At 37.0% G+C, this 72,089-nt stretch overlaps 2 pseudogenes; both read right to left on the reverse strand.

The window, feature by feature from the left end:
- Positions 1–28,462: 28,462 nt before the first annotated feature.
- LOC134760950 (heat shock transcription factor, Y-linked-like) lies at positions 28,463–29,635 on the reverse strand (annotated as a pseudogene).
- Positions 29,636–32,327: 2,692 nt separating this feature from the next.
- On the reverse strand, positions 32,328–33,930 carry LOC129053469 (glutamate dehydrogenase 1, mitochondrial-like; annotated as a pseudogene).
- Positions 33,931–72,089: the final 38,159 nt, after the last annotated feature.

A 72,089-nucleotide genomic window follows, 5' to 3' on the forward strand; every position in this document is an offset into this window, starting at 1 on the left:
CAAAGGAGTGTTTCAAGCCTGTGGAATCAAAATAAAAATTTAACTCTGTGAGCTGAATCCAAAATCACAAAGCAGTTTCACAGATACATTCTTTCTCGATTTTATTGTGAGATATTAGGTTTTTCGCTATAGGCCAAGTTGTCTCTGAAATATCCCTTTGCAGATTTTAGAAAAAGAGTGTTCCCAAACTGCTGAATCAAAAGAAAAGTTTAATTTTGTGAGTTGAATGCAGATATCACAAAGCAGTTTCACAGATAACATCTTTTTACTTTCTGTCATGGGATATTCTGCTTTCACAGTATGGCTTACTGTACACTGAAATATCTTTTAGCAGATTTCACAAAAGGGGTGTTCCAATACCAGAATCAAAAGAAAGATTTAACTCTCTGAGCTGAATTGAGACATTCCAAAAGAAGTTTCACAGATAGTTTCTTTAAGATTTTATGGTGAGATCCTCTGTTTTACACTATCGGCGTAGTTGTCTCTGAATTGTCCCTTTGCAGATTTTCCAAAAAGGGTGTTCCCAAACTGCTGAATCAACAGAAAATTTTAACTCTCTCAGCTGAATGACATCACAAAGCAGTTGTGCAGATAGCTTCTTTTTGTTTTTATTGCATGATCTTCTGTTTACTATTGGCCTTCCTGTGCTCTGAAGTGTTCCCTCACATATTCTAGAAAAAGAGTGTTTCCACTGAACCAAATAAAATGAAAGTCTTAACGTTGTAAGCTGAATACACACATCTCAAAGCATTTTCACAGAAAGCTTTTTACTAGTTTTTATTGTAGGCTTCAATGTCCACCGAATTGTCCCTTTGCAGGTTCAAAAAAAAGAGAGTTTCCAAACTGCTGAATGAAAAGAAAGGTTTACTTCTGTGAGCTGAATCCAGACATCTTGAAGCAGTTTCAAAGGTAACTTCTTTTACTTTTTATCATGGGATATTCAATTTTTTACTACATACCTCAATACCTTCCAAATTATACAAAATCAAAAGCAAAAGAAAGATTTCCCTGTGTGAGCTGAAAGCACACACCAGAAAGCAATTTCACAGATAACTTTTTCTAGTTTTTGTTTAGAGATACTTGGTTTTTCATTGTAGGACTTATTGTGCTCCAAAATGTCCCTTCTCTGGTTCTACAAAAACAGTGTTTAAAACTGCTAAATCAAAGGAACAGTTTAACTTTGTGAGTTGAATCCACATTTCACAAAGCAGGTTAACCAATAGATTATCTCTGGGTTTTATCATGGAATATTCTGTAGTTCACTATAGGCCTACTGGATTCCAAAGTGTCACTTTGCAGATTCTACAAAAAGAGTGTTTCCAAACACTGAATCAGAAGAAAATTTTAACACTGTTAGCTGAATAGAGACTTCACAAAGCAGTTTCACAGATAGCTTCTTTCTAGATTTTACTTGAGATATTCAGTTTTTTTCTTACTGCACTGTGAAATGTCCCTTAGCAGATGCTACAAAAAGAGTGTTTCCAAACCACTGAATCAAAGGTAAGTTTAACTTTGTGAACTGAATGCACACATCACAAAGCAGTTTTGCAGATGGCTTCTTTTCAGTTTCTGTCGTGGGACTTTTTGTTTTTTACTGTAGGTTTCACTTTTCTCTGAAAAGTCTCTTCATATATTCTACAAGAAGAGTGTTACCAACTTACTGAATCAAAAGAAAGGCTAAACTCTATGAGCTGAATCCACACATCACAAAGCAGTTTCACAGATAGCTTCTTACTAATTTTTATCACAGGCTATTCATTTTTTGACTATAGGCCTCAATGTCCTCAGATATGTCCATTAAAGATCCTGCAAAAAGAGTTTTTCCAAACTGCTGAATGAAAAGCAAGGTTTAATTTTGTGAACTGAGTGCATACATCACAAAGTGGACTCACAACTACCTTCCTTCTAATTTTTCTTGTGGGATAATTGGTTTTTCACTATAGAACTTACTGCACTCAGAAATGTCTCCACATATCCTACAAAAATAGTGTTTCCAAACTGCTGAATCAAAAGACCAGTTTAATTCTGTGAACTGAATGCACACTTCACAAAGCAGTTTCAAAGATGGCCCCTTTCTAGTTTTTTATCATGGGATATTCACTTTATCATTATGGGGCTCACTGTGCTCCAAAATGTCTCTGCATATTCTACAAAAAGAGGGTTTTCTAACTGGTGAATCAAAATAAGGTTTAAATCTGTGAGCAGAATGCAGAGGAAGCAGTTTCACAGAAAATCTCTTTCTAGTTTTTATCTAGGAATATTTTATTTCTCAATGTAGGTCTGATGGTGGCCTGAAATGTCCCTTCACAGATTCCACAAAAAAAGTGTTTCCAAACGGCAGAACCAAAAAAATGGTTTAACTTTTTAAACTGAATCCTCAAATAGCAAAATAGTTTCTCACATAGCTTCTTTCTAGATTTCATCATGAGATGTTCACTTTTTCACTGTAGGTCTAGTGGTCTAGAAGTGTGCCTGCACAGATTCTACACAAAGAGTATTTGCAAACTGCTAAATCAAAAGAATGGTTTAACCTTGTGAGCTGAATGGAGACTTGACAAACTTTTTCACAGACAGCTTCTTTCTATTTTTTATCATGGGATATTCAATTTTTCACTATAGACCTTACTGTGCTCTGAAAGGTTCCTTCACAGATTCTGCAAAAAGACTATTTCCAAACCACTGAATTAAAAATGGTTTAACTTTGTGAGCTGAATGCACCCCATCACAAAGTAGTTTTACAGATAGCTTCCTTTTAATTTTTGTTGTGGGATATTCAGTTTTTCACTATGGGCCTTACTGTGCTCTGAAGTATCCCTTTGCAGATTGTACCAAAACACTCTTTCCAAACTGCTGAATCAAAACAAGTTTTAACTCTGTGAGCTGTATACACACATCACAAGGCAGTTTCACAGATACCTTCTTTCTAGATTTTATTGTGGGATATTCTGTTTCTCTATAAACAAAATGGGATTCAAAATGTTCTTTGGCAGATGCTACAACAAGAGTTTCTCCAAACTGCTGAATGAAAAGAAAGGCTTAAATGTATGAGCTGAGTCCACACATAACAAAACAGCTTTACAGATACATTCTTTCTAGTTTTTTAGTGGGATATTCCATTTTCAATGTAAGATTCACTGCACTCTGAAATGTCCATTTGCAGATTTTACATAGAGTGTTTCCAACCTGCTGAAAAAAGGAAAGTTTTAACTCTAGGAGCCTAATCCACACAGCATAAAGCCATTTCACAGATAGCTTTCTTCTGTTTTTTTATCACAGGGCATTCAGTTTTCCACTAAAGCCCTCAATATCCCCTCATGGATTGCACAAAGAGAGTTTCCAAGCAGTTTCCAAGCTGTTGATTCAAAAGTATGTTTTAACACTTTGAGCTGAATTCATACATCATAGAGCAGTTTTATAGATAACCTCTTTCCAGTTTCTATTGTGGGATATTCAGTTTTTTAATATTGGCCTTACTCCAATCCAAAATGTGCCTTCACAGAATCTATAAAAAGAGTGTTTCTAAACTGCTGAATCAAAAGAAAGACTTAACTCTGTGTGCTGAATCCACACAAAACAAAGCAGTTTCACAGATAGCCTCTTTCTAGTTTTTAATGTGAGATGTTTTGTTCTTCACTATAGGTCTTAGTGCATTCCAAATTGTTCATTAGCACATTCTACAAAAAGAGTGTTTCCAAACTGCTGAATCCAAAGAAAGCTTTAACTCTGTGAGCTGAATCTGTATATCACAGAGCAGTTTCACAGGTAGCTTCTTTTTAGATTTCACATGGGCTCTTCTGTTTTTGCTGTATGCCTGGTAGGCTTTGAATTGTCCCTTCACAGATTCGACAAAACAGAGTTTCCAAACTACTGAATGAAAAAGAAAGTTTAAATCTGTGAGCTAAATGTAGAACTAAGAAAAAAGTTTCAGATATAGTTTCTTTTTAGTTATTCTCATGGAATATAGATTTTTCACTATAGGACTTACAGTGCTCCAAAATCTTCCTTAGCAGATTGTACAAAAAGAGTGTCTCCAACATGCCGGAAGTAAAGGGAGGTTTAATTCTATGAGTTGAATACATATCATCAATCAGTTTCACAAATAACTTCTTTCTAATATTCACATAAAGATATCTGATTTTCTACTATAGACCTTGCTGCCCTGTGAACTGTCCCCTCACAGATTCTTCAAAAGAGTGTTTCCAAACTGCTGAATGAAAGGAGTGGTTTAACGTTGTGAGCTGAATCCACACATCACAAAGAAGTGACTAATATAGCTTCTTTCAATATTTTATTGTGGCATATTCGATTTTTCTCTGTAGGTCTTACTGTGCTCCAAAATGTTCTTTAGCAGATTGTACAAAAATAGTGTTTCCAATATGCTGAATCAAAAATAAGGTTTAACTCTGTGAGCTGAATCAACAAATTGCAAAGCAGTTTCAGTTTCTGTTTAGTTTTTCTCATGGAATATTCGGTTTTTTACTGTATGCATTACTGTGATCTTAAATGTCCGTTCACATATTCTACATAAAGAGTTTCACACCTCCTGTATCAAACTAAAAATTTAACTCTGTGAGCTGAAACCATTCATTGCAAAGCAATTTCACAGATAGTTTCTTTTGAAATTTTATCATGAGATATTCTGTTTTTCTCTATAGGTGTAATGGGCTTCAAAATGTCCCTTTGCAGATTCTACAAGAAGAGTGTCTCCAACTTGCTGAATCAAAACAACAGTTTAACTCTGAGTTGTATCCACATATCACAAAGGAGTTTCACAGATAGCTTCTTTATACTTCTTATCAAAGGATATTCACTTTTTCACTATAAGCCTCAAGGTCCTTCAAAGTGTCCCTTTACAGATTCTACAATAAGAGTGTTTCCAAACTGCTGAAACAAAAGAAAAGTTTAACTCTGCAAGCTGAAAGGAGACAAAGCAGTTTCACAGAAAATGTGTTTCTTTGTTTCTAGGTATATTTGGTTTTTCACTATAGGCCTTACTGCTCTCCAAAATGACCCTTCGTATATTCTAAATGACCTTTTGTAGATTCTAAAATAGGAGTTTCTGATATGTGGAATCAAAATAAAGGTTTAGTCTGTGCTGAAGTCATATGTCACAAAGCAGTATCACAGATAGCTTCTTACAAGTTTTTATTGTGGGATATTTGGTTTTTCACCATAGGCCTTAAATGCGCTCCAAAATTTCCCTTCACAGATTCCACAAAAGGAGTGTTTCCAAACTGCTGAATTAAAAGAATGGTACAATCCTGTGAGCTGAACCCACACATCACAAAGCAGTTTCATGGATACCTCTATGCAGATTCTCCAAAAAGAGTGTTTTTAACCTGCTGAATCCAAAGAAAGGTTTAACTCGGTGACATGAATCCACACATGACAAAAGCAGTTTCACAGATAACTTCTTTCTAGTTTTTACCCGAGGATATTAGTTTTTACCCAATAGGACTTAGTGGGCTCTCAAAAATCCCTTCATAGATTCTCCAAAAAGAGTGTTTTTAATCTGCTGAATCCAAAGAAAGATTTAACTCTGTGAGATGAATCCACACATCACAAAGCTGTTACATAGATTCTTTCTAGTTTTTACCTGTGGAAATTCAGTTTCTCCTCATAGGCCTCAATGCGCTCACAAAAATCCCTTCACAGATTCTCCAAAAAGACTGTTTCCAAACTGCTCAATCAAAAGAAAAGTTTAACTCAGAAAGATGAATCCATACATCATAAAGCAGTTTCATAGAAAGCTTTTTTCTAGTTTTTGCCTGGGGATATTGGATTTATCCCCATATGCCTCAACGGGCTACCAAATGTGCCTTTGCAAATTTTCCAAAAAGATTGTTTCCAACATGTTGAATCAAAGAAAACGTCTAACCCTAAGAAGAATCAACAAATCACAAAGCAGTTTTACAGATAGCTTCTTTCTAGTTTTTACCTGGAAATATTTGGTTTTTCACATTGTCCTCAATGGGCTTCCAAACATCCCTTTGCAGATCCTCCATAAAGAGGGATTCAACCTGCTGAGTCAAAAAAGTGGTTTATATCTATGGGATGAATTCACACATCACAAAGCAATTTCATAGGTACCTTCTTTCTAGTTTTTACCTGGGAATATTTTGATATTCCCCTTAGGCTTCAATGGGCTCACAAATATTCCTTAGCAGAATCCCTAAAAAAGAGTGTTTCCATCCTGCTGAATCAAAGGAAACATTTAACTCTGTGAGATGAATCTACACCTCACAAAGGAGTCTCACAGACAGCTTTTTTCTTGTTTTTGACTGGGGATATTCAGTTTTTCCCCATATGATTCAATGGGCTCCCGAATATTCCATTGTAGATTCTCTAGAAAGATTGTCTTTTACCTGCTGAATCAAAAGAAAGGCTTACCTCTGTGAGATGAATCCAGGCATCACAAGGCAGTTTCCTTGATAGCTTTTTTTCTATTTTTTACCAGGGAATATTGTGTTTTTCCCCATAAGCTTCAATTGGTTCCCAATTGTCTCTTCTAAGATTCTCAAAAAGAGTGTGTCCAACTTGCTGATTCAAAAGAAACGTTTAACACTGAGAAATTAAGCACACATTACAAAGCAGTTATACTGATAGCTTCTTTCTGGTTTTTACCTGGGTATATTTGTTTTTCCTATGGGCCTCACTGGGCTTCCAAATTTTCTTTTACACATTCTCCAAAAAAAGTGTTTCCAACCTGCTGAATCAAAAGAAATGTCTAACTCTGTGAGATGACTCCACACATCACAAAGCAGTTTCACAGATATATTATTTCTAGGTTTGGGGAAAAATTGGGATTTTCCTTGCTCCCAAATGTCTTTTTGCAGATTCTCCAGAAAGAGGGTTTCCAACCTGCTGAATCCAAAGAAATGTTTAACTCTGTGAAATGAATCCACACAAAACAAAGCAGTTTCACAGAAACTTTCTTTCTAGTTTTTACCTAAGGATATGTGGGTTTTTTCTGCATGGGCCTCAAAGTTCTCTTAAGTGTCCCTTATCAGAATCTCCAAAAAGAGTGCTTCCAACCTGCTGCATCAAAAGAAAGTTTTAAACTGTGTGAGATGTATCCACACATCACAAAGCAGTTTTACAGATAGCTTCTTTCTAGTTTCTACCTGAGGATATTCAATTTTTTCCCTTAGGCCTCAAAAGTGTCCCAAATGCCCCTTTGCAGATTCTCCAAAAAGAGTGTTTTCAAACTGCTCTATCAAAAGAAATGTCTCACTCTGAGAGATGAATCCACTCCTCATCTGTGGAACAAGGCAGTTCCACAGAGAGCTTCTTTCTAGTTTTTACCCGGGGATATTCTGTTTTTCCCCATAGGTCTCAATGGCCTGTGAAATATCCCTTTGCATATCCTTCACAAAGAGTGTGTCCAATCTGCTGAATCAAAGAAATGTTTCACTCTCTGAGATGAATCCACACATCATAAATCTGTTTCACAGATAACTTCTTCTAGTTTTTACCTGCAGATATTCAGGTCTTCTCCATTGACCTCAATGGGCTTCCAAATGTCCCTTTGGAAATTTTCCAAAAAGAGTGTGTCCAACCTGCTGAATCAAAAGAAATGTTTAACTCTGTGAGATGAATCCAGACATCACAAAGCAGTTTCACAGATAACTTCTTTCTTGTTCTTTTCCTGGGGATATTCTGTTTTTCCCCATTGGCCTCAAAAGGCTCCAAAATGTTCCTTTGCAGATTCTCCAAAAAGAATATCTCCCACCTACTGAATCAAAGCAAAATTTAACACTGTGAGATGAATGCACACATTATAAAGCAATTTCATATGTAGACACTTTTTAGCTTATATCTGCAGATATTTGATTATTTCCCTTAAGCCTCAAAGGGTTCCCAAATGTCCACTCACAGACCTCCTGAAAGAGTGTTTTCAACCTGTGAAATTAAATAAATGTTTACCTCTGTGAGATGAATTCACACATCACAATGCAGTTTCATATATAGCTTCTTTCCAATTTTGATATGGGGATTTTTTTTTTTTTTTTACTCTAGGCCTCAATGGGCTCCCAAATGTCCCATCAGAGATTCTCCAAATACAGTGTTTTTTAACTGCTGAATCAAAAGAAAGGTTTAACTCTGTGAGATCAATCCACACACCACAAAGCAGTTTCACACACATTTTTTTTCCAATTTTTATCTGGGGATACTGTGTTTTTCACCTAGGCCTCAATGGGCTACCAAATGTCCCTTCACAGATTCTCCAAAAAGTTTGTTTCCAATCTTATGAATCAAAAGGAAGATTTTACTCTTTAGATGAATCCATGTATCATAAAGCAGTTTCACAGATAGCTTCTTTTCAGTTTTTTCTCTGAAGATGTTTGGTTTTTCCCCATAGGCCTCAAAAGGCTCCAAATTTTCCATTTACTGATTCTCCAAAAAGAATGTTTGCAACCTGCTGTATCAAAGTAAGATTTAATGCTGTGAGATGAATCTACACATCACAAAACAGTTTCACAGACAGCTTCTTTCTAATTTTTTTATTGGGGAATATTCATTTGGTCCCCACATGCCCAGATGAGCTTCCAAATGTTCCATTGCACATTCCCCAAAAAGAGTGTTTCCAACCTGCTCAATCAAAAGAAACATTTAATTCTGTGAGATGAAACCACACATTACAAAGCAGTTATACAGATAGCTTCTTTTTAGTTTTTACCTGGTGATGTTCAGTTTATCCCCATGGGCCACAATGGTCTCTCAAATGTCCCTTTGCAGATTCTCCCAAAAGAGTTTTTCCAACCTGCTGGATCAGAAGAAATGTTTAATTCTTTGCAACAAATCCTAACTTCACAAAACGTCTTCACAGAAAGCTTCTTTCAAATTTTACCTGGAAATGTTTTTTTTTCCTTATAGGTCTGAAACGGCTACCAAATATTCCTTTGTAAATCCTCCAAACAGAGTGTTTCCAAACTCCTGAATCAAAGGAAACGTTTAACTCTGTGAGGTGAATCCACAAATTGCAAAGCTGTTATACAGATAGCTTCTTTCCAGTTTTTACCTGGATATATTCAGTTTTAATTTTGGGCTTCAACGGGCTCCCAAATGTCTCTGTGTATATTCTTCAAAAACACTGATTTCAACCTCCTGAATCAAAGAAAGGTTTAACTCTGTGAGATGAAGCCACACATCGAAAAGCAGTTTCACAGAGAGCTTTTTTCTAGTCTTTTACTGGAGGTACTCCTTGTTTCCACAGTGGTAACAAAAGGTTCTGAAATGTCCCTTCACTGATTCTCCAGAAAGAGTGTTTTCAACTGTTGAATCAAAAGAAAGGTTTAACTCTGTGAGATGAATCCACACATCATAAAGCAGTTTCAACGATAGCTTCTTTCTTTTTCTGGCAATATTCAGTTATTTTCCATAGGCCTCAATGGGCTCCCTAATGTCCCTTAGCATATTCTTCACAAAGAGAGTTTCCAATCTACTGAATCAATATAAAGTTTTAACTCTGTGATATGAATCCACATATCACAAAGCAGTTTCACAGATAGCTTCTTTCTAGTTTTTAACTGGGAACGTTTTTTATTGGTCTCAACTGGCTCCCAAATGTCCTTTTGAGATTCTACCAAAAAAGTGTTTCCAACCTGCTGAATAAAAGGAAACATTTTACTCTGTGAGATGAATCCAAAAACTACAAAGCTGTTATACATATAGCTTCTTTCTAGGTTTTACCTGGAGAGGTTGTGGTTTTCCCATTGGCCTCAATAGGCTCCCAAAATTTCTTTGCAGAATCCCCAAAAAGAGTGTTTCCAACGTGCTGAATCAAAAAAAAGTTTAACTCAGTGAGGTGAATGCACACTTCACAAAGCAGTTTCACAGATTACTTCTTTCTAGTTTTTATCTGGTGATATTTGCTTTTTCACCATAGTCCTCAATGACCTCCCAAATGTCCCTGTGCATATTCAAAAAACAGACTGTTTCCAATTTGATGAATGAAAAGAATAGCTTGTCTCTGTGAGATGAATCCACACATCACAAAGCAGTTACACAGATAGCATCTCTCTAGTTTTACCTGTGGATATTTTTTCCCATGTGCTTCATTGGACTCCCAAATGTTCCCCTGCAGATTCTTCAAAAAGAGTGTTTCCAACCTGCTGAATCAAAAGGAAGGTTTAGCTCTGTGAGATGAATCCACACATCACAAAGCAGTTTCACAGATAATTTCTTTCTAGTTTTTACCTGAGGATATTAAGTTTTTCTTCTTAGGCCTCAATGGGCTCCCAAATAACCTTTTGCAGATTGTCCAAAAAGAGTGTTTCCAATCTGCTGAATCAAAAGAAAGGTTTAAGCTTGTGAGGTGAACATCCACATCAAAAAGAAGTTTGACAGATTGCTTCTTTTTAGTTTTTACTTGGACATATTCATTTCTTTCACACAGCTGCAATGTTGTCCCAAATGTCCCTTTGCAGATTCTAGAAAAAGAGTGTTTCCAACCTGCTGATTCAAAAGAAACTTTTGTCTCTGTAAGATTAACTCACACATCACAGAGTAGTTTCACAAATAGATTCTCTGAAGTTTTCATCTGGATATATTCCATTTTTTCTTAGGCCTGAATGGGATCCAAAATATCCCTTCACAGGTATTCCAAAAAGAGTGATTGCAACCTGTGAAATGAAAAAAATGATTTAACTCTGGGAGATGAATGCACACATCCAAAAGCAGTTTCCCAGATAGCTTCTTTCTAGTTTTCCCCTAGGGAAATTCTGTTTTTCCCTTAGGCCACAATTGGCTCCCAAATGTCCCTTTGCAGATTTTCCAGAAAGAATGTCTCCAAACTGCTGAGACAAAAGAATGTTTTATCTCTGTGAGATCAAGCCACACATCACAAAGTAGTTTCTCATATAACTTCTTTCAAGATTTTATTGTGTGATATTCAATTTTTCTCTATAGGTCTTACTGTGCTCCAAAATGTTCCTTAGCAGATTGTACAAAAAGTGTGTTTCCAACCTGCTGTATCAAAATAAAGGTTTAACTCTGTAAGCTGAATCAACACATCACAATGCAGTTTCACAGTTTCTTTTTATTTTCATCATGGGATATTCGTTTTTTATTGTACACATTACTGTCTTCTGAAATGTCCCTTTGAATATTTTACAAAGAGTGCCTCACACATGCTGAATCAAAATAAAAATTTAACTCTGTGAGTTGAAACCATGAAATGCAAAGCAATTTCACAGATAGCTTCTTTTGAAATTTTATCATGAGATATTCTGTTTATCTCTATAAGCATAATGGGCTCCAAAATGTCCCTTTGCAGATTCTACAAAAAGAGTGTCTCCAACTTGCTGAATCAAAACAATGGTTTAACTCTGTGAATTGTATCCACATATCACAAAGAAGTTTCACACATAGTTTCTGTATACTTTTTATCACAGGATATTCAGTTTTTCACTATAGGTCTCAAGGTCCTTCAAAGTGTCCCTTTACAGATTCTATGATAAGATTGTTCCCAAACTGCTGAACCAAAAGAAAAGTTTAACTTTGTGAGCTGAATGGAGACAAAGCAGTTTCACAGAAAATGTATTTCTTTGTTTCTAGGTATATTTGGTTTTTCACTATAGGCCTTACTGCTCTTCAAAATGACCCTTCGTATATTCTAAATGACCCTTTGTAGATTCTAAAATAGGAGTGTTTCTGATCTGTGGAACCAAAATAAAAGTTTATACTGTGTATTGAAATCATACCTCACAAAGCAGTATCACAGATAGCTTCTTACAGGTTTTTATTGTGGGATATTTTGTTTTTAACCATAGGTCTTAATGCAGTCCAAAATGTCCCTTCACAAATTCTACAAAAGGAGTGTTTCCAAACTGCTGAATTAAAAGAATGGTATAACCCTGTGAGCTGAATCCACATATCACAAAGCAGTTTCACGGATACGTTCTTTCTCGTTTTAATTGGAGGATATACTGTTTTGTACCATCAGCCTCAATGGGCTCCCAAATGCCACTTTGTAGATTCTCCAAAAAGAGTGTTTCCAACATTCTACATGAATAGAAACGTTTAAATCTAAGAGGTGAATCTTCACATTACAAAGCAGTTTCACCAGTGGCTTCTTTCTTATTTTTATCTGGGCATGTTCAGTTTTTCCCTATAGGCCACAATGGGCTTACAAATGTCCGATAGCAGATCCTCCAAAAAAAGTGTTCCCAACCTGCTGAATCAATAGAAAATTTTAACTCTGTGAGATGAATCCACACATCACAAAGCAATTTCACAGTAGCTTCTTTCTAGTTTTTATAAGGGGATATTCTGTTTTTCTTTGTAGGCCTTAATGGGCACCCACATGTGAGATATTCCAAAAAGAGTGTTTCCAACCTGCTCAATAAGAAGAAAGTTTTAACTCTGTGGGATGAATCCACACATCACAATGCAGTTTCAAGATAGCTTGTTTCTAGTTTTTATCTGGAGATATTCTGTTTTTCCCCTTAGGCCTCAGTGGCTCCCAAATGTCCCTTTGCAAATTTTCCAGAAAGAGTGTTTCCAACAAGCTGAATCAGAAAAAAATTTAACTCTGTGAGATAAATCCACACATCACATAGCAGTTTCAAGGATCACTTCTGTCTAGTTTTTGTCTTGGGATATTCAGTTTTTCCCCATGGCCACAGTGGGCCCGCAAATGCCCTTTTGCACTTTCTTCAAAAAGAGTGTTTCCAACCTGCTGAAACAAAAGAAACGTTTCCCTCTGTGAGATAAATTCACATATCACAAAGCAGTTTCACAGAGATTCTTTCCAGTTTTTATCTCAGGTTTTTGACTTTTCCCCATAGGCATGAATGGGATCCCAAATGTCGCATAGTGGATTCCTCAAAATGTGTTTTTCCAAACTGCTGAATCAAAAGAAATTTTTAACCCTGTGAGATTAGTTCAAACATCACACAGCAGTTTCATGGAGAACTTCTTTCTAGTTTTTCTGGAGATATTCTGATTTTCCCTTTAGGCCTCAATGGACTGCCAAATGTCCATTTTTCAGATTCTCCACAAAGAGCGTTTCAAAAATGCTGAATCCACATAAAGCTTTAACTTTGTGAGTTGAATACACACATCACAAAGTAGTTACACAGGTAGCTTCTTTATTGTTTTTATCTAGGGATATTCAGTTTTTCCCAAAAGGCCTCAGTAGGCTTACAAAAGTCCCTTTGTAGATTCTCCAGTGAGATTGTTTCCAACATGCTGAACCATGAGCATGAAATATTCTTCCATTTGTTTGTGTCCTGTTTCATTTATTTGAGCAGCGCTTTGTTGTTCTCCTTGAAAAGGTCCTTCACATCCTTGTAAGTTGGATTCCTAGGTATTTTGTCCTCTTTGAAGCAATTGTGAATGGGAGTTAACTCATGATATGCCTCTGTTTGTCTGTTATAGGTGTATAGGAATGCTTGTGATTTTTGCCCATTGATTTTGTATCCTGAGACTTTGCTGAAGTTGCTTTTCAGCTTAAGGGGAGATTTTGGGATGAGACAATGGAGTTTTGTAAGTATACAATCATGTGATCTGCAAACAGGGACAATTTGACTTCCTCTTTTCCTATTTTAATATCCTTTATTTGTTTCTCCTGCCTGATTGTCCTGGACAGAACTTCCAACACTATGCTGAACAGGAGTGGTAAGAGGGCATCCCTGTCTTGTGCCAATTTTCAAAGCAAATGCTCCAGTTTTTGCCCATTAAATATGATATTAGCTGTGGGTTTTTGATAAATAGCTCTTATTATTTTGAGATACATCCCATCAATATCTAGTTTATTGAGAGTTTTTAGCATGAAATGCTGTTGAAATTTGTCAGAGGTCTCTTCTGCATATATTGAGACAATCATGTGGTTTTTGTCTTTGGTTCTGATTATAGGATGATTATGTTTATTGATTTGGATATGTTGAACCAGCCTTGCATCCCAGGGATGAAGCCCACTGGATTGTAGTGGATAAGCTTTTTGATGTGCTGCTGTATTCAGTTTTCCAGTGTTTTATTGAGGATTATTGCTTCAATGTTCATCAGGGATATTGGTCTATAATTCTCTTTTTTTGTTGTGTCTCTGCCAGGCTTTGGTATCAGCATGATGCTGGCCTCATAAAATAAGTTAGGGAGGATTCCCTCTTTTCTATTGATTGGAATAGTTTCACGAGGAATGGTGTCAGCTCCTGTTTGTACCTCTGGGAGATTTCAGCTGTGAATCCGTCTGGTCCTGGACTTTTTTTGGTTGGTAGGCTACTAATTATTACCTCCATTTCAGAGCCTGTTATTGGTCTATTCAAGGATTCAACATCTCCCTGGTTTAGCCTTGGGAAGGTGTATTTCATCTATTTGTTTCTTCCCTCTTTTATTCTTTATTAGCCTTGCCAATGGTCTATCAATTTTGTTGATCTTTCCAAAATACCAGATCCTGGATTCATTTATTTTTTGAAGGGTTTTTTTAATTTCTCTATCTCATTCAGTTGTGCTCTGATCTGAATTATTTCTCATCTTCTGCTAGCTTTTGAATGTGTTTGTTCTTGATTCTCTATTTCTTTTAATTGCGATGTTAGGCTGTCGATTTTAGATCTTTTCTGCTTTCTCTTGTGGGCATTTGGTGCCATGAATTTCCTTCTACACACTACGTTAAATGTGTTCCAGAGATTTTGTTATGTTTGTCTTTGTTCTCATTGGTTTCAAAGAACAACTTTATTTCTGCCTCCATTTCGTTATTGCCCAGTGGTCACTCAGGAGCAAGTTGTTCAGTTTCCATGCAGTTGTGTGGTTTTGAGTAAGTTTCTTAACCCTGAGTTCCAATCTGATTGCACTGTCGTCTGAGAGACAGTTTGTTATAATATTTGTTCTTTTACTTTTGCTGAGGATGCTTTACTTCCAACTATGTGGTCAATTTTGGAAAAAGTGTGATGTGGTGCTGAGAAGAATGTATGTTATGTTGGTTTGTGGTGGAGAGTTCTGTAGATGTCCATTAGGTCCACTTGGTCCACAACTGAGTTCAAGTACTGGTTAACCTTGTTAAATTTCTGTCTTGTTGATCTCTCTAATGCTGACAGTGGGGTGTTAAAGACTCCCATTATTGTTGTATGGGATTCTAAGTCTCTTTGTGGGTTTCTAAGAACTTGCCTTACAAATCTGGGTGCTTCTTTATCGAGTGCATATATATTTAGGATAGTTCGCTCTTCTTGTTGAATTGATCTCTATACCATTATGTAATGGCCTTCTTTGTCTCTTTTGATCTTTGTTAGTTTAAAGCCTGTTTTATCAGAGATTAGGATTGCAAACCCTGCTTTTCTTGTTGTTGTTTGTTTTCCAGTTGCTTGGTAGGTCTTCTTCCATCCCTTTATTTTGAGCCAATGTGTGTCTCTACATAGAAGATGGGTCTTCTCAATACAGAACACTGATGGGCCTTGACACTTTATCCAATTTGCCAGTCTGTCTTTTAATTGGGGCATTTAGCCCACTTATGTTGAAGGTTAATACTGTTATATATGAATTTGATCCTGTCATTAATATGTTAGGTGGTTATTTTGCTCGTTAGTTGATGTAATTTCTTCCTAGCATTGATGGTCTTTACACTTTGGCATGTTTTTGCAGTGGCTCTTACCGATTTTTCTTTTCCATGTTTAGTGCTTCCTTCACGAGCTCCTGTAAGGCAGGACTGGTGGTGACAAAACCTCTCAGCATTTGCTTGTCTGCAAAGGATTGTATTTCTCCTTCACTTATGAAGCTTAGTTTTGCTGGATATGAAATTCTGGGTTGAAAATTATTTTCATTAGGAAAGCTGAATATAGGCCTCACTCTCTTTGGCTTGTAGAGTTTCTTCTGAGAGATCTACTGTTAGTCTGATGGACTTCCCTTTGTGGGAATTCCAGCCTTTCTCTCTGGCTTCCTTTAACATTTTTTCCTTCATTTCAACCTTGGTGAATCTGACAATTATGTTTCTTGTGTTTGCTCTTCTTGAGGAGTATCTTTGTGGTATTCTCTGTATTTCCTGAATTTGAATGTTGGCCTGCCTTGCTAAGTTGGGGAAGTTCTCCGGGATAATATCATGCGGAGTGTTTTCCAACTTGGTTCCATTCTCTCTGTCACATTCAGGTACACAAATCAGATGTAGATTTGGTCTTTTCTCACAGTCCCATATTTCTTAGAGGATTTGTTAGTTTATTTTTACTCTTTTTTCTCTAAAATTGTCTTCTTGCTTCATTTCATTCATTTGATCTTCAATCACTGATACCCTTTCTTCCACTTGATCGAATTAGCTACTGAAGCTTCTACATGCATCACTTAGTACTCATGCCATGGTTTTCAGTTCCATAAGGTCATTTAAGGTCTTCTCTATGCTGTTTATCCTAGCTAATCCATCGTCTAATCTTTATTCCCCAAGTTTTTAGCTTCTTTGTCATGGGATCAAACATCCTTCTTTAGCTCAGAGAAGTTTGTTATTATCCATCTTCTGAACCCTACTTCTGTCATCTCATCAAAGTCATTCTCCCTCCAGCTTTGTTCTGTTGCTGAGGAGAAGCTTGTTTTCCTTTGATTGAGAAAAGATGCTCTGATTTTTAGAATTTTCAGGTTTTCTGCTCTGGTTTCTCCCCATCTTTGTGGTTTTATCTACGTTTGGTCTTTGATGATGGTGACCTACAGATGGGGCTTTGGCATGGATGTTCTTTTTGTTGATGTTGTTGCTATTCTTTCTGTTTATTAGTTTTCTTTCTAAAAGTAAGGGCTCTCAGTTTCACCTCCATTAACCTTTGTTGGAGGTCCACTCCAGACCCTGTTTGCTTCGGTATCTCCAACGGAGGCTGCAGAACAGCAAATACTGCACAACAGGAAATGTTGCTGCCTGATCCTTCATCTGGAAGCTTCATCTGAGAGGTGCACCAAGCTGTATGAGGTATCAGTCAGCCCCTACTGGGAGGTGTCTCCCAGTTAGTCTACTTGGGGTTCAAGGACCCACTTGAAGAGCTAGTCTGTCCATACTCAGATCTCAAACTGCATGCTGGAAGAACGACTACACTCTTCAAAGCTGCCACACAGGTACTTTTATGTCTGCAGAAGATTCTACTGCCTTTTGTTCAGCTATACCCTGCCCCCAGAGGTGCAGTCTACAGTAGCAACAGGCCTCATTGAGCTGTGATGGGCTCCACCAAATTTGAATTTCCCAGCTGCTTTGTTTAGCTACTTAAGCCTCAGACATGGTGGACGCCCCTCCTCCAGGATTGCAGTTGCCTTGCAGCTCAATCTTGGACTGCTGTGCTAGCAGTGAGCAAGGCTCTGTGGATGTGGGACCCTCTGAGCCAGGCATGGAATATAATCTTCTTGTATGCCATTTGCTAACACTGTGGAAAAGTGCAGTATTAAGATAGGAGTGTCCTGATTTTCCAGGTACCATCCACCATGTCTTCCCTTGGCTAGGAAAGAGAATTTCCCAACCCCCTTCCTTCCTGGGTGAGGCAATGTCCCAGCCTGCTTCAGCTCACACTCCATGGGCTGCATCCACTGTCCAACAAGTCCCAGAGAGATGAACCCACTACCTCAGTTGGAAATGCAGATATCACCTGTCTTCTGTGTCACTCTGGGAACTGTAGGCTGTTCCTATTCGGCCATCTTGGATCAGTCCCTCAAGTCTTTCTAGTTTTTAAATGGAGATATTTGGTTTTTCCCCATATGCCTCAATGGGCCCCCAAGTGTTTTATTGCAGATTGTCCTAAAAGAGTGTTTTCAGGCTAGTGAATCAACAGAAAGATTTAACTCTGTGAAATGAATCCAAATGTCACAAAGCAATTTCACAAATAGCTTCTTACTAGGTTTTATCTCTTGAAATTATGTTTTTCCACATAAAACTCAAAGGGCACTCAAATGTGTCTTTGCAGATTCTCCAAAAAAAGTCTTTCCAATCTGCGGCACAAAAAGAAAATTTTAAATATGTGACATGAATCCACATATCACAAAGAAGTTTCACAGATAGCTTCTTCATAGTTTTCACCTGGGGATATTCAGTTTCTCCCCAAGTACTCAATGGGCTCAAAAATTCCCTTTGGACATCATTTAAAAGGAGAGTTTCCAAACCACTGAATCAAAAGAAAGGTGTAACTCTTTGAGATGAATCCAAATATTACAAAGAAGTTTCACAGAAAGCTTGTTTCTGGTTTCTATCTGGGGATACTTTGTTTTTCACCACACACTTCAGTGAGCTCAATATATGCCTTTGCAGATTCCACAGAGTGTTTACAACATGCTGAATGAAAAAAAGGTTTAACTCTGTTACATGAATCTGCACATCAGAAAGTAGTTTCACAGAGAGATTCTAGTTTTTATCTGAAGATATTTGGTTATTTTCCCATAGGCCTCAATGGCCTCTCAAATGTCTTCATGCAGATTCTCCAAAAATAGTGTTTCTAACTTCTCCATCAAAAGACAGTTTTAACCTGTGAGATGAATCCCCATATCAAAAAGCAGTTTCACAGGTAGCTACTTTCTAGTTTTTATCTGGAGATATTCAGTTTTCCCTCATAGGCCTCAATGTGCTCTCAGATGTTTCATTACAGATTCTCCAAAAAGAGTGTTTCCAACCTGCTGAATCAAAAGAAAGTTTTATATCTGTAAGATGAATCCACACATCAGAAAACAGTTTCATAGATAGCTTCCTTCTAGTTTTTACCTGTGAATATACAGTTTTTCCCCATAGATTTCAATGGGCTCCAAAATGTTCCTTCACAGATCACTTTCCTGGCATGGTAATCCAAAATGGCCTTTTGAACCGTGTCTTGCAAATGGGTGACAAAATCTGGATAAGGCTCCCTTGAAACCTGTTGAACTGAGATAAAATGCGGGTAAATAGTACCAGGGTCATGAATTTTTTCCCTGGCTCTTAGGCATATAGTTCTGAGCTGATGAAAGTTTTCAACACCCATTATCATTGCTTGATTTTCAGTACTTCATGTCTGTCCAATTCCAAGCAACTGATCAGATGTGATATTAATGGGAGGTTAGGCTTGAGCATTTCTGCGTGTCTGATTTGTTGCTTGATCCATCCACTAGGTTTTAAATTACAGAAATTGAGAGGAGAACAAGGTGGATCAGGTTAATGACTCCTAATCTATAAGTATTAAGTGTTGGTTATAAGCCACAGATTGTAATAAGGAATGAACATAAGGAGAATTTGGTCCATATTGTCCAATTGCTTGCTTTAAGTCTTTTAATATTTTAAAATAAAATAGCTCCCAGTCTGCTTCATCATGTTCTCTGGACTTCTCAGCTGGCAAAATATTTAATGAAAACTGCCAAACATCCAAATACCCCATTTCTCCTGTTGGGAGAATGGATGCCTGCATTATCCCTGAGCCATCATTAGTATTTGGGGTGGCTCACAACATTCCTTTACCATAATTAGCAGGTGTACAAGCTTGGGTCATTCCCTCACTGTAATTGGCTGTTGGGTAAGCCTGAAGCTTTCCTTCACCATAGTTAATGGAGGAACATGAAACAGGAGTGGCAAGCCACATCTCAGTCTCCCTTTCCAGAAATTCATAAGGCTCAGGCAGGGGTGACCATTCCAGGCCTTCCCCTAAAGGCACAGTAGGTGGCACTGTTTCTGCAGTAGATGGAACTGATCCTTTCATAAGTTTCAGGAAGTTAGCATATATAGTTTCCCATTTCTCCCCCTTTTTAAACCTAGACTGTGATGGTTCACTTTGCTGATCATCAGACTTCTGATTATTAAAATTTTCTATGTCATCCTGAAACTCCTACTCCTTCCACTTCAGTGAGGAAGCACTTCAGTGCTCTTTTAATTGCCAACCACCCAGACCAAGAGGAGAAAGGAATATTGTGGCTCTCTTGTTGTGCTCATTTTAAGTCTGATCTGACCTTATACCAATCTTTTACATTCTTTTTTCCACATTCCAGGAACCAAGGAGAATACTCTCCTATGAGATGGAACAAAGATGTGAGGTTTTGGATACTCACAATTGCCCCACTGCAGCACAATGACTGCAGCACCAGCCTTAAGTAATTAGCAAACTTACTTTCAGCCTGACCCATATTTTCCTGTGGTTACCATGGAATTCTCCATAAAGACTGAAGTGAAAACTTACGTGGGTGTCCTTTGTCAGTCATGCTCCACTTTCCATACTCTGGCATATCTTCACTGGATTATTTGTAGAGATTATCGGGAGACCCATGTTGGGTGCCAGATGTTGGGGAATCCAACCCCACACCACCCAGCAGGTACCTCGTCTCTGGTGGAGAAAAAAGGAGTTAGAAAGAGACAGCATAAGTGTTTAAAAGGTGGGTCTAGGGGACTGGAGCATTGAAGGCTTGCTCACAGCCCAAAGTTCTCAGGCTCCACCCAATTTATTGGTATACAGGCTCTTTGTTCTTACAGTAGATGGGAAGGGGAGGAAGGAATGAGGAAAAGGATTAATCAGTGAAGGAGAGCTTGTGAGTCATTCCATAAAATTTATAGCACTGGTGATTTATGTGAATTTCCTTGAGGAGAGGCGTGTGTCTAAACTACTTAAGACTTTTAACTTATTGGGACTGAAGCAGGTGGTAGCAGTTTTTAGGGGAAGCTAAAATGTTTGACTATACTCCACGGTTTCAATGGAGTATTATCACCCTGAGAAAACTGTGGAATGCTGCTGAGTGGTTATGCTCTTGGGGCATAAAATCCTGAAGGCAATAAGGAGACTTTTCTTCTCAGAGGCCACCTATGGCTTTCAATGTATGTCCCATACAGGGGAGATCAACACAAGTGGCACCCTAGAAACTCTCTTTCCCACATTTCCAACCAGATAAATCAAAAGAAAGGTTTAACTTTGTGAGGTGAATCCACACATCACAAAGCAATTTCACAGACACTTTCTTTCTAATGTTTTGCTGGGGATATTGGGTTTTTCCACATGGGCCTGAATGGACTCCCAAATATCCCTATTCAAATTCTCCAAAAAGAGTGTTTTTAACCTGCTGAATCCAAAGAAAGGTTTAACTCAGTGAGATGAATCCACACGTGACAAAAGCAGTTTCACAGATAGCTTCTTTCTAGGTTTTACCTGAGGATACTAGTTTTTTACCCAATAGGCCTTAATGGGCTGTCAAAAATCCCTTCATAGATTCTCCAAAAAGAGTGTTTTTAATCTGCTCAATCCAAAGAAAGATTTAACTCTGTGAGATGAATCCACACATCACAAAGCTGTTACACAGATTCTTTCTAGTTTTTACCTGTGAAAATTCAGTTTCTCCAAATGGACCTCAATGGGTTCCCAAAAATCCCTTCACAGTTTCTCCAAAAAGAGTGTTCCCAACCTGCTGAATCAAAAGAAAGGTTTAATTCAGAAAGATGAATCCACACATCATAAACTAGTTTCATAGAAAGTTTTTTTCTAGTTTTTACCTGGGGATATTGGGTTTTTCTCCATATGCCTCAATCGGCTCCCAAATGTGCCTTTGCAAATTTTCCAAAAAGATTGTTTCCAACATGTTGAATCAAAGAAAACATCTAACTCTGAGAAGAATCAACAAACCACAAAGTAGTTTTACAGATAGCTTCTTTCTAGTTTTTACCTGGCAATATTTGGTTTTTCACATTGTCCTCAATGGGCTTCCAAACGTCCGTTTGGAGATCCTCCACAAAGAGTGTTTTAAACTGCTGTGTCAAAAAAGAGGTTTATCTCTAAGAGATGGGACCACACACCACAAAGTAGTTTCACAGATACCTTCTTTCTAGTTTTTACCTGGGAATATTTAGTTTCCCCATAGGCTTCAATGGGTTCACAAATATCCCTTAGCAGAATCTCTAAAAAAGAGTGTTTCCATCCTGCTGAATCAAAAGAAACATTTAACTCTTTGAGATGGATCTACCCATCACAAAGGAGTTTCACAGACAGCTTTTTTCTTGTCTTTACCTGGAGATATTAAGTTTTTCCATATGGGCCTCAGTCGTCTCCCAAATATCCCTTTGCATATACTCCAAAAAGAGATTTTCTTTTTCTTTTCTTTTTTTTTTTTTTTGGAGGTGGAGTCTTGTTCTGTCACCCAGGCGAGAGTGAAGTGTTGCAATTTCCCAATCACTGCAAGCTCCACCACGCAGGTACATGCTGTTCTTCTGCCTCAGCCTCCCAAGTAGCTGGGACTAAGGCACCCACCACCATGCCTGGATAACTTTTTTTTGTATTTTTAGTAGATATGGGGTTTCACCATGTTAGCCAGGACCGTCTCAAACTCCTGACCTTGTGATGCACCCACCTCAGCCTCCCAAAGTCCTGAGATTAGAGGCATGAGCCACCCCACCTGGCTGAGATTTTCTAACTTGATGAATCAAAAGAAAGGATTAATTCTGAGATGAATCCACAAATCACAAAGCAGTTTCACACATAGATTCTTTCAAGTTTTTACCTGAGAATATTCTGACTTTCCCCATGATCTTTTAAGGGATCTAAAATGTCCCTTCACAGACTTTCCAAAAAAAAAAAAAAAGTGTTTTCAACCTGTTGAATCAAAAGAAAGTATTAACTCTGTGAGAAGAATCTGCAAGCCACAAAGCAGTTTCACAGATAGTTTCTTTCTAGTTTTGAATCATGGGATATTCCATTTTACCCCATTGGCCTCAATGAACTTCCAAATGTCCCTTCACAGATCCTCCAAAAATAGTGTCTCCAACCTGCTGAATCAAAAGAAAGTTTTAACCCTGGGCTGTTTGACAGACAGCTTGTTTTTAGTTTCTACCTGGGTACATTCCGTTTTCCACATGGTCCCCTAGTCTCCTAAATTTAACTTTACAGATTCCCCAAAAAGAGTGTTTCCAGCCTGCTGAATCAAAAGAAAGTTTTAACTCTGTTAGATGACTCTGCACATCACAAAGCAATTTCACAGATACATTCCTTCGAGTTTTTCCTGGTGATATTTGATTTTTCCCCATGGGCCTCAATGAGCTTCTAAATATCCCTTCCTAGATTCTCCAAAAAGAGTGTTTCCAACCTGCTGAATCAAAAGAAAGGTTTAACTCTGTGACATGAATCCACACATCATGAAGTCATTTCTCATACATCTTCTTTCCAATTTTTATCTGTGATATTCTCTTTTTCCTCTAGACCTCAATGGGGTCCCAAATGTCCCTAAGCAGATATTCCAAAAAGAGTGTTTCCAACCTGCTGAATAGAAAGGACATTTTACTTCTGTTACATGAATCCACACATCACAGAGTAGTTTTACACATAACTTCTTCCTAGTATTTACCTGGGGATATTCAGTTTTTCCCCATATGATTCAATGGTCTCCAAAATGTTCCATTGTAGATTCTCCAGAAAGAGTGTTTTTTACCTGTTGAATCAATAGAAAGGTTTATCTCTGTGAGATGAATCCACACATCACAAAGCAGGTTCTTGATAGCTTTTTTCTAGTTTTTACCTGGGGATATTGAGCTTTTCCCCATAATCTTCAATAGGTTCCCAAATGTCTCTTCTCAGATCCTCAAAAAGAGTATTTCCAACTTGCTGAATCAAAAGAAACGTTTAAAACTGAAATGAAGCATACATCACAAATCAGTTATACCAATAGCTTCTTTCTAGTTTTTACCTCAGTATATTTGTTTTTTCCCCATGGGCCTCAATGGGATTACAAAATTTTCCTTTATACATTCGCCAAAAAAAAAGTGTTTCCAGCATGCTGAATCAAAAGAAACGTCTAACTCTGTGAGATGACTCCACACATCACAAAGCAGTTTCATAGATATATTATTTCTAGGTTTGGGGAAAAATTGGCATTTTCGTTATAGGTCTCAATGGGCTCCCAAATATCTTTTTGCAGATTCTCCAGAAAGAGGGTTTCCAACCTGCTGAATCCAAAGAAATGTTTAACTCTGTGAAATGAATCCACACAAAACAAAGCAGTTTCACAGATACTTTCTTGCCAGTTTTTACCTAAGGATATATGGTTTTTTTCTGCATGGGCCTCAAATGTCTCTTAAATTTCCCTTATCAGAATCTCCAAAAAAAGTGCCTCCATCCTGCTGCATCAAAAGAAAGGTTTAAACTCTGTGAGATGTATCCACACATCACAAAGCAGTTTTACAGATAGCCTCTTTCTAGTTTCTACCTGAGGGTATTCAATTTTTTCCCTTAGGCCTCAAAAGTGTCCCAAATGCCCCTTTGCAGATTCTCCAAAAAGAGTGTTTCCAAACTACTGTATCAAAAGAAATGTTTCACTCTGAGAGATGAATCCATTCCTCATATGTGGAACAAGGCAGTTCCACAGGGAGCTTCTTTCTAGTTTTTACCTGGGGATATTCTCTTTTTCCCCATAAGTCTCAATGGCCTGTGAAATGTCCCTTTGCATATTCTTCACAAAGAGGGTGTCCAATCTGCTGAATCAAAAGAAACGTTTCACTCTGTGAGATGAATCCACACATCATAAAGCAGTTTCACAGATAACTTCTTTCTAGTTTTTACCTGCAGATATTCAGGTCTTCCCCATTGGCCTCAATAGGCTTCCAAATGTCTCTTTGAAAATTTTCCAAAAAGAGTGTGTCCAACCTGCTGAATCAAAAGAATTGTTTAACTCTGTGAGATGAATCCAGACATCACAAAGCAGTTTCACAGATAGCTTCTTTCTAGTTTTTTCCTGGGGATATTCTGTTTTTCCCCATTGGACTCAAAAGGCTCCAAAATGTTCCTTTGCAGATTCTTCAAAAAGAATGTTTCCCACCTACTGAATCAAAGCAAAATTTAACACTGTGAGATGAATCCACACATCATAATGCAATTTCATAGGTAGACTCTTTCTAGCTTATATCTGCAGATATTTGATTAATTCCCTTAAGCCTCAAAGGGTTCCCAAATATCCCATCACAGATCTCTTGAAGGAGTGTTTTCAACCTGCTGAATTAAAAGGAAGGTTTACCTCTGTGAGATGAATCCACACATCAAAACACAGTTTGATACATAGCTTCTTTTCAATTTTGATACGGGGATATTCTGTTTTTACTCTAGGCCTCAATGGGCTCCGAAATGTCCCATCACAGATTCTCCAAATACAGTGTTTTTTAACTGCTGAATCAAAAGAAAGGTTTAACTCTGTGAGATGAATCCATACATCACAAAGTAGTTTCATAGATAGTTTCTTTCTAGTTTTTATCTTGGGATACCCCATTTTCCTCCATAGGTTTCAAAGGACACCAAAATGTACCTTCACAGATTCTTCAAAAAGAATGTTTTCAACCTGATGAATCAAAGAAAGGTTTAACTCTGTGAGATGAATCCAAACATCACAAAATAGTTTCAAAGATACCATCTTTCTAACTTTTATCTGGGAATATTCAGTTTTTCTTCATAGGCCTCAAAGGACTCCCAAATGTCGCTTCACAGATTCTACAAAAAGAGTGTTTTCAGCCTGCTAGATTGAAAGAACTGTTTAACTCTATGAGATTAATCCACACATCACCAAGTAGTTTCACAGATAGCTTCTTTCTAGTTTTCATCTGGGGATATTTTTTTCTTTTCAAAAGACCTCAATGGGCTCCCAAATGTCCCTTTGCAGATTCTCCAAAAAGAGTGTTTACAACCTGCTGAATCAACAGGGAGGTTTAATTCTTTGAGATGAATTTACACATCCCAAATCAGTTTCACAGATAGCTTCTTTCCAGTTTTCATCCTGGGATATTTTGTTTTTCACCATAGACCTCATGAGCTACAAAATGTTCCTTCACAGATTCTGTTAAACAAGTGTTTCCCAACTGCTGAATGAAAAGAAAGTTTTAACTCTGTGAGATGAATCCACACATCACAAAGACATTTCACAGATAGTTTCTTTCTAGTTTTTGTTTGTGGATATTCTGTAGTTCATTATAGGCCTCAGAGGACTCCCAAATATCTCTTCGCAGATTCTCCAAAAGTTTTCCAAACTGTTGGATCAAAGAAATGGTTTCACTCTGTGAGATGAACCCACACATCACAAAGCAGTTTCACAGATAGTTTCTTTCTAGGTTTTATGTGGGGATATTAGGTTTTTCACCATAGGACTCTATGGGCTCCCAAATGTCCCTTTGCAGATTCTACAATTAGAGTGTTTCCAACCTGCTGAATCAAAAGAAAGGTTGAACTCTATCAAATGAATCCATGCATCCAAAGTCAGTTTCAAAAATAGCTTCTTTAAGTTTTTATTTTGGGATATTTGAATATTTTCCATAGGCCACAAGGGGCTCCCAAATGTCCCTTTGCCACTGGGAATTGCTACTGCAAATAAAGGAAAGAATAGTAAGGAGACAGCTAGTTCTTTCAGGCAAGGATCTGCCAGTCAAAGCAGAAGATGAAAAAGAAGTTTTAGAAAAAGCATGGAAAAATCACAACTAGACATAAAAAGAAAGCGTGATAGTTGAAGTGATAACCAGTGATGCTAGTCTCCGTAAGTCAAAATTATTGCATCTCTAATGAACGATACTGTGACCTACCCTTTTAGAAAAATTTGTGGTGAGGAAAAAAGGATAAAAAGTAATGCCACAACACCAAGAATGTTCATTTTGACAATGAAAATAGATGTTATATTCGTATGTCCCAGTCAACTTTGACTAATTCACATACATATGTGTATGTATATACACACACACATATATGTATTAGATACTGTGTTACATCATTTCTGGGTGTCCAAGACAGACAGACAAGAAAACTAATTTGATAGATAAGAAGCAACTCCTGGAAGGAGTGATGTCTGTGTTGTAGGAGTCTTAAGTAGGCAAATGGGGGAGAGACTTTTATCTCCAAGAAATAAAAAAAATGGGACTCAAGTTACCAGATGGAAAACGGCAAGTCTGAAAGTGGAGCTGTCTGAATCTCTCACTGTGGTGAAACAGAAGGACATGAAGCTGAAACAAAAACAAATATCAGGTCTGGAAGGGATTTATTTAGCCATGCTGAGGATCTGGACTCAGAATCTAAAAGGTATTAAATCCTGACAAAAGCAATTAAATCTGACTTTGTATGGAGAATGAAACCAATGTAATGAAAATCTGCATTAGAGGTGGGGTTTGGTGGCTCAAGCTTGTAATCTCAGCACTTTTGGGGGCCATGGTGGGTGGATCACATGCAGCCAGGAGTTCAAGACCATCCTGGCCACAATGTTGAAACCCCATTTCTACTAAAAATATAAAAATTAGCCCAGCGTGGTGGGCATATATAATTTTACCTGCTCAAAGGTTGAGGCACAAGAATTGCTTGAACCCAGAGGTTGAGGTTGCAGTGAGCTGAAATAATGCCACTGCTCTCCATCTGGGGTAACACAGGGAGAAGTTCTCAGAGAAAAAAAAAAAAAGGTAAAGAAATGTGCATTAGAAAACATGAAAAGTGGACTCTAGCAGGAGGTAATGAAAGTCACAAGCATGTTGGAATGCTTTGATATAAGATCAAATGTTGTTCTGTTAATTCCAGCTGTAAAATTCCACCATGTGCTGACAGTGATGCAATCCAAGAGCGTAATATGATGTAAATCTTATTATTCAAGTGATGACACAAATAATTGTGATCATGGACACTGAGCTCACTACGTATGAATTGCAATGAAGAAAATCTTTGCCAACTAAAATCTAAAGTTAAAACAACTGAGGAAATGTAACTGAGAAAATACTGAAGTATATAGTGTGTGTTAACCTTTCTCTAAATGTTCTCTGTATGTGTGTCTGTGTGTGTTTATGTGAGCATCTATTCCCTTTGTGCCATCCAAATTTATGCCCTATTTGATTTATGCCAGACTACCTGAGAAGTCACTTACTACTTTTTCCTAACTGCAGTTGTTTCCTTTCCCTTGCCTACTCTCATGGTTTTGTATGTCCTCTCCAAATTTCACATTGAAATTCTGTGTTCATTGTGATAATGTTGGGAGGTAGGACTTTTGAGAGTTGATTAGCCATGTGTTTAACCTCATGACTGAATTGATGGTGTTATCTGGAGAACAAATTAGTTATTTCGTGAGTGAGCTTTGATGAAGGATGAGTTTGGTCCCGATTTTCTGTTCATCTCATGCCCTTCACCAGATAAGGTCCACCTGCATGTTGTAACATAGAAAGAAGATCTCATGAGATGCAGCCCCTTGACTTCCCCACCTCCAGAACCATGAGCAAAATAAGCCTTTCTACAAATTACCCAGGCAGTGGTACCATGTTGTTTCAGCAGCAAGTGGACCCAAATACCTTATTATTTTTTCCTCTTTAAAGAACTAAACTACTTAACTTACAAAGGAGCACATCAAATTTCCTTACAAATAATCAAAAAGCCCACATATATTTTTATAGGAAGTAGTACAATAGCCTGACACAGAAAGAAAACACCATTTTACTTTTAACTATACTTTGAGAAATAAAAAGCAAACATATAAGTTGACATGCAGTTTTATTTTTCAGTAAGATAATTGCAGATATTTTTAGGGTTTTTTTGGTCTATGTAAATGTTATTCTCTGTTGTCATGCATAATCTGATACTGTTTTAATGGAAGATCATTTGTAATTAGGGTGATATTTGTCCAGTTCTGATGGTTGAAGATCTAGCCTGGAATGAGGGACAGCTGATGTATCAGGTATCGTAGGCATTTGCAACCATGGTTTGCCTACTGGTAGCAGGTTAGGATGTGGAGCCTCGTTGACTAATACCACAGGATATCTTGTTGGAAGAGCAGATGGTTCCACTATCAGCTCCAGAAAACCGTTTTGCAAGGGAGATAGGTTGTGGTATTGAGAAGTTGTGGTTGTAATGAAATTCACAATGTGGCCACTTGCTTGGATGCAGGTGCTATGAGAGTGCATATGAATAGTGGTCAACTGATTTAAAATAGCATGCTGATCTGTTGCAATTTGTTGAGACAAGTGACAATAACAAACACTTAAAATATCAGATTTCTGTTTCATCACACAAACTTAATATCATCAAATAATTCATGAACTTGGTTTACTATTTTTAAGAAAGTGCTTTTGGGAAAAAAGCACTAAAGTTGTTAAGGCCTCAAGTGAAAACATGTTATATATTAATAGTAACATTGCATTAAGTGGCTTTGGTAGATTTATTTTGATTTCACTGGTAAGATTCAAAGTTGTTAGCAAAATTTCTTAAAATGCTGGAAGGTTAAAGCTCAAGCTGAACTCAATAATTTCAAAAAATTAAAAAAAAATTTACCTTAGTATTTTAGATAATTTTCAAAATCTGGCCTTACTGCATGTATTAACATATTTACTGATGTACAAAGTAAAATTACATATATACTCTATGTAAGGTGGTAACTGAAATATGTTAAATATCTTGCTTAAGACAACGGATTCATTCTCTTCTGCAAGAAAGGTGGCTACAAAGGCAGATCTTTGAAAATTCTGTCAAATTTTACTAAATCCATAAAGGCTGACCTGTCAAACAAATCTTTTGATTCTGTCATCTTGAAATATTCTGTAAGGAGTCTTTCTATCCAAAATTTCTTTCTTGACGAGTTCTTCATTAATCACTCTGCAAGTTCCATTCTCATCCCATAGAATAGACTTGAATTGGTCACTCTCAAATATTTTCTGATATTTCCTGGGGAAGATCACAGAAAAAAAAATCATTACCTTTATCTGGCTCAGAAACACACACTGTGTCACATGGCCATTTTAACAAGGATTCTTGTGAAAAAACCTAAACAGCATTTTCTTCAATCATTGACCTTAAGTCTGAGTCCCCAAGGAATGTGTATTTACACAGTGGAGATCTAGCAGAGGCTTCTGAATCAACTAATTCATCTCTGGGAGAAACAACTTGAGTTTCTGAAGAAACATGTGCCATCTCAAATAAATATTTCTTTAGATACTCTTCCAGCCTGTATAGTTTTCAAGACTGAAGCTTCAAACGCAGCTTCAGAAGGTCTATGCAGGTAAGGCAATCTAAAGCATCACTCTAGTATATGTCAAGCTGAATAGCAAAGACATCACAAGAGGACTTTAGTCTCCTAGCAATCAACAAAAATCTGGCCAAAAGTGTTTCCTTCCCAGTCTGAGAAACGTATCCAGTGAAAATAAAATATAGACTGCTCACTTACACATTGTAGGCTGCAAAATCATATCCCTGTAGCAGCATTTAAATAAATAAGAAAATAATGTCCTCAATCCCTGAAATAAATGTAATTCTCTCCCTGACACGGACATTCTTATTAGATTGGTGAGAGGAGAATAGGTCCTGGTAATTGCAAAATGAAAAAAAAAAAAAAAAGAAAAAAGAAAAGGAAAACAACAATGAACGATTTTAAAACCTCTATGACTTTGGCATGTCGGATTGAAAACTGTTGCAGTGCAAAACCAATGTGGTAAAAAGACAGCCATAGAGAAAAAAGTAGGTTACTGGTTATCAGAGGCTGGGAAATAAAAAGAACTGTTTAGTAGGTATGGAGTTTCCTGCTAGGCAATAGAAACATTTAGGAACTAAAGATAGATGATGATTGTACAACATCATAAACATATTAAATTCCATTGAATTGTATACTCAAATGTAATTTTTCATTATGTGAAACTTACCTTGATAAATCAAGGGGAGAACAATTGCAAATAAAACTAACGAATTATGTTTCAGAATAAAAAGTTATTTATATGCATATCTCTTCAAAACCTTTTTCAGTCATATCAGAAAAATAAATAATGATTTTATTTGGTATGTCTGTAAATATCTGACAAACCTTAACAACAAAAGAGATTTTAAATGAAGGTGATTTACTTGTAAGGAGATCCCAAAGAATAGGAGATGTAAATAAATAATAATAACAATAAAAATAATAACAACAAGAAAATGTAAGAAAAGTAAGTATGTACGTTTGTCTAAGCAGTAAAATTTTTATTTGGCTCCAAGAACATAATCTCTATAAAAACGATTTTGTAAGGAATAATCTTTGTGTCCTGCAAATAATTGTTATCATTATTCAGCAGGATTTGAATTTATAATGTAATGTTAATATTGAATAAAATAACAATGCTGCATTAGCAGTAAGACTTTTTATATCTTTATGGTTGAAATTTGACATATTAAAATTTCAACTCTGGCATTGATAAGTGTTGAATGCGTGTAGAAGAAAGAAATAAAATATAGATATTTCTCATATCGTAGGAGGTAGTTCTCTCATACTGGAAAGAGGTGTCATTGTAAGAAGATTGTCTTGGTTTAATATCCTTTAGGTTTTGGGTTTTTTTTTTTTTTTTTTTTTTTTTTTGGAAAACGTAGACTTTAAATAACTGCTTTTATCAACACTTTAAGCCATGCAGTTACAAAGTAGTTAGAAATTTCTGAAAGGTGTTATAGTTTAAAAAAAAAAAAAGCTGATTCTTGCACATGTATTATCTAGCACTTCATGGGAACACTACTGTTCAAAAGGCCATGGCAAAATAACTCCCAAATGAAACACTCAACCCAAGGTTGTTTTCAGCTCTCTGTTAGGGAAGCTGGGTGCAGAACGGAAAGCCTCTAAAAGGAGAGGATACAAAGTCAGGTGAGTAGGGGTCATTGGCAATGCTCAGAGCCTGCCAGACTCCAAACAGGGAGCCAAAGTGTTTTTTTTTCTGGGACACTCTACTTGAATTATAGTTTAGTCACCATAGATCTTCAAAAGAGAACAATTAGTTAACATGATAAAAAGTTTCCTGCATTCTTTGGACTATGTGTCTTAATTATAGTAAGCAAATTCTGACTGTTTTAACGAAAATAGCCTCCAACATTTTGCATGTTATGAAGAAAACTTAATTATCCACAGGGCTTTTAATGTTTGCTGGACAACAATACATGAATGATAAGCTATAAATAATATTGTTTTATGATATAAAAATACTAGATTTTTTCATTTATTATTTTTATAGGCATTCACTATTTGAGTCAAGGTTAGGCTTGTTAAGTGATTAAAGACAATTTTATTACAGCAGCGTGTACTTATTCTATTCTAAAATAATAAAATTCATAAACAGAAACAGCTTTTGTATTTGTTTGCAACCTGCAGAATTGAGTTATTCTGCTGATATAAAATACTAAGAACTCACTTGACGACCATGCCACCTTTTGAAAAGGCCACAAACCTACTTCTTAAATGTGTTACAGTTACAGCATGTCCCAGACTCATCCAGAGCAAAATAAGTAAGCAACTGACTGCTCTTGACTCTCCCTTCCCCAGCACTAGCACTGATTGTGTTGAGAAAAGCCACGGAGCAAGACTGCACAGCCAGATGGAGGAGGCTTTTTATTTGAAGGCAAAATACCAAAATGGCTCTCCGGTGTAGGTGACTTCTACTTTCACACTCAGCTTGTACATGATCCTCTAACCTTAACTTATTTCTCCTTAACGGGCTGATTTGGATTGATTGTTGAGAATGGTATCCATTATTAATGAGTCAGGAGAGAAAGGGATTTCTGTAGTTGCATGTAAACTTGTGATAAGTCTGCAGAAGTTACACGTGAAGAGGATAGTGAGGAAGTCAGCCATGATCCATCTATGTGAAGGTCACACCAGCTTCATTGTACACTTTGAAGACTTTCTCAATGGTATTGACATAAGCAGCTGTTCTCAGGTCCAATCCAAGGTTATACTTCCTGTCTGTGTACATGATTTGCCTCGCAAAACGCTCCATTGTGTACACCAAGCCAGAGTGCTTGATGTCTTTCTCAGATGCACCCGGTGTCCTGTCTTGGAACTCTGCCGTGGGTACAATGGGAATAGTTCCACCATGCTTTCCAAATTGTCTTTCTAAACTCTCTTGAACAGACTTAAGCAAGTGGTAGTTAGAATCCCTTTCATATTTGAAAGTCAAACGGCTACAGCTGACATGATTTAGATTCTTCAGCCACTCAAAGTAAGATACTGTCATTCCTCCAGCATTCAAGTAGAGATCTGGAATAACAATTATGTTTCCCTCCAGGAAGATCTTGTCAGCTTCTGGAGTTGTTGGCCCCTTGGCACCTTCAGCAATGATATTGCCTTTGACTCTGGGTTCATTGGATTTGGTCAACTGCTTCTCACTGGCAGCTGGGATCAGTATGTCACAGTTGGCTGCCAAGATGCTTCCTTCATAGGGCTTTGCCTTGGGGAAGCCCAGAATGGACCCACGTTGCAATTTGAAGTCTTCCACTTCCTTTGGGTAAATACCACCTGGATTCCATATACTCCCTTCAGACTCACCAACATCAATACATTTAGCACCAAACCGATGTAAATATCTCATAGAGTGTAGGCCCAGATTACCAAATCCCTGAACGACAAATGTTTTATCTCCAAACCCTGGTGTCATTCCTAAAATGCTCATGTAAGAAGCTTCATTGATGATGTTTTCAATCCCATGAAAGACACCATGGCCAGTAGCAGAGATGCGTCCATGGATTACCCCTTGGCTGATGGGTTTACCAGTAACATGAGCTTGTGTATTAATGTCATAGTGTTCTATGGTACTGGCATAGGCATCAGTGATCCAGGACATCTCCCTCTCACCTGTGCTCAGGTCTGGAGCAGGCACATCAATGCCACGACCAATAAAGTCCTTTGCCAGCTCCATGGTGAAGCTCCCTGTGATCTTTTCCAATTCATTACTAGTATAGTTCTTGGGATTGATCTTAATACCAACTTTAGCACCCCCAAATGGCACATCAACCACCGCACACTTGTGTGTCATCAGAGAAGCCAAAGCTTTTACTTCATCTACACTCACATCAGTGCTGTAATGGACACTTCCCTTGCACGGCATGCGGTGCTGGCTGTGCTGGGCCGGGTAACCTTAGATGACCTCCCAGGAGCCGTGTCTTGCCCGATGCGGAAGGAGAGACTCAGCACATGGTTGCAGGGCTTGATTATCCACAGGATGCCGCACAGCCTGTTCTCCTTCTGCTTCTCGCTCTCCCAGGTCCTCAGGTCCTCCACCAGGTTGTCCTCCACGATGCTGGCGCCGCAATTGAAGAAGCCCTCCACCATCTTGAAGAAGTTGTGGTCGTCCTAGAGGTCGGCCACCGCCTCGCTTTAGTGGCTCCAGGCGGCCAATGCGAGCCCCGACTGCGGGGTTGGGGTGGACTGTCCCCGGGTCTGGCCCAGCAACGCAGCAGAGTGGGCAGCCGCTGAGTCCAGGGCAGCGGGGCCGGCCCGGGACAGCAGCAGGGCTTCACCCCAGGTTTTGCGGTTTTTTGTTCTTGCTTAATTCAGATATTTTTCTACTAATATTATGTAACAAAAATGTTCACATCAGTAAATTCTTTGTGAAGATAAAACCCGTCTCCTACCAGATGCATATGGTTCCTGAATTTTGACCGTTTTTTTAAATTAAAAAAAGTGCAAAATTAAAATATATATATTTTTTAATTTTTTACTTTTCTGGAGAATTTTCATGTTGCTCTATCTGAAGGGAGTATACGCTTCTTTTGTGATGGGAGGGGTTGAATGATTACTGACAGTAGCAAAAGATGGGACATGAGTGTGGAGAAAAGAGATCGTTAATGGGAGAATAAGAAGACAAAATCACATTAAATATAGGAAAATCTAAGTCAAATTCTGGCTGAGCATTTTGGGTTGCTAAGATGGGTGACTGTGTAGGGAGGAAGAATGCCTTGTGTTTTCAGGGGGAGATGGCTCAGCTAAAGCTGTCTTCTGACTCCAAACAACAAGCCTACCTATAGTCATAAAAAGGCAAGAAAATAAGCATTTTTACATGAAAAAGATAAACGTAAAGTAGGCTGTATCCACTTAGCTACGTAAAAGAATCAGGTATCTGTCTGATCTCCTTAGGGGCAGCCTGTGATACGCATGTTCTTGTAGCTTCAGTCTCCCAGTTTGCTGGTTCTCCAGGAAAAGGCCAGCAGGCTCAGATAATTATTCAATTTCTTTAATTATTTTAATAATTTTTATAGACAGAATCCTGCTATATTGTTCAGGCCAGCCTCAATTTATTGGCCTGAAGTGATCCACCCACCATGGACTTATAGATTGCTAAGGTTACTGGTGTGAGCTACCATATCTTCCTGATTTGTAAAAACTTTCGTAGAGATTGTGTTTTGTTATTTTGCCAAACCAGGTTCAAAATTCTTAGCCTCAAGCGATCTTTATACCTTGGCCTTCCAAATTATTGGAATTATTAATATGAGCAAGAAAACCTCAGCTAAAATATGTTATTATCTTTTTAATTATTACTTAATATTTTATTTAGTAAAGGTAAAGCTTCATACTTAATGATACACTGGAAAAAGGTGCAATACAAAGTTATTGGAGTAAGAACCAATTTTGAAATAATAAACACACACTTAGATTAGACAATTTTAAGTTTATGAAGAATTCTCTCACAATTACTGCAAAAATGTTTAATGTATTTAAAATTTGAAATAATATTTTTATGGTTAGGAAAATGTAAAGCAGTATAATAGACAACCAAACCAATTACAATTCCCTATGAGTAAAATCCAAAGACATATACCAGTCACTGGGAGGAACACAAATTAGTTTTTTAAAATGTAAAATACAGTGATAATGAGGAATATAGCAGCAATCTGTGTACTAATCATAGTAATTTATTTTGATTCAGGCAGAAAAATAATTCTGCTCTTTGAATAAAAAGTACCTATACAGTCAAAAACAGTTGTATTTTAAAGCTCTTTCTTAACATAATTCTTATTAGTTAACACTAGATTTTACTGATGATCTTACCACTTCACTAACCCACATTTTAAACTAATGCTTGAGTAAAAAATAATAACTGGTATAATAAATAAATGCTTTTCATATATCCATGCATTAATGTCCACTATTCTGTGGTAAATATATCTTAAATTTTTTAATTTAAAATAACTAAACCAGAAACGCAACACAGTCACATAAATTAAGCCTAATGATTCTATGAAAAAAGCAAAAAGAAGACTGAAGAAAAGTATTAAAAACATGTTGATGCCTTGTAAAGAATCGTAGAAGCCAAGCACACATTATTTTTATTACTAAGAAGCTAATCTAAAAGCTTAGCATGAGCAGGGTTTAAATAAACACCATTACAAGTAAGCAGTTCTTTCACAAACTGCAAATACTCAACTTTATTGCTTTCACTTAGGAATAAATGTCATTTTTTTTTTTTTTTTTTTTTTACCATACACTTTTCTCAAAGGCAGGTGACATGATGATATGATATGGTCTTGCAAAAGTTAGCCATAATATATGTCTTATCATCTCATCTTCTTCATCAATCATGTCCATTTGTTTATTATTTCAAAACTATGTAAGCATTTTATCACCTCTTCTGCTGTCTATATGACATGCACTTCAGCGTGTGATCAAATACATTCATGTACTCTCCATCAAAACACTAATTTTTAAAATTTCTTTTTTTTATCATTACACTTAAAGTTCTAGATTACATGTGCACAATGTGCAGGTTTGTTACATGTGTATATATGTGCCATGTTGGTGTGCTGCACCCATTAACTCCTCATTTATATTAGGTATATCTCTTAATGTTATCCCTCCCTACTCCTCACTCCCCCCATCCCATGACAGGCCTCATTTTGTGATGTTCCCCATCCTGTGTCCAAGTGTTCTCATTGTTCAATTCCCACATATGAGTGAGAACATGTGGTGTTTGGTTTTCTGTCCTTGGCTATAGTTTGCTCATAATGATGGTTTCCAGCTTTATCCATGTCCCTACAAAGGACATGAACTCATCATTTTTTATGGCTGCATAAGTATTCCATGGTATATATGTGCCACATGTTCTTAATCCAGTCTATCATTGATGGACATTTGGGTTGGTTCCAAGACTTCACTACTGTGAATACTGCCACAATAAACATACGTGTGCATATGTCTTTATAGCAGCATGATTTATAATCCTTTGTGTATATACCCCGTAATGGGATGGCTGGGTCAAATGATATTTCCAGTTCTAGACCCTTGAGGAGTCACCACACTGTCTTCCACAATGGTTGAACTAGTTTACAGTCCCACCAACAGTGTAACAGTTTTTCTATTTCTCCACATCCACTCCAACAACTGTTGTTTCCTGACTTTTAATAATCACCATTCTAACTGGTGTGAGATGGTCTGTCATTGTGGTTTTGATTTGCATTTGTCTAATGGCCAGTGATAATGAGCATTTTTCCATGTGTCTTTTTGCTGCATAAATGTTTTCTTTTGAGAAGCATCTGTTTATATCCTTTGCCCACTTTTCGATGGGGTTGTTTGATTTTTTCTTGTAAATTTGTTTAATTTCTTTGTATATTCTGTATATTAGCCCTTTGTCAGATGAGGAGATTGCAAAAATTTTCTTCCATTCTATAGGTTGCCTGTTCACTCTGATGGTAATTTCTTTGTCTGTGCAGAAGCTCCTTAGTTTAATCAGAAGCCATTTGTCAATTTTGGCATTTGTTTCCACTGCTTTTGGTGTTTTAGACATGAAGTCCTTGTCCATGCTTATGTCTTGTATTGCCTAGGTTTTCTTCTAGGGTTTTTATGGTTTTAGGTCTAACATTTAAGTATTTTCAGAGAATACTTTAAACACCTCTACACCAAAGAACTAGAAAATCTAGAAGAAATGGATAAATTCCTGGACACATACACACTCCCAAAACTAAAGCAGGAAGAAGTTGAATTCCTGAATAGACCAATAACAGGCTCTGAAATTGAAGTAGCAGTTAATAGCCTATCAACCAAAAAAAGTCCAGGACCAGATGGATTCTTAGCCGAATTCTACCAGAGGCACAAAGAGGAGTTGGTACCATTTCTTCTGAAACTATTCCAATCAATAGAAAAAGAGAGAATCCTCCCCAACTCATTTTATGAAGCCAGCATCATCCTGATACCAAATCCTAGCAGAGACATATATACAAAAAAGAGAATTTCAGACCAATATCCCTGATGAATAGCGATGCAAAAATCCTGAATAAAATACTGGCAAACCGAATCCAGCAGCATATCAAAAACCTACCCATCATGATCAAGTGGGCTTCATCCCTGGGATGCAAAGCTGGTTCAATATGCACAAATCAATAAATGCAAACCATCATATAAACAGAACCAAAGACAAAAACCACATGGTTATCTCAATAGATGCAGAAAAGGCCTTCGATAAAATTTCTCTATCATCATCCATTTTAAATCCTGTTAAATCTTCATCATCAAATTTATACCAGGAATCTCAGTTATCATCCTACCATTTTTTGAATAATATAAGAACAATAATGCCTACTGCTTGCTTGACCACAGTATACAGGCACACTTAAAAGTCTGCATTTTGTGATCTTTGTAGTTTTATTTTCAGGTTACTCTTTCTGTTAAATCAACTGATTTTCTGATTTGACAGTATTCTCTTCCAGCTTTGCAATGTCTGCTTCTATGTAAGGTCCCATATCCAACTCCCAAGGAAATTCAAAATAATCACTGAATGTAAATGCACCTTTTTATTCATACTCAAATCATTTCTGTTGGCCAAAAAAAAGAAAAAAAATTATTTAAATAGCAAGTGCTTAATTATGTTAACATACCATAAACAGAGAACATGTAAAATGTTCACATTCCCTGAGCAAACATTAAAACAATTTAATAATAATTTTAAGGTTTATAACCTTTTAAATTTATTTATAAAAAGATAAGTAAATAATAATTAACATCATTAGGGTGATTATGCCATCACAAACTTAAGCAATATTTTCTTACCAAAGCTTAAAATATTTACATATAGCAATCCTTTGATTTATAGGGGATTGGCTCCAGGAGCCTCTTAAATACTATAATTTGTGTCTGCTCAAGCTCTGATTTACAATGATGGAGTATGTAAATATAATTCTTACCTCTCCTCCTGTGTAGTTTACTTTTCCCCTACATAAATATTTAATAAAATATAAATGCTCTGTAAGCAGATGATATACTCCAACGGCTTTAAATTTGTTATATTTTACGGTCGTATTGATTTGTTTTTGTTTTCAAACATCTTAATATACGTTTGCAGAAATCTGTTTGCAGAATCTGTGTATGTTAAAGTCTCTTATTTGTTGCAAATCAGAAAACATTACTGACACAGACACTGATGGCTATGTGCTCTGAGATAAATAACTTATGAGGAATAAGATAGTTTGTTCCCCTAGAATTCAGTGTCCTCTTGTGAGTATAATGTATTTTTACAGATTTCATGATATAATTTATGTGATGTATTTGGAATTATTACCACACAACAAATATGGCTGTTAAACTAGTTGTGGAAGGAATGAGAACATACACAGGAGCTCCAAAGGTCATAATTTCCTTGTAGCTACAGGGAAAAATAATGTTATTTTACACATATCTATCATGTTTCTATATGTTTTTCTCTACACCTGAGGTTATTGATACAAAAATAAACAATATCCAGTATATGCCCTGATGAAGTTCATCGCATAGAAAAATTAGCTAGGCAGACATGCACGCCGCAGTGAAGTGCTAAGAAAACATAAAGCATAAGCAACCAAGAGCAAAGATGGAGACTTTATTAGAATTTTATATTCTGTGTGCCTCATTCACTTTTTGTCAGTATAATTAACCATCACTATCTGTTTTAAATTCAAAACCCTAGGGGTAAAACCAACTACAATACCAGGACTTGAATTTTACTTTTTTGTTGTTGCTGTTTGTTAGTGGCTGTTAATCAAGTGTTAGTGAACATCCCATATGGAGATTCTAATAAAAGAAACACTGCCAAGGTTGCAATGACTGCATGGTGTGATGTATCAGATCTAGAAAGGCAGAGGAAAGTTTGTGTTTTAATCTCCATTGATGATAAGTGCTGAGATGCTATTTGAAAACCAAACTATTTCTGATCACTGAGGAAGATAAACAGAAATTTAAGAATTATTTACTACAGTTAAAGTATTCTAATTTCTTTATTTAGTTTCTGTCAATATCTATGCAAAAAAGTAACGGAATGATAAATTACTTGAGTACAAATGTTTCCAAAATTAAAGTTTTCTGGGTTCACTTACTTAATAGCTATATCTTAAATATGCAAACTGCCACTAAAACCTAACTTTTTTTCTGCTTTATTTTCAATCAGATACTTTTTATTTTCAACCAGATGCTTTTATACTCTTAGCAGCCTGATTTTAATAGTTATATCATGTTGCCAACAGGTCCATGTAGCATTATCTCAAAAACAATTTTTTTCCTTTGCAGAAAAAACCTTAATTTGAGAAAAATATTCAGAGAATCCAAAAAATAAGCACAGCTTATATGACACAGACAGAACAACAGTAAAAAAAAAAAAACAAAAAATGCCTACTTTAAAAAAAATGTGAATATAATTATTAAAAATAAAAGGCCTGTCATGGTGGCTCATGCCTGTAATCCCAGTGCTGTGGGAGGCTGAGACAGTTGGATCAAGAAGTCAGGAGACCACCCTGGCTCACAGTGAAACCCCATCCCTACTAAAAATTGAAAAACAATATAGCCAGGTTTGATAGTGGGCGCCTGTAGTCCCAGCTACTTGGGAAGCTTAGGCAGGAAAATGGCATGAAGCCAGGAGGCAGAGCTTGCAGTGAGCTGAGATTGCATCACTGCACTCCAGCCTGGGTGTCAGAATGAGACTTCATCTTAAAAAAAAAAAATCTCATTATTCGAAAGCTGAATTTCATTTACCAGGTCATACAAATGTGATTACATCTACCATGGTTTGAAAACAAACAAACAAAAAGTGATAATTATTATTCACTAAAATTTCAAGTTACTAGATAGTGAGCACAATAAATATGCCAGTCATAGTATCATACATATTCTAGCCGTAACATCAAAATGCAGTCCTGATAAAAGTCTCATTAAAGTACACTAATCTCAGGAAGAACAACAGTATCTACTATCAGAATATTAAAAAAAAATAATTAAAACTTACCTTACAATTTTGTTTCTCATCTTTGAACAATCATCATCTTTATCACTGTTTTTTCAATTGCAGAAAAACTGTTTCTGATGACTAGGATCAGGTATAGTTGCTGGATCACAGAATTTATGTGAAAAGTAGCAGCAGCTTCTCTGAGTCCCAGCAATCTTTTTGGTGGGCAGGGTCCAACAGGGGGCAGATAGTCCTACTCACTGAGTGCTTCACAAGCTATGAAAAATGAATGCTTTTGCAACAAAAATAATGATTTTTTCCATTGTTCTCTTAATTGGACTGTGAAATTTATTTTATAAGGTTAACATAGCCATTTTGAAAGAGTACTTTAAACTTTTACATCATCAATGTGAGCCACTATAATGGCTATTAAATACAGGCTATTATAAAAACTATTAAATACAGGCTATTATAAAGACTATTAAATACAGAATTTTTAAGTCCACACTTTTTAATGGCATTGCTTTTGTAACAATTTTCTTAGAAAGAGTCATACACAATGATGTAATATTAAATTCTCATGTGTTAAAAAGAGACTTAGCATTAATCGTTATGACTTTATATATTAAAAAACTTTTGCACTTAAAATAAATCTATCCAATACACTTTCATCAGAACATTATATAAGTAGAACATTAGGTTTTTCTCAGTTTTAATTGAGCACTTCATTTAAATTATTGTTCCAACTCATAAAAACTATAACATTCACATAATTATCACTTTCTTCCTCAGCTAATAGTGATAATTGCTTTATATATGTTCACAGTTTTATTGTGAGAAGAAGACAGATGGTATCTTTAAAATACCTATGAAAATTGTAAATGCTACTTTTTGTAAAACTGAATACAACTTACACATCACTCCGTCTTAGAAGTGGATTGCATAAATTAGAGCACGTTGAACTGCAAGTTATGTAGCTACAAAAGAGAATTAAACAGATCTTCATGTATTGACAGGTGTGTGACTAAGTGCAAAACAAAGTTAACCATATTGCATATTGCATATGCTCATTTCTGTAAAAAAAAAAAAAAAGGTAAGTGTTTGGAGATGTGCATATACCTAAAAGAAAATCTCTGGACCAGAAATATATTATTGGTGACAAGTTCATAGTTTTTACCGCATGTCCTCTTATATATTTGAAAATATATACTAATCACAAGAAAACAATGGCTAAATAGTTTAACAAAAATAATGTTTGGTTAAACATATATTTACTATTCCAATACAATAGTTAAAGAAAATAACAAAAAAAGTGTTTTCAAAAAAAATTTTTCTGTCTACATAGATCCTACAAAACACATAAAGATCTGAACTTTCAAGAAGTCAGTTTAGCTACAAACTCCTACAATGTACTAAAAAATATACCCATACAGAAAAAAACATAAACAAATATAATTTCATATTTCCAATTAAATATCTGTACAGAATGCTGTTGTTAATTATATTCTTAACCCTCAGGTTTCTCTTGAAATCAACTAAACTTCCTCTTATTACTTGTTAACTTACTTACTCTGAGTTTCAGTTTTGTGTAAGATTTCAACATTGCCACCCATTTTGCTTAACTAATATGGACATTTAAAAGTAACAGAATGCACTCAAATGTTCTGTTCTCACATTATGATTTTTTTTAAAAATACCTCTCAGAATATAATTAAAATACATTAAGCAACATTAACATTTGGGTTATGAAAATCTTTTTCATGAATATATTTTTAATATAAAATTTTGTAGCATTAAATTAGGTTTCTTGTTACCCTAAAGGATTAATGTCTTTTTTTCGCATACGAGTAAATAAAACCCACTGTGGTAAAGTACCAAAACCAACTATAGGAGAGAAGTTAAGAAATACATGCTTATTAAAAAATTAATGTTCTCTTACTTAAATGGTTTTAATTATATACCTGGTGACTACAAAATGGTAAACTAGTTGACCCAAAACAAAGGAAACCATGAGTTAATTTTTCTAAATGAAACAACAGAATTTTAAACAAAAGTATGATTAATGAACAAAACTGCTTTATAATTTAAAATACTCACAGTTTTTACTTTGTCTATGTAATATGTTTCAGTCAAATAGTCTAGCATCACTGTGAGATTTTTTACACAGCCAACAGCTGGTGCTGCAGGTAGCTCAAAACCAGGGTTGATGGTAATGGGTGACTTACAGACTGGAACAGCCTTCTCTGTTAACAGTTCTTTGCTTGTCATATACTGCAGTTGAACTTTAGGTGCAGGGAAAATGAAAAAAAATAATTTCTAGTATGTTAGAAAAAATAATCACATGTTATTGGTAGAAAATATAGGTTACAAAAACTTTCTTTTCAAAGAAAATACCTTTAAGTTTATTTCACATAATTGAACATCTCAATGTATCTTGAAGAAATTTTGAATTTTCTTACAAAAGAAAATCCTGTGGAAAATAACCTGAGTACAATCAAGTAATGTAATTAATTATCCAAATTTGTTTTTTAAAGAAATTTCTACAACCTCATAACTTTACACACAGCAAAAAAAAAACACGCTAAATATACTTACTATTTTAATTAGATATTAATAAAAATAAATTCATTTTCACTTACAAGAAAATACATTAAAATTATACCATTTTCTTTGATAATGAGATATATAAAGAAACACATCAAAAATATAATATGGAAAATAAGGTTTTGCAAGACACATTTTTTTTGAATTAGAAATTCAGTCAGGGGCCAGGCATGGTGATTCACACATGTAATTCCTATACTTTTGGAGGCCAAGGGAGGCAGAGTACTTGAGTTCTGGAGCTTGAGACAAGCATGGCCAATATGGTAAAAATCAATCAGGTGTGGTGGTGTGCATCTATATTCTCAGCTATTCAAGAAGCTGAGGAAGAATAAACACATGAAGCTGGGAGGCAGGGGGTTGTAGTGTGCTAAGATTGCAGCACTGCACTCCAGCCAAAGAGACAGCATGAGATTTCATTCTAAAAAGAAAAGAAAAGAAATTCAATCAATTAAAGATTGATATATGCTACTCATTTGCATTTCAATGAAGTTTGTGACAACGCTGATTTGTAATTACAAAATGTTTTAAATAAAGTGTGGCACACATTTCAAAGCTATTATAACCTCACATCCAGAAAAAAAAATTATTTGCATTTAATTAATTTAGTATTGTTTTATATTAAGTTCCATGGTACATGCAGGACACCCTGGTATTTTTCACAAATTACAGAATGTTAGAATAGCAGCAAGTTAGAGAAAATTTCAGGATGTTGGAATAGCCAAAAATTAGAGAAAAATGAGATCTCATATAAAATTTCTGCACATGTTTTTTAAGACAGAGGTTTGCTCTTGTCATACAGGCTGGAGTGCAATGGTGTGATCTCAGCTCACTGCAAACTCCACCTCCCAGATTTAAGCAATTTTCCTGCCTCAGCCTCCCAAGTAGCTGGGATTACATCTGTCCACCACCATGCCCAGCTGATTTTTCTATGTGTGTATGTGTGTAATTTTAGTGAAGATGAGGTTTCATCCTATTGACCAGGCTGGTCTACAACTCCTAAACTCAGATGATCCTCCTGCCTCAGTCTTCAAAGGTACTTGGATTACAGGTGTGAGCCACCCCTCCTGGCCTCCACAAAATTTTAAAATGTGGTTTTTAATTTCTTCTTCAGAACTCTCTAGAATAGTAAATGTCAACAATTTAGATTCCACGAGACACAAACTTATTAGGGTATTTCAACCACAGAAAATGGATGTTACTATTGCATTTAGCAGAAAATGCCAGAAATGCTGCTCATCATATTATAATACTGAGCAAAAGTGACTCTCAATAAGAAATTATATAAGTACAAAACATCAAAGTCCAGGAATTAGAAATGCTCTTTCATAAGTAAGCTTCATAACCTACTAGGAGAATGCTAATCTGATCTCCAATGCCATGCTGGGCACCGTGGTGGGTGCTTGTAATTTCAGCCCCACAGGAGGCAGAGGCAGGAGGTACAGTGAGCTGAGAAAATGCCATTGCAGTCCAGCTTGGATGACAAAACTGAAACTCTGTCTTAAAAAAAAATACAGTGTACATAAGATGGATAAAGTGATTCAATGCAAATAATAATCTTTCAAATTTGATTTTGTAAGAATTTTCAAATATAATCATTTGCAAAAGAGGTTAAAAGATACCAAAATGTAGGACACTGAATAGTCATTATTTCAAGAACCAAAAGAAGTAAGTCATTTAAAAATAACCAGCTATTGCTTTTATTGCTATGGGATTTTAGGGGCATCAATTTGCCAGATGAAAACCTCTGTGGCCTGTGGTGCCTTTCCCTGAGCTTTAATCGGGCCTGCTAAGTTGTTCTACACACACTATCTGACATGCTGCACTCATCTGGCATTAACAGCTAGGGTTTATCACCTGCCAAGGAGAAACATGGATGAGTGGTGAGGGGTGTATGAGCAAGTGTGTGCTCCAGCTGCTAAACAAGGTCAGTCATGCCAGCTATATCAGGCCAGGAAGTTTTAGTTGCCAACAGAACTGCTAGATAATTGAAAAGCTGGAGCTGGACCAGTCCTACTGCAAGCAGCTTCCACAGCTGATACTGGGGAAGGTAGTGAAACTCAGAAACTTGGAGATGCTGGAAAACCCAAAGCCACAAAGGGTGTGACAGCCCTCCCTGGCTTTGAGAGCTCCTAGGTCTGTGCACACTGAAGGGCCACAGCTCTTGTTTTATTTTTGTCTTACCACAATGTGATAAGCCAGGGGAATCTTTTATCCCTGTTTGAGTTCCAGGTCATTCAGCCCTGCCATTCAGATAATCTCAAATTATGTTTCTGCATCCAGGAAGAATGAGATTCATGCTGCCATCAGCCTTTTCACCTGTTTCTGCAGAGATAATCCCCATGCTGTTTATGGCAACAGTGATGGCCTCTCCTAGAAGATGCTTGAGCTTTCATTCTACTCAACAGCTAGAATTCTCTAACCCTGGCTATAATCCTTGAAATCTCAGTTTCCATTTGGCTTGGTTATTGTAAAATCTTAGCAACTTTTATGTCATAAGAAACATTTAATATTGTCTTATGACAATCATTATGCCCAGTCTGTATGCATAATGAAGTGCACTAATGCACTTATATACATCTGTATTCTGTATGACTTCCAGTTGTATTCAAGATTAGTTCTATCCCAAAAGCCATTGAGTGTTCTCCATGGCATCCCCAGAAAAAAGTGTGCCTAGGGTTTTATTTTGCTATATTCGTGTTTTACAGAAATATTTTAAATTAATGGAAAAGAAAGGGGGAGAAAAAATGAAATAGTTTACTTTCTTTTTTTTTTTTTTCCAGAGATGGAGTCTTGCTCTGTCACCCAGGCTGGAGTGCAGTGGCACCACCTCGGCTTACTGCAAACTCCACCCCCTGGGTCCACGCCATTCTCCTGCCTCAGTCTCCTGAGTACCTGGGACTACAGGCACCTGTCACCATGCACAGCTGATTTTTTTTTTTTGTATTATTAGTAGAGACAAAGTTTCACCATGTTAGCCAGGATGATCTTGATGTCCTGACCTTGTGATCGGCCCACTTTGGCCTCCCAAAATACTGGGATTATAGCCACTGCACCTAGCCTATACTTTACTTTCTAATCATTGATTAACTGAACTGACTTCACTTTATTAACACTTACCCTAACTTGAATCAACTGACCTTTACAGGAGCTTCTTAAAATCCTTCAGATTTACAGAAACCAAAGATTGAGTTAAGTAACCTTGAAAATATAAAATCAATGTTTTCTAAAAGTGTGCTTCTTCTTTTTTTTTTCACAATTTTCTGGAGACATAGTTGAATACTGTTAATTGCTCAAAGGTGCCTGAGACTAGATTTTAAGGTATTCAACCGCATTTCTAGCCTCTTGACACTAGATGCTAGTAACAATGTTACCACTTCCACTTCCAGTCATGAACTTGGCTTAAAGTGAAACTAAAGTAAAATCTACTGACCTATGGAAACCCTAGACAATCACAATGACTGTGAGTTACCCATATAACTCATTGTCTACAATCATTTTCCTTCGACATTCTGCTTCATCCATAGTGACCTGGTTGTTTTTCAAACAATTTATTCAGGCTTCTGTCAGAGATCATCACACTTGTAGATCTTGCTGCATGCCTACATAATTATTCCGTTATTGTTTTATTTAGATATGTACTTGAAAGTCGCTTTGGAAACAAATAATTGTATACATGTTTTACATAAAACCAAGATGTAATTCATAATAGAGAATATTGCCCTTGCCTTTTATATGAAATTGATAGCATCAATTAATTAAAAGCAAACAAAAAACTTCATACCGTAACCACTAAAACAAAAACCTAACAATTAGAAACACAAATTAAAAGTGTAAAATTCAATTTAAATATTTTAAACAAAATTTTCATAGGACAAATCATAGATCTCCTAAATAAAAATAACCTCTGAGATTATAAAATAATCAGTGCTTCTCAAATAAAAATAAAGGCAAAACTGCAGGGTTGGCAGCTTCAAACCATTCAAGGAAACATCAAACTAATCAAAAACTGTCTGTACACTGTAAATAAGTAGTTGGTATCAACCAAGCAAACCATCAAAAGAGACAATTTCAAAGTAGTAAATATCTTTTTGGATTGCCATACTGCCTCCCAGGCACAGACGAAGGCTTCAAAATTGAAATTTTCATTTTCCGTTTCAGGCCTTCGTTCCTAATTCAGGGAGGAGTGAAGAAGCACTTGTTTGCTAATTTATTGTTTTTGTTGTAGTCTCTCTAGAAGGTAAGTAAAGAATTGATGAAACATATTTATTTCTGTTTTGCCAAACTCAGAAGTCACTCTTGGTTGAAAAATGCCTGGAATTGGTCACAAACAAAATTTTTAGTTGTTGAAAGCAAGAATACAGTTATTTCATACAATAGACAATACAACAGATTTGTTAATACAGATCCAGTTTTTTTTTAAATAATAGTTTTTATATTGCTCTTATTGATAATGTTAATGTGTTAATGGAATGCATTCTAAGCTATCAATAACTAAAAAAAAACACTTTGGAGAAATGAAGAAAATCTATATCTTGTAAAAATGATACTCAAACAAAAAATGTCTATATATAGAAAAGCTAAAATAATCTGTGATTAAACTTTCCCTTAAAAAAAAAAATGCTATTGCAATCCTGGCAAATTTAGCTATTGCTATTACAGACCTCATAGGCAGCTATCACATAAAAAGTTACAAATTTACTATAATGGACACTCAGGGTGTACAGATACAATCTGAGACAAGTTATATTGAGAAAGAAAAGTATAAGAGCAGAATATACTTATATTGTTGAAATTAAAATTTTGATTATTCAAACAATTTAATGTTATTCAAAGTCTATATTATGTTAAGAATATAATTAAAGTCCAAATATAATTAATTATCACATGAAAATACAGAAAAAAATTTTAAAACTTTAACTTTTTTAATGGACAAAGGAGTAACTGAGGATCAAATAAGAAAAAGAACATATAAAAAAGGTAAGTAAATGTCACAGTAAGTAATTTTTTTACTTGTAATAACAGTAAATGTGAGCTCTTGCATAAAAACAAAGACTGGCACAAATGCATCTTTGGAAGGAAAATTCACAAATGTGATGTCTATGCATGTCTTACTTTATGTTCAAAGAAACAGAGATTGAAACTAAAATAATACAGGTTCTTAGGAAAGCATGCCAACTTATTTTCAAACTTAGAAAAAAATTCTGGGCCAGGTTCAGTGGCTCTCAGGAAAAAAAAATTCTGGAGATGAAAATAAAACAACTGACATAAAAATTCACAGCTGGGCGTGGTGGCTCACACCTGTAATCCCAGCACATTGGGAGACAGAGTTGGGTGAATCAAGAGGTCAGGAGATTGAAACCATCCGGACTAACATGGTGAAACTCCATCTCTACTAAAACCACAAAAAAAAAAAAAAAAATTACTAGAGGCATGCAATCCCAGCATTTCGGGAGGACTAGGTGGCAGATCATAAGGTCAAGAAGTCATGACTATTCTGGGGAACATGATGAAACTCCATCTGTACTAAAAATACACAAATTAGCTGAGTGTGGTGACAAATATCTGTAGTCCCAGCTACTCAAGAGGCTGAGGCAGGAGAATCATTTGAATCCAGTATGCAGAGGTTGGAGTGAGCCAAGATTTTGCCACTGCACTCCAGCCCGGTGACAGAGAAAGACTCCATCTCAAATAAATAAATAAATAAATAATTACTACAGACATTTAAAAGGAGACTTGAGCCTATAGAACAAAATGTCAGCGAATTGAATAAAAGAGGCAAATGAAATTATTAAGTCAAGAAGAGAAAAAAATAAGAAAATGTGAAAACAGTCTAGAAACCATTGTGACACCATCAAGCAGATCTACTTATGCATTTTGGAAATTCAAGAAGAGACCAACAAATAGGGAGGCTAAAAAAGTGGTCAAACATGTCACAAATTTAAGGTAATAAATAACTAAGAAACGCAACAAACTCCAAGTAAAATAAACTCAAAGAAACACATTCAAATATACATGATAGTTAAACTGTCTAAAACAAAGACAAAGAGAATCTTGAAAGCAGAAAGAGAAATCTTGACTAGTAATGTACAAAAAACCCTCACAAATAATAGGGGAATCTCTTATCTGAAAATTCAGAGAAGACTCATATATTCCAAGTGCAGTAAGAAAAAGTTTGAAAGAGAAAAGTAATGTTTAAACAAAGTGTCCATCAAAAGTGAGGGTGAAGTTATGAAATTCCCAAATAAAAGTCACATTCTTTTGCCAGTAGACAACCATTTAAGAAATGCCTTATGGATTATTCCAGGATAAAATGAAAGGACACTGAACAGCACTATTAACAAACAAAGAATAAAGTAAAGATAAATATAAGAACAATTATAAAAGATAAAAAGATTAACAATATGCAGCTTCACAATATGTTCTCCACATAATTTAACACACTATTATATCAAAAAAACTCACTAGCTTCTGTTTCTGAGATATAATGCATATTGTTATAATTTTGAGAACTCAATAACTGAAATAAAGTAGGGCATGCTATAAAGGATTAAGGGTTTTCTATGTTAAGTGAGAATAAACTAATGTGATTTTAGAAGTGTTTTACTTTTAGAATGTTTAATATAATCACTGGAGCAACTACAAAGCAAAGAGTTATAGCCAGGAAGAAAGATCTCTGCACCATACCGGAAAGTAGGAGTACCTGAGGCTACCTAGCCAGACACCTTGGCATGATAAACAGAAGCCTCAGCTGTCACACCATGGAATAAGTTAGGAGATACTAAGGTACATAGCATAGCTCCTTCTTCAGACAACTTTTACTACACCAGTGGCCACAAAGTGGAACAGGCTCATGCATACCCAGGGCTGGTGCAGCAATGGAGGCAGAAAGCAGTGACAATATGGAGACTCAACAGAAAGAAAAATGACACAGTAATTGCTCCAATCCTATCTCTTCCTTCATGGCATCCCAGGAGTTTGAGGTTGAAACTGTTGTTGACAAAAGACAAGACAAAAATGGGAAGACAGAGTATTTCTTTCAGTGGAAAGGCTATGACAAACACAATGACACTTGGGAAGCAGAGCAGCAATTCGTAAACTGTGAAAAATGTATTTATGACTCTAAGAGATGACAAATTAAAAAACAGAAAAAGAAGGACATCATTGGCAAATAAGTAGAACATTTTGAACATTTTCAAGCAAAGCCAGAAAAGGAACTTCCGAATCTACCAACTCCAACTTTTTAAAGAACCTTCCTAAAACGCTAGTGACTTGCAAACACCACACATCTGAAACTGCCAGTTGTTTGCTACCAACCACAATGCTAGGAGAAACACAATTTCACGTCTCTTTGACCCAAGGAATATGGAGCTAGGAAATTAAACTATCAAGACTCTTGCACCTCAGAGCCAATTTAACAGCAAGAACACAGTGGATTTCAATAACTCGGGAAACTGGATCCTATTTTACTGGATCAGCAGGACACCACGGTGCTCAAGTTGGCAGCTGAGAAGCCCTTCAGAGCTGTATTATATCCTGATGCAGAACAGACTGGAGGAGAGAACAGGTGCAAGATATACCCACTTATGTCTCAGGGGTCTGGCTCAGTTACTGCTTCCATGGTTACAGGCCTAGCTAGCAAGGATAGTACATTGGTATAAGCAATTCCATGAACAGCCAACAGAACAAAAAGCTTGCATATATTTGTTCCAGGTGTGAGAGGGGGTCAAAGAAAGATTATTGATGATGAAAAAGACCAGCCTTTTATCAAAAGCATGTATTTTACCATAAGGCTAACAGAAAATGCCAGTAGACTCGGAGACATTTCGATGAGGAAAAATGATGGCTTTACCCAGAAAGTGCTATCAATAGGATTGACTGAGAATAACTCACTAAATATAGAAGTAATGAAAAAAAAAAGAGAATGTTCTGCATAGGACTGCTGCAGATGACAGGAAGCTTATGCTGCCCAGTGCAGCTGGCTGTGTCCTTTTCTGAGATCTTGATTTTGTGTGCATTTAAGAAATGACAGAAACAGAGCAAGTATTGAAAGATTGGATACCATAAAGAACATTGTGAATAGTTTCATTCAGTTTAAGAAGCCTATTGTATCAGCCAATAGCCCAGCCATTTGACTAGCTGCATCCATACTGTCTCTTTGTGATTTGGTTAAAATGCTTGGTTTTAAACCCCTTATATGACTTTTGGACAGAGCCCAGGTAGCTTGTTTGCCATTAAATTTCACAAGATGATGGGTGAAGCATCGGCCAAGATAATGTTAATTGGTGGGAGAAAGCTTAAAACATGGGAGGCATGTGCAAAGAACTGGTCTCTAAGGTGTCTTGAACTGCAACTTTTTCTCCAAGTGGTTATGATTCAAATTAAGGGATTTGCTTCATATAATTCAGTTGTGCTACAGAAAAGTAACACCCTTATTTACTATAACATTAAGATGAAGTTGAAACAGGCCAATGAGAGAGTGTGATGTGTCAAAAGAATCTGAATCTCAGCACAAGGAATAGAATCTATGTTCAAGGATATGCAAAGGAAAATTGGTAAGTTTTAATAGTCAGTCTGTCTGCTCAGGACACAAAAAATGCGCTGAGCAAAATAAATCATTAGCTGCAAGATGAACTAATTTGTTTTAATAGCCCTAAACAGTATCACCCATTACTGCTATGGGTGAGCCAGGCACAGAGTAGAGAGAGATGCTTGAGTGAGCAACTGTTGAGTCCAGCCACTTCCCACCTCTAGGCATGTCAGCAATGATAAGATGAGAAGTTCCAGGTGCCAGCTCAGGAGCCAGGTCCCTACATATATTTGGCTGAATCAGGCATAACACAAGCTGTTTCCTTCAGAGGGACTGAGGAATGCAGTGGCATCCAGAAGCTTAGAAATTCCAGAAACTGCAAATCTGCAAAGATAGAGTTACAGCCCTGGCTTGGAAAAGGTTTCAGCCTGGGTTCTTTAAGGGCTGAACCTCTTCTATCTTTTTTTTTCCTGTAACCAACAATTTTGTAAGTGTGAGTTGCTGGGTTTCTGTGTTTCAGTCTTGTGCACCATTAAGTGGGTCCTGAGTTCTTGCTGCATATCCAAAGAGAATGAGGTATTTGGACAACAGCAGAATACTCAAGATCCTTTATTGAGTGAAGGTACAGCTCTCAGGAGAGAGAAAGTGGGTAACTCCATTTCAAAAACAGGACATAACTGCATCTGTGCAACACTCAGTGAAGACTGGACCAAGAGTGAACAGTTTCAGTGGAAAAGCACGTTGTTAAAACATCTCTGAAGGCCTCAGTGGAGAGAAGTTTCAGAGAGGGTAGCTTCTATCTGCAGGAAGTTTGTTGAGATGTATCTGCAGCTTTAAGTTTGGAGGAGACTTATCTATTTGCAGCTGTGCAATCCCAAGAACGGTACAACCCACAAAGGAGAGGTAGCATATAATTGGTAGATCCACTTTAAGTCAGGTTATTTCACAATCTGATGCTGGGCATGGTGACTCATGTGTGTAATCCCAGCACTTCGGGAGGCCAAGGCAGGTGGATCACTTGAGATTGAGGTTCAAGTCCAGCCTGACAAACATGGAGAAACCCCATCTTTAATAAAAAGACAAAATTAGTTAAGTGTGATAGTAGATGCCTTTAACCTCAGCTACTCAGGAGCTGAGGCAAGACAATAGCTTGAAACTGGGAGGTAGAGGTTGCAGTAAGCCCAGTTCACATCATAGTACTCCAGTCGTGGCAACAAGAGTGAAATGCCATCTCCAAAAATAAATAAATAAATACATACATACATACATAAAATGAATAAACAAATAAATAAATAATCTAAATAAGTGTGGAGTACATATGAGCTTCGGAAGGCAGAAAGAGTGTGCTGATTGTGCCATGGGTTGACATGGGTGAAAAAGACGTCTAACCCAAAAATATGCCACAATACTAATGCTGAAACACTAACAATAAACCTGAAACCCTAACCCTAATCCTCACATAAACTCAACACAAACCATTAACAAAACATATGCCTAAACATAAATGTAACCCTACCTGAAACCATAACACTATACATACCCCTACACCTACACCAACCCTAAACCTACCCCTGACCCTAAATCTACCCTAAACCCTAACACTCACAAAAACCCTAACCTAAATACTAAACCAATCCCTAACTCTAACACTAACTTTAAACAATGAACTCTAACCCCTAACTCTAACTCTAACCCCTAAAGCTAACTTCATACCTCATCCTAAATACAACCTTAACTCTAACCATAATACTAAAACTCAAACCTTAAAAATGTAACCTAACACCTAACCAATATCCCTAATCAAATCTACTTCTAACTCTAATTCTAACCATACATTGAACATACCCCAACCTTAAAACCCTGACACTAACACTACTCCTAACTCTAACCCACAGCTCAAATGCAACTGCAATGATAGCTCTTAACACTAAAACCTAAACTCTAACTATGATCCTATACAATAAACTCTATCCCAAATTTAACCCTAAACCTAACCCCACCATAACACTAAACCTAAACCCTGACATTAGACCAAACCCTAACCCCTTCTCCTAACCCTAAACTGACTCTAATCCTAAACCTAATTGCTAAACAATAGCCCTAAAAATAAAACTGAACCTTAAAACACTAACCATAAAGCTCAACTGAAACCCTAACCAGGACATGAAACTTAAACCCTAAACCCTAAACCAAATCTTTATTCCTCTCGTAACACTAACCCTAAACCCAAACCCTAACACTAATGCACTAACCCTCTTACCTTAACACTCACTGTTACCTCATCTTTCACCTTTGGTACTAACCCTAATCCTCACTATGATATTAACCCAGAGCCTAACCCTACACTAACCCCAACCTCTAACTGTAAGCCTATTTCTTACCCTAAACCTAAACATAACCTGACCTTAAAACTAACATCTAATCCTTATTCTAACTCTAGTCTTAAACATAACACTAACTTTTACCCCGTCTTTAATCCTAATCCTAACCATAACCCTACTCCCACCACAACACTAACCTCTAATCCAATGCCAGACCTAACCCTCAATCTAAACTTATTTCTGCAATTGTAAACCCCTATCCCTAATCCCAAACTTTTATCCCATTCTTAATATTATCCTATAACCCTTCAAAAGAATTTTAAATATATCATCTGTGACTCTAATCTCTAACCCCTAATTCCCATAAGAGTACACTAAACCTTACCTATTATTAACTCCAATTGAAAATTGAATTAAACAGATGATATAACTGGGACAAAACTCTAAATGTTAATAAATATGATAATTAGAGACATGTTTAACCAAATAATAGTACATGAAATTTGCTACATGGGGAAGACATTATGCACCTCAATAATTACATTCATTTTTTAGAAACTTTAAGATTTGTTTGTTTTTAACATTCTGAAGCCAACCCTTTTCAATATACCATGTAAACTAAATGATGGGAAAACAGTACATGTTTATCTCAACTGTTACAGAAATTACTTAAAGTTAGTTAACATATTTAATGGTAAAACATCCAATAAACCGTGCTTCAAATTTCTTTCACATGATGAAATGTCTTTATGCAATACCCATAACAATCAGCGTCTGAATTTTTGGGAACAAAAGCTTTAAGACAAGGAGCACAGCACTGATGCTCACTTTCATCATTGTATTTGATACAGTACTAGATGTTCCATCCAAAATAATTGGAAAAGAAAAATATATATGAAGCTATTCATATGTGGAAAAATAAAAGTAAAACTATCTACTCATGGATCTCATGGCCTCATGTACAGAAAATCTTAAGAAAACAACAAGAAATAATAAAATCTAGTAAACAAATTAAACAAACATACAGTATAAAATACAATACACTAAAATCTATTTCTATACACTAGCAATAAACCATATGAAAATGAAATTAACACAATAATTTTATTTGTAAAAGCAACAAGCTGTGTGTCATCCAACTTCCTTGGAACGTACAGGATCATGCAGCTAGGGGTGAAGGGTGGCCTTGGAGTGGAGTCTGTACTGCTATATTGGGACCCATGCTGCACTGTCCGTGGGGCCAAGAAGAAACCACTCAAATTCTGAGGGAGTCAAAGTAGCATCACTTAAGTACATAATGCATGAAGAGTAGAACATCTACAGTGGTTTTGAAAGCCCTAAAGCCACAATGCCAAATGGATATTTTCAGAGTCATAAATTTGTTGTAAAAGAGAACATGCGTGAACATCAGCAAAAATGAAAGTCATGTTGAGTGGCCCAGGTCATTTTGCTGAGAAGAAAAGCATTGAGGTTAATTTGGAGGAATCCCTTCACAAGTGCTGCCAAATCTTGGATGTATTTTACCTAAATATTTCACTACACCTACAGCTCCACAGAAATTTCTAAATTCCATTTCACCTGAAACTGTAGTAGAACTGTTGATGGCAGTAAACTTTCAAGATTGTACATAAATACAATTGATTGATAGGATAAAATAAATTATAATAAACTGTTAATTTTTTTCAGTGTTTAAGATCTGTAGTTCAGTTAGTATTTTTTATAGATAGCACAAGGTGTGTATACAAGGTAACTGTAAAATTAAATGCAAGGTATGTATGCAAGATAACTATAAAATTAATTGAAAAGAAGATTCTCTTGTGTTTTTTGCATAACACAATTGAAATTTTTTGCATTGTGAGAAAACTAATGACATTTTCACAGAGAAATAAACAAATATGCCAATTCATAGGTGATTTTGCCTTATCCTTAGAATGTGACTTTAAAATGACTAATGTTGACACATAAAATGATGAAAATTAGGTATAAATAAAAAATTACATTAATTACATGTTCATAGCTTATCCTAAAGATTGATTTTTATTATTATTATTATTATTATACTTTAAGTTTTAGGGCACATGTGCACAATGTGCAGATTAGTTACATATGTATACATTTGCCATGCTGGTGTGCTGCACCCATTACCTCACCATATAGCCTTAGGAATATCTCCTAATGCTATCCCTCCCTCCTCTCCCCACCCACAACAGTCCCGAGTGTGATGTTCCCCTTCCTGTGTCCATGTGTTCTCATTGTTCAATTCCCATCTATGAGTGAGAACATGCGATGTTTGGTTTTTTATCCTTGCAATACTTTACTGAGAATGATGATTTCCAATTCCATCAATGTCCCTACAAAGGACATGAACTCATCATTTATTGTGGCTGCATGGTATTCCGTGGTGTATATGTGTCACATTTTCTTAATCCAGTCTATCGTTGTTGGCCATTTGGGTTGGTTCCAAGTCTTCGCTATTATAAATAGTGCCGCAATAAACATACATGTGTATGTGTGTTTATAGCAGCAGGATTTATAGTCCTTTGGGTATATACCCAGTAATGGGATGGCTGGGTCAAATGATATTTCTAGTTCTAGATCCCTGAGGAATCATCACGCTGACTTCCACAATGGTTGAACTAGTTTACAGCCCCACCAACAGTGTAAAAATGTTCCTATTTCTCCACATCTTCTGCAGGATATGTTGTTTCCTGACTTTCTTTTTTTTTCCCAACACACAGAAATGACACTTGTTTTTTTATTTTTTTTTTTCATTTTTTTTTTTTTTTTTTTTTACTATTATTATACTTTAAGTTTTAGGGTACATGTGCACAATGTACAGGTTACTTACATATGTATATATGTGCCATGCTGGTGTGCTGCACCCATTAACTCGTCATTTAGCATTAGGTATATCTCCTAATGCTATCCCTCCCCCTTCCCCCCACCCAACAACAGTCCTGAGAGTGTGATGTTCCCCTTCCTGTGTCCATTTGTTCACATTGTTCAATTCCCACAATTGAGTGAAAACATACGGTGTTTGGTTTTTTGTCCTTGAGTTAGTTTGCTGTGAATGATGGTTTCCAGTTACATCCATGTCCCTACAAAGAATATCAACTCATCATTTTTTATGGCTGCATAGTATTCCATGGTGTATATGTGCCACATTTTCTTAATCCAGTCTATCTTTGTTGGACATTTAGATTGGTTCCAAGTCTTTGCTACTGTGAATAGTGTCACTATAAACATACGTGTGCATGTGTCTTTATACCAGCATGATTTATAGTCCTTTGGGTATATACCCAGTAATGGGATGGCTGGGTCAAAGAGTATTTCTAGTTTTAGATCCCTGAGGGATCGCCACACTGACTTCCACAATGGTTGAACTGGTTTACGGTCCTACCAACAGTGTAAATGTTTTCCTATTTCTCCACATCCTCTCCAGCACCTGTTGTTTCCCGACTTTTTAATGATTGCCATTCTAACTGGTGTGAGATGGTATCTCATTGTGGTTTTGATTTGCATTTCTATGATGGCCAGTGATGATGAGCATTTTTTCATCTGTGTTTTGGCTGCATAAATGTCTTCTTTTGAGAAGTGTCTGTTCATATCCTCCACTCACTTTTTGATGGGGTTTGTTTGTTTTTTTCTTGTACATTTATTGGAGTTCATTGTAGATTCTTGATATCAGCCCTTTGTCAGATGAGCAGGTTGCAAAAATTTTCTCCCAGTCTGTGGGTTGCCTGCTCAATCTGATGGTAGTTTCTTTTGCTGTGCAGAAGCTCTTTAGTTCAATTAGATCCCATTTTTTAATTTTGGCTTTTACTGCCATTGCTTTTGGTGTTTTAGACATGCAGTCCTTGGCCATGGCTATGTCCTGAATGGTAATACCTAGGTTTTCTTCTTAGGTTTTTATGGTTTTATGTCTAACGTTGAAGTCTTTAATCCATCTTGAATTAATTTTTGTATAAGGTGTAAGGAAGGCATCCAGTTTCAACTTTCTACATATGGCTAGCCAGTTTTCAAGACTAATTTTTATGTAACCCTAACATAAACATTTTATTAATGCCTATAATCTCAGCACTTTTTGAGGCCAAGGCAGGCAGATCACCTGAGTACAGGCATTTGAGACATGTCCAGGCAACATGGCAAAGCTTTGTCTCTACCAAAAAATACAAAAAGATAGGCAGAGTTGATAGCTGAGTCTAAGGTGAAGGATCAGTTGATCTTCAAAGCTAGAGGCTGCAGTGAGCCATGATGGAAATTCTGCACTCCAGGCTGGGAAAAAGAATGAGATCCTGTCTCAAAAAAAAAAAAAAAAAAAAGAAGAATAGGAATAATTGTGGAAAATTTTATGTCCTGTGATAAACTTCAGTATTTTTTAATACTGTCTTCATTTTGTTTACTACTACAATTTAAGAAATTTACTTAGAAACAATTTTGGAAAGTTACTAGGTACAATATTTGAAGAAGCAACAGAACTATACACAGATGGTCAACAAGTCAGCTATATGACTTACAAGCAAATCATCTCTAAGAACTTTAAAAACAGAGAGAATAAAAAATCTGGCAAGGTGTGGTGGCTTAGATTTTTTAGCGTTTTTTTTTTTTAATTTAAGAAATCCCTTTTTCTCTTAGACTAATTATAGTGTATAACAATTTATTGGTTATAATTTTGTAAATAGAAGTGAGACATTGTAAAAAAAAATTAACTCTCAAGTCCCCCCACCCACCACAGTCATCTGAATGGACCCCACCTTTTGACCAAGGGCATTCCAAAAGTGGTCCAGTTACCGACAGGAAAGAAGGACACACATGATTCATTACATGCTCCTCCCTTTTGAACTTTAGAAAAAGTTGATCATCATTAACAGCAACACATACCTTAAGTCTGATAAGCAATATTTACCTTCTATTCTCTCAAGCCTGCTACATGGAGTATTCATCATCATGATAAAACTTTGGTCTCTACAGCCCTTACTATTTATTGTAACCCAGTCATTCCTATCTTTTGATTTTAGGTTTTTAGGTAATAACTTAACTCTTTCAGACAACTGCCAATGAAAACATATTAAAATCTACCCGTAACTTGAAAGTCCATCCCCGCACCATCGCTGTTTCCAAGTTGTCCATCCTTTCTCCACCAAACTAATGTACATCTTACATATGTTTGATTGATGTCTCCTGTCTCCCTAAAATGCATAAATATAGGCTGTTTACACACCACCTGTGGCACATGTTGTCAGGATCTCCTGAGTAGGGCTGTGTCATGGACCATTTGTCAATCATATTTGGCTCAGAATTCTTCAATTAATTTCATGGTATAATATTAAAATTTGATACTGTTAGTACATCTCACCTAATGTGGGATGTCAATCTTCATAAAATGGACATTTTCATCGCCATTAGAAATCCACTCTCAATTAAACTGTGACTGTCTCAGGAAAAGAAAATTGTTGCTAACCAGTCATATATCATATATTTAAACTTAAATAATAATTCAAGTTCTCATATACCTACTTAAAAATTTTTTTATATTGTTTGAACTACTTTAGTTCTCTAAGAAAAATGAGTCATTAAAGCAAGAAAAAAGTTTTGTTGGAGGTTGTGATTTCTCCCCTGGCCTCAGCCAGTCATAGTGGTTCCACTCAGCGCCTCTCCTTTCTCTGTACCAGAATCTCCCACAGAAACAAGTTCAGATCATCTGCAAACCATACATTGGTAGCTGTGACAATGCATGGTCACTGACTCACTCAAGGGACACTTTCGTATAGTCAGAATTGTAGGCTAAGGCTGGGAATTAAGGCTCAGGGCAGTGCCCCTCCTCAGTTCTGGGTGCGGCAGACACGGTGTCTTTTCCTCTCCTGGCCACTAGAGGTCTGAATGCCATGTCCTCTGCTGGAGGGTGCCGAGGAGACGTTTTTATTCTCACCTGGTCACAGCACCAGATCTCTTGTAGCAACGGCCACTCCTGGACATGTACGGAAGAGAAAGAGGCTTCATCTTCATGGTGGACGCGACCCCAGGTGTGCCAAAGCCGCGACCACACTTGGGCGGGTCCTGAGATGAAGGAGGCTTAGTCTTCACCATGAACGTGCCACAGGTGTCCCCAGGTACCTTGAAACAACGGCCTTTCTCCGGTGTGTCCTGAGGAGAAGGAAGCACTGTTCGAGGAACTGTGAAGACAGAGAGTTGGTTTGCGGGCTCTGCGGGCTCAGTGCCTAGGCTCCGTGGTACCCCGGGAAAATCTCTGAAATTCGGGGTGGGTTCATACAGGAGGTAATCTCAGGAAGTGGAAGTGAAATAGAGCCAACATTCCTATACCTGAATGGAGATAAAAAGAAGCAAAGAAGACGGGCAATAGATAAAACTCAATTGAGTTTTTGTATATCAGTAATAATGAATAGAAATCATTGGAATTTCAATATTAAAACACCACTTACAATACTACCCACAAAATTGAATCCATTAAGTATAAATGTAACAAAATATGCAAGATTCATTCAGTAAACAACAAGTCACCTTTGAGAGAAATCAAAAGAAATGTTAGTAAATGCAGAGAGGCCTGGCATGTTGGCAGATGCCTGTAATCCCAGCACTTTGGGAGGCTGCCACAGGCAGATCACTTGAGCCTAAGAGTTGGAGACCAGCCTGGGGAACAGGGTGAAATCCATCTCTACCAAAAATACAACGCCTGTAGTCCCAGCTACTTGAGTCATTGAAGTGGGAGAATCTCAGTGAGTTGAGATAGCAGCACTGCACTCCAACATGGGTGACACAACTCTTTTTCAATCAATCAATCAATCAATAAACAGATGTTTCTCGTTCTGGAGAAGTACATTTTTGATTATTTCAGCCATATCCCAATCAAACTCCAGGTAAATATATCAACAAACTCTTCCTAAACCTAGAATAGATGAAATAAGACTGAAGAAGAACAAAGCTAAGGGACTTGCATCTGGATAGGAATACTTACACTAAAGCTAACGTAATAAAGAAGAGTGTGGCATTCATAATTTAATAGACAAGCAGATAAGTGGAAGAGAATAGATAGCCCCAAAACCATCCCAAGTCAACTGATTTTGTCAAAAATGCAAAGCATATTCTTTGGAAGAGGCAAAGCTATTTCACAAGTGTCAAGAAAACTGCTGGAAACTAAATGGAAACCAATGAATATAGACAAAAATTTTACAGTTAAAAAATTAGTCAAAAATACCCATACATTAAATTTATTCAATGCAAAGTTGTAATTAGAAAATATCTTCATGGGTCTGGGTTTGGTAATGAGTTATTAGCAAGTCCATGAAAGAAAAAGAATGGATAATATGAACTTTATTGGAAGCTGAATTGTCTACTCTGTAAAACACCCTGTTGCCATTGGACATGGCAGTTCAAGCCCGTAATCTTAGCACTTTCGAAAGTCAAAGTGGACAGATACCTGAGGACAGGAGTTCCAGATCAGCATCGTGTACATGGTGAAATCACGTCTGTACTAAAAATACAAAAATTTAACTGGGATTTCTGGTGTGCGCCGGTAATCCTAGCTGCTCAGGAGTCTGAGAAAGGAGAATCCTTTGAACTTGGGATGTGGGGATTGCAGTGAGGCTAGATCTGGTCATTGAACTCCAGCCTTGGTGACAAAATGAGACTCCACGTCAAAAAAAATAAAAATCCGATAAAGGGAAACAAAAAGCCAGCCACAGGTAGAAAAATTTAGCAAACTCATCTGAAAAGTGACTTGTATGGACAATATACGAGGAAACTCTCAAACTCAAAAAGATAAGCAACCCAATTCCAAGGTAAAAACCTGAGTAGATACATCACTAAGGAAGATATAGAGATGGAAATCAGGCAGGCACGCCAAACACTGCTTGCGGAAAGCCTGCTGTTTCTGCTGAAGGCTGAGACTCCTAGCTATCCATGGGGAACAGCAGTGGCTGCCAGAGCGGCAGTGACTCCAAAGGCCGCCCCCACCTACCCCACTTCTATCCTTCCTCCAGGGTCCAAGAATCCTCAAGGCACTGGGCATCCTTTCCCAGAAAGAGCCTGAAGTTGGATATTTTGTTTCTCCGCTTTCCTTAAAGTTCTGGAGGCTGCCAAGTATCATTAGGTTGGAAGTTTCATTTTTATCATAAGAACCTTGCAGCACTGACAAGCATTAGGAGAGTTGGTTTTTAATCCATACTTGTCTTCATAAAGAGATAAAAGAATTGGCTCCAACTGCTTTTTAGTAAATTCTTTTAAAATGTTCGGTACAATATATTTTTATTTTGTTTTCCTGGAGACACAAAGCACAGACAAATTATAAAGTAAAAACCAAATAGGGAGTAATCATGAATTCATGGATACTATTTAGTCTGTCATTTAACCTGACTTTTTAAAATTATAATTTAACTTCTAGGATACATGTGCAGAACAGGCAGATTTGTTACATTGGTGTACATGTGACACAGTGGTTTGCTGCACCCATCAACCCCTCATCTAAGTTTTAAGTCCTGCATGCATTAGGTTTTCTCCTAATGATCTCCTTCCACTTACGCCCTACTCCCTGACAGGCTCCATTGTGTCTTCATTGTTTCATTCCCACTTATGAGTTAGAACAGGTAGTGTTTGCTTTTCTGTTCCTATGTTAGCTTGCTGAGAATGATTGCTTCCAGCTTCATTCATGTCCCTGAAAAGGACATGAACTTATTCTTTTTCATGGCTGCATAGTATCCCATGATAGATATGTTCCATATTTTCTTTATCCAGTCCATAATTGATGGGCATTTGGGTTTGTTCCATGTCTTTTTTGCGTCTGAATCGTGCTGCAATAAACATATGTGTGCATGTTTCCTTATGTAGAATGATTTATAATCCTCTTACGGTATACAACATAATGGGATTGCTGGGTCAAATGGTATTTCTGGTTATAGATCATTGAAGAATCACCACACTGTCTTCCCCAATGATTGAACTAATTTACACTCCCACCAGCAATATAGAGCATTTCTTTTTCTCCACATCTTCACCAGCATCTGTTGTTTCCTGACTTTTTAATGGTCACCATTCTGACCGGTGTGAGATGGTATCTCATTGTCCTTTTGATGTGCATTTCTCTAATGACCAGTGATGCAGAGCTTTTTTTATACACGTTTGTTGGCTGATTAAATGTCTTCTTTTGAGAATTGTCTGTTCATCTCCTTTGCCCACTTTTCGATGGGTTTTTTTATATTGTTGTATATTTTTAAAAAATTCTTGTGGGTTTTGAATTGTAGACCTTTTTCAGATAGATAGGTTGAAAAAATGTTCTCACATTTTGTATGTCACCTGTTCACTCTGATGATATTTTCTTTTGCTGTGGAGAAGCTCTTTAGATTAGTTAGGTCCTATTTGTCAATTTTGCATTGTGTTGAAATTGTTTTTTGTTTTTTTTGTCATGAAGGCTTTGCTCATGCCTATATCCTGAATGGTAATTTCTTGATTTTCTTCTAGGGCATTTAGGGTTTTAGGTTTTATGTTTAAGTCTGTTAATTCATCTTGAGTTAATTATGTGGTGTGAGAAAGGGATCTAGTTTCAGGTTTGTGTGTATGGTGAGCCAGTTTTCCCATATCAGGGAATTCTTCCCCAGTTGCTTGTTTTTGTCAGGCTTGTCAAAGATCAGATCACTGTAGATATGTGAATTACTTTAAGCAGTATGGTCATTTTCATGATATTTATTCTTCTTACCCGTGAACACGATTTTTTTTTTTTTTTTTTTTTTTTTGGTGTCCTCTCTTATTTCTTTGAATGGTGGTTTGTAGTTCTCCATAAAGGAGTCCTTCATGTTCCTTGTAATTTTTATTCTTAGTTATTTTATTTTCTTTGGAGCAATTGTGAATTTGAGTTCATTCATGATTTGACTCTCTGTTTGTCTATTATTGGTGTATAGAAATTCTTGTGATTTTTGCACATTGATTTGGTAGTCTGAGATTGCTGGAGTTGCTTATAAGCTTAAGCAAACTCATACAAAAGACAAGTTTCTTGTCTATTGTTGAGGAGTTTTAGAGGTGAGATAATGGGGTATTCTAAATATACGACTATGTCCTCTAAAAACAGGGAAAACTTGATTTCCTTTATTTTTATCTGAATATCCTTTATTTGTTTCTCTTGCCCGATTGCCCTGGGCAGAACTTTCAATTCAGTGTTGAATAGGAGTGGTGAGAGAAGCCATCCTTGTCTTGTGCCTTGTGTTTTGTGTTTTCAAAGGAAATGTTTACAGCTGTTGCCCATGCAGTATAATATTGCCTATGTGTTTCTCACAAACAGTTCTCTTTAGTTTTTGATACATTCCATCAATACCTGGTAAATTGAGTGTTTTCAGTAGGAAGGGATATTGAATTTTATCTAAGGCCTTTTCTGCATCGATAGAGAAAATTATGTGGTTTTTGTCATTGGTTCTCTTCACGTGATGAATTACGTTTGTTGATTTGTGTATGTTGAAACCAGCCTTGCTGGTTGGAGCTGATCTGATCATGATGGATAAGCTTTTTGATATGTTGCTGGATTCAGTTTGTGAGTATTTTATTGTGAATATTCACGTTGATGTTCATTGGGGATATTGGCCTTTTTTTTTTTTTATGTCTCTGACAGGTTTTGGTATTAAGATGATGCTGGCCTCTTAAAATAATTTCAGGGGGAGTCCCTCTTTTTCTATTGTTGGAATAGTTTCAGAAGGAAATAGCACCAGCTTTTCTTTGTACGTCTGCTAGAAGTCAGCTCTGAATCTGTCTGGTCTGGTCATTTTATGGTTGGTAGGCTATTAATTACTGCCTCAACTTTAGAATCTGTTGGTCTCTTCAGGGATTCTAATTTTTCCTGGTTTAGTCTTTTAGAAGTGTGTTTGTCAAGGAGTTTATTTATTTCTTCTAGATTTTTTGCTTTATTTACATAGAGGGGTTTAGAGTATTCTCTGATGGTAGTTTATATTTATGTGGGATCAGTGGTTACATCCCCATTATCTTTTTTTTACTATGTCTAATCGATTCTTCTCTTTTTTTCTTTATTAGTCTGGCTAGCAGTGTATCTATTTTGTTAATTTTTACAAAATAAAAAAAAAAAAAACACTTCTGGAGTCATGAATTTTTTGAAGGGTTTTCCTGTCTCTATCACCTTCAGTTATGTTCTGAACTCAGTTATTTCTTTTTTTGTCTCAGCTTTTGGATTTGTTTGTCCTTGCTTCTCCAGATCTTTTTCTTTCTTTCTTCTTCATTTTTTTTTTCTTTTTGAGAAGCTGTCTTGCTCTGCCATGCACACTGGAGTGGAGTGGTGCTACCTCAGCTCACTGTGGCTTTTATCTTTTGGGTTCAAGAGATTATCTCAACTCAGCTTCCCAAGTATCCTGTATTACAGCTGTGTGCCCCCATGCCAGGCTCCTTTTCTTTTCTTTTTATTTTCTGCGGAGATGGAGTTTCACCATGTTGGTTGGCTAAGCTGGTCTTGAACAGTTGAACTCAGGTGACCTGCCTGGCACAACATCCCAATGTGCTGAAATATCAGGCATGAGCCACTATGTCTGTCCCTCTAGTTTTTTTCATTGTGATTTTATGGTGTTGATTTTAGATCTTTCCCACTTTTGATGTGGGCATTTAGTGCTATAAATTTCTCTCTTAAAACTGTTTTAGCTGTGTTCTAGAGATTGTGGTAGGTTGTGTCTTTGTTCTTATTGATTTCAAACAACTTTTTTCTTTCTTTCTTAATTTTGTTATTTACCCAGTGGTCAATCAGAAGCAGGTTTTACGGTTCCCATGCAATTGTGCTGTTTTGAGTAACTTTCTTAATCTGAGTTCTAATTTTATTCCACTCTGGTGTGAGACACTGTTTGTTTGCATATCCGTTCTTTTGCATTTGCTGAGGAGTGTTTTACCTCCAATTATGTGGTCAATTTTACAATAAGTGCTACGTGGTGATGAGAAGAATGTATATTCTGTTGATTTGGCATGGAGACATCTACAGACGTCTATTAGCTCTACTTGGTCAAGGCTGAATTCCCTTCCTGAGTATTCTTGTTAAAATTCTGTCTCATTTATCTGTGTAATATTGATAGTGGGGTGTTAAAGTCTCCTGTTACAATTGTGTGTGAGTCTAAGTCTGTGTAAGTCTCTAAGAACTTGCTTTTTAATCTGAGTGCTCCTGTATTAGGTTCATAGATATTTAGGATTGTTAGCTCTGCCTGTTGAATTGATTCCTTTACCATTATGCAATTCTGTTCTTTGTCTTTTATGATCTGTGTTGGCTTAAATTTTGTCTTAGGATAGACTACAACTTCAACCCCTGCATTTTTTTTTTAACTTTCCATTTGCTTGGTAAATATTCCTCCATCCCTTTATTTTGAGCCAATGTGTGTCTTCACCCATGAGATGGGTCTCCTGAATATAGCACACTGAAGAGTCTTGACTCTTTATACAATTTGCCTGTCTCTGTACTTTAATTGGCAAATTTATTTCATTTACATTTAAGGTTAATATTCTTAAGTGTCAATTTGATCTGGCATGGCAATGCTAGCTGGTTGTTTTGCATATTAGTTGATCCACTTTCTTCATAGTGTTGTTGTTCTTTATAATTTGCTATTTTTTTCAATGGTGAGTACCAGTTTTCTTTTGTTTTTTTTTTGTTTGTTTGTTTTGTTTTTTGAGACGGAGTCTCACTCTGTCGTCCAGGCTGGAGTGCAGTGGTGTGAACTCGGCTCACTGAAAAGTCCCGCCATTCTGACTCAGCCCCCTGAGTCAGAGTAGCTGGGACTACCGGCACGCACAAACACAGCCAGCTGATTTTTTTGTATTTTTAGTAGTGACGGGGTTTCGCTATGTTAGCCAGGATGGTCTCCAGCTCCTGACCTCATGATCCTCCTGGCTATGCCTCCCAAAGTGCTGGGATTACAGGTCTGAGCTTCTGCACCAGGTGAGTACTGGTATTTTATTTCCATATTTAGTGCTTTCTTCAGGAACTCTTCTAAGGCAGGCATGGTGGTGACAAAACCATCTACATTTTGTTGTCTGTAATAATTTTATTTTTATTTTGCTTATAAAGCTTTGTTGGGCTCAATATAAAATTCTAGGTTGAAATGGTTTTTCTTTAGGATTGTTTTATATTGGACTCCACTCTGTTTTGGCTTGCAGAGTTTCTGCAGAGAGATCCTCTGTTAGTCTGATGGGTTTCCCTTTGTAGGTAACCTGACCTGTCTCTCTGGCTGTCCTTAATATTTTTTCTTTTTGTTCAACCTTGGAGAATCTGACAGTTATATGTCTGTTACTCCTCTCAAGGAGTATATTAGGGTGTTATCTGTATTTCCTGAACTTGAATGTTGGCCTGTCTTGTTCCATTTGTGAAGTTCTCCTGAGTAATGACTTGAAGTGTGTTTTCAAACTTGGTTCCATTTTTCCCCATCACTTTCAGGTACACCAATCAATTATAGATTTGGTCTTTTGACATAGTCTCACATCCCTTGAAGGCTTTGTTTTTTGCTTTTCTTTCATTTTTCTCTAATCTTGTCTTCATGCTTTATTTCATTAAGTTGATCTTGAATCTCTGATACTCTTTTTTCCTCTTCATTGATTCAGCTATTAATACTTGTTTTTGCTTCACAATGTTTCTTGCACTGTGTTTTTTAGCTCTATGAGTTAACATATGTTCTTCTCTAAACTGGTTATTTTACTTAGCAGCTTATGTAACATTTTATCAAGGTTCTTACCTTCCTTGCATTGATTTAGAACATACTCCTTTAGCTCAGAGAATTTTGTTATTACTGACCTTCTGAAGCCTACTTCTGCCAACTCATCTTCCTCATTCTGCATTCACATTTGTGCCCTTGCTGGAGAGGAGTTGCAATGATTTGGAGAAGAAGAGGCATTCTAGTTTTTTCAATTTTCAGCTCTTTTGTGCTGGCTATTCCTTATTTTTCATGGATTTATCTACCTGTGATTTTTGATCCTGAATGTCTTTGGATTGGGATTTTGTGTGAGTGTCTTTTTGTTGATGTTGATGTTACTGTTTCCTGTTTGTTAGTTTTTCTTCTAACAGTCAGGTCTCTCTTCTACAGATCTGCTACAGTTTGCTTCTCTACCTCAGATGCTGTTTGCCTGGGTATCACCATATGAAGTTGCACAACAGCAATGATTGGAATATTTCTCCCAGTGTGATACCTGGCTGATGCCAGCCACAGCTCTTCTGTACGAAGTGTCTTTTGACCCCTGCTGGAAGGGGTCTTCTAGTCAGGAAGCACATTCATCAGGTGCACACTTGAAAAGCCAGTCTGTCCCTGTGCAGAGATTGAGCACTGTCCTGGGAGATACACTGCTCCCTTCAGAGCAAGCAGGCAGGAATGTTTAAGTCTGCTGAAGTTGCACTTACAGCCATCCCTTTTTCCAGGTGTTCTGTCCCAGGGAGATGGGAGTTTTACATATAAGCCCCTGACTCAGGCTGCTGCCTTTCTTTCAGAGATGCCCTACCCAGTGAGGAGGAATCTAGAAAGCCAATGTGGCCACAGCTGCTTTGCATGCTTCTGTGAGTTCCATGCAGTCCAAAGTTCCTGGCAGTTTTCTTAACACTCTGAGGGGAAATCCTTATGCTCAAGTCTCAGTAATGGTGGTCAACCCTCTCCCAACCAACCATGATCAGTCTAGGTTGACTTCAGGCTTCTTTGTGGGTAGTGAGAACTTGAAGACATTGGATATCAGCTGGCTGTTGTCCATGGGATTGGGGCCTGCTCAGTGAGACCACTTAGCTCCCTGGCTTCAGCCCCTTTCCAGAGGGGTTAGTGGTTCTGTGTCACTGGTGTTCCACATGCCACTGGGGTACAAAAATTATTTTGCAGCTAGCTCAGCATCTGTGAAAGCAGTCACCCAGTTTTGTGCTTGAAACCCAGGTCTGTGGTTATGAAAGCGCACTAGGGAATCTCCTGGTCTTTGCATTGTAAAAACCATGGAAAACTGCAGGTTATGGGCTTGATAGCACAGCCCCTAATTGCTTTCCTTGGTTAAGGGAGGAAGTTTTCAGCTCCTTGCACTTCCTGAGTAAAGCAACACTCACCCTACTTCTGCTTGCCTTTTGTGGGCTGCATTCAATGTCTAACCACTTCCAGTGACCTGATCTGGATAACTCAGGTGGAAATGCAGAAATCACCTGTCATTTGTGTTCATCTTGCTGGGAGCTGTAGACCAGAGTTGTTACTTTTCAACCATATTGCCAGATGCCCATCACCTTTTCTTCTTATTTAAAGTGTGCACTGCTGAAATTATGAGAAGTTTCACTTGTAATGTCTCAAAGCCAAAGGGAAAAGAACAGTGAGAAATGTTTTAATATATTAATCTCTGTCTTCAAATGTCAATTGAAAGCAGTGCCACGTTGCGAAGGGTGAAGAAAAATGAATAGACCAAAAACATGTGATTTCACATTTTCATTTACTTTTGAAAAAGCAGATTTAAGAAGGTAAACCTCGAGATTTCTAATCTCTATCAAGTATTAAGCATTGTGAAGTATGCACTAAAATTGAAATCAATGATTTCTTCAATTTTCACAGAAACGAATTTGTACTCTAGAAATTCCTGTTGTTGCTTTGATATCTGTGGGGTTTCAGTCAAGATGGTGAGCAAAATTAGCAGATGCAAGCCTTCTTGCAAGGCCTAGCGGGTTGGCACAAGCCCCAGTAATAAAGTTGCCTGAAAATGGCCTTTTCCCTTTAGTTAAGTAAGTTAGAATAGAAACAAATGAATATGGGGTGTTTATCTAGCTTGCTTACTCATGTGGTCCTAAGTTTAATCTTTGACTTAGTACAGTGCTAGATTGCTTTCTAATTGGGAAGTCCAAACTGTCAATTACCCTTTAGTAGTGTTGACTTCAGCCTTGGTCAATTAATCTTTACTAAATTAATGCGAGTCTCACTAGCTGGTTGGGGCCATAGTCAAAGCTCTGCAGTGAGCAGAGGCCACACCACTGCACTCCAGCCTGGGCCACAGAGCAAGACTCCGTTTGAAAAAAATAAAAGGTTCCTACTCACTCTAGGAAAGAAGAGTCTTGTTTTGTTCCACATGGAACTATTTCAGGACCAGTTCTCAGGAAGCCTTTATTGTATGTGTTAAAAGAAACATAACATAAATTTTACTAATCTAACATTTTTACATGTATAGGTAAGTGGCATTAAGTATGTTTATGTTATTGTGCAACCATCAGCATCATTTCACATTCTCACCAACAATACACAAGGGTTCTGTTTTCTCCACAAACACTCCAACTCTCCCTTTTACCAAAAAAAAAAAAAAAAGACATTCTAGTGGGTATAAAATAATCCCTCTCCTGCCCCACTGATGCCTGTTTAAATATCTGTAACACACCCACTGGCCATTTCAAGCTACAGGTCACTTTTTCTATGCTGCCTATCCAGACACCCAGTGATCAGTGATGTCTACTCAGGGTTTACAAGGTCTTCTGCATCTTGCTCTTTTGTAATCCAGACCTCACATATAATATCCATGCATTGTTCCACTTAAATAAAGGGAAATTAACATTTTCTGAGCACCACTATGTGCAGATGACTTGCTCAGGTGAACTCACAGTAACTCTGCCAGGTATGGGTTGTCCAACATGTAGAGAAAAATGCCAGGATAGGGTGATTGAGTGACTCACTTTCAATCACACAGCTTCCAAGTAACTTCAGGTTCCAAACCCTGGCCAGGTCTCCAGTTGTCATTTAGAAAAAGTTGGTGAGTCACTTGAACACATGTCCAGGCCACAGCCAGTCTTCTTTCTATCAACCAAGATGAGCTCCAGGGACAAGGGGTGACAAGACACACCCAGTCATCTTTCTTCCATTCAGAGCTATTGTAGGTACTTGATACTCACCAGGAACACTCTCTTATCCCAAAACCCTCTCATACATAGGATGTTTCAAGGGCAATGTGTTACACATGGGTCACAGAAGGCAACTTTAGTGAGGGAATCAAAGCCATAACATGGAGAAGGAGCTGGTGATTCCAAGTGTAAAGGAAGGGTGGTATGCTAAGAAGTTATTCCCCTTGAGGGTGAAGGAGACAAGACGTTAGTATGACTAAATCAGATGGAGCAAGACAGAAATCAGGGAATGGACCAAACACTTAGCACAAGGGTCAGTGGTTCCTTAGCAAGGTCGAAGCAGACCTACCATGACATGATGTGGCCACTGCACTCCTAGGAATGAACGATGAGAAATGAAGGCAAATTTACAGGCTACATACATAAATAAATTTTCAAGACATCCTTATACACAATGTTCCCAAACCAGGAGCTCCCAAATGCCCATACACAGAAGAAGGGTGAACAAGCTGTGGCACATCCACACCATGGCATGTGGTTCAGCATGAAAAGGAATGGACTGTTTATGCACTCAAAACAGAGTGACTCTGAAAGTGGTTCTGCTAAATAAAAGAAGCCAGATCAGAATGATGCACATAGACCCAAGTACATACTGTATTTACATGTAATTCTATAAAATACCTGCTAAATTTTAGTCAAAGAAGCAAATCTGTGATCTGAGATTGGCCAGAGAGAGGTTGTTATTGCGGGGAGGAAGGTATGTTTTCATGACCTTCATTGCACTTCTGGTCTTTCGGTGAATGAAATACTCACATGGAGAAAACCACCAGTTCTTCTATCTGCACATGTGCAGTTTACCGTATGCCAATCACACTTCAATGAAGCTGTTTTTAAATAAGGAATCACCGTCTGAAGCTTAGAATATGGATGAGCAGGAGGTCTGAGAAGGCAGATTTTTTTCTTTTCCTAATTTATGAGGCTGTACAATGAGAATTAAGTTGGCCCTGAGCTCATAAACAGAACAGGCCTGAGAGGAAGGCTCACACAGTCCTTCCTTCTGCACAGAAGAGTGAC

The sequence above is a fragment of the Pongo abelii genome, chromosome Y, assembly GCF_028885655.2.
Source record: "Pongo abelii isolate AG06213 chromosome Y, NHGRI_mPonAbe1-v2.0_pri, whole genome shotgun sequence".
In the NCBI taxonomy this organism is placed as follows: domain Eukaryota; kingdom Metazoa; phylum Chordata; class Mammalia; order Primates; family Hominidae; genus Pongo; species Pongo abelii.